Source organism: Piliocolobus tephrosceles, chromosome 11 (assembly GCF_002776525.5).
Source record: "Piliocolobus tephrosceles isolate RC106 chromosome 11, ASM277652v3, whole genome shotgun sequence".
Classification (NCBI taxonomy): domain Eukaryota; kingdom Metazoa; phylum Chordata; class Mammalia; order Primates; family Cercopithecidae; genus Piliocolobus; species Piliocolobus tephrosceles.
This window is the reverse complement of record NC_045444.1, coordinates 122,800,200-122,872,288: the sequence shown is the minus strand read 5'-3', so window position 1 is coordinate 122,872,288 and position 72,089 is coordinate 122,800,200. Positions and strand designations below refer to the sequence as shown.

At 46.8% G+C, this 72,089-nt stretch overlaps 1 protein-coding gene across 3 annotated transcripts; it reads right to left on the bottom strand.

Moving 5' to 3' along the window:
* Positions 1-17,671: 17,671 nt before the first annotated feature.
* ACKR3 (atypical chemokine receptor 3) lies at positions 17,672-32,078 on the bottom strand. 3 transcript variants are annotated; one of them, XM_023228783.1, is made up of 2 exons: positions 31,970-32,078; positions 17,672-19,591 (listed from the first exon to the last, which is right to left on the bottom strand). In XM_023228783.1, exon 2 carries the CDS (start codon positions 19,562-19,564, stop codon positions 18,476-18,478), a length of 1,089 nt encoding a protein of 362 aa, XP_023084551.1. In that variant the 5' UTR covers positions 19,565-19,591; positions 31,970-32,078; the 3' UTR covers positions 17,672-18,475. The 3 variants fall into 3 exon arrangements, with proteins under 3 accessions (XP_023084551.1, XP_023084550.1, XP_023084549.1); XM_023228782.1 differs by having other exon boundaries at positions 31,955-32,035; XM_023228781.1 differs by lacking the exon at positions 31,970-32,078 and adding an exon at positions 29,839-29,990.
* Between the last annotated feature and the right edge of the window lie 40,011 nt (positions 32,079-72,089).

The window sequence follows — 72,089 nt, the reverse complement described above, 5'->3', positions numbered from 1 at the left end:
AAACTCTATTAAAAGAGTGACAACTCGCATGTTCTCGCTTGTAAGTGGGAGCTGAACAATTAGAACACAGGGACATGGGGAGGGGAACAACACACACTGGGGCCTGTCAGGGTGGGGAGTGAGGGGAGGGAGAACAGCAAGATGAATAGCCAATGAATGCTGGGCTTACTACCTAAGTGACGAGTTGACAGGTGCAGCAAACCACCATGGCACATGTTTACCTATGGGACAAACCTGCACGTCCTGCACATGGATCCTGACACTTAAAAATAAAAATTAATTAAGAAAACAAAAAAATAAAATAAAAATTGAAGAGTAGCGACACAGAAAGGATTCTTTAAGATAACCAAGAAGATTGCAATGCAATGTGCTGTGTGGATAAAGTTAAATCTGCCACCTTTGCCAATGGTGAAATTGAGCTTATCAATTGGCTCATTTGATAACCATTCTTCCAGCCTCTCCGGTATGTAGGGGCCCGTGAGGGGCACCAGGCATTCACCTGTGTGTCAAAAGCTTTCTCACACACGTTCTCAATCCTCCTTTCACCATAATGTCAAACAGTAGAGCAAGGCTAAAAACAAAAAAGGCAGACCAGCAAGGAGCCAGGGTAACCCAAGTTAATGGGAGAAGTACACCATGCCGTTTAGGAAGAGCTTATAGGACCATCTCCATGAATTTGCAGAGCACCCTTGGAGACAGGTACTTGTATGGGGTCCAAGTTCTAGCAGAGAGAATCAAGTCTCTGAGAAGCTGAGTCACTTGTGCAGAGCAAGAATGTTAATCTAGATATGTCTGGTTCCCAAACCCCGTCCCCATCTCTGCACCAGAATGTGCTAGAGAGAGAAGCAGGCTGCAGTCAGCAGACAGAGGAGCCAGCTTCCTGGGGCCAGCAGTCCTTGCTTCCAGAACCAGTCGGTACACTGGGAAGTCCATTCCCGGGAAGTCCAGAATGAGAGTCTGGGCTTAGCGAGATCCTGGCAGTGCAGATCCAAGATGGCGGGATCCACTGAGGATGTGTCCCGAGGTCCACCCTGCAGCCAGGGACATCTGAGAAACAGCTCCCAAAATGGAATGACACACACTTCATTGGGAGCTCAAAGCCAAGATGGACCCCAGTGGTCCTTATCCTCTCAGGCTGGGCAGTTTCTTAGAACTGAATTAAAATCGAAATGGGTCCACTCTGTCTGTATGTTTCCTAATTAAGGGAGGTGTTAACAACAACAGCCATCATCTCCCTGCATCCATTCAATTGCTTATTAGGTGAAAGAGCCTCTATTAATCCTACTATGTTGAAAGACATAGGCCCTGTACTAGAACCTGGAGATACAGGAGGACTGAGGGTAACTCCCCAAGGAAGACTTTCCTTGGAATATGATGGAATGAGACACTAATCGTAGAGAACCTAACAAAACACTGCTGAGTATGCAATATATGGGCATTTGCTGGATCAAGTAACCAAAAGTAGGTGCTAAATAAAAGAGAAGAGCTTATCACAGAAATGACCATCTTTTAAAGCAAAGCAGTGCTTTGAGATTACAACTACAGCAGGAAGCTTGGCCTCCCCAGTAAAGGATCTTCACAAAGTCCCTCTGGCCTCCCCTAAAAACAGTCCCTCATTTCAGATATTTCAGGACTTAACACCAAAAACGAGCCACATGGTTTGGTTTTTCCAGCCTTTCTAGATGACTCTATCTTTATCCCAGGGATCCAGCTTCTAAGAATAATTTTCTACCCATAAGGCAATCCATACTATTTTTATGCACCGTCAGGAAAAAAGAATGAATTGCCAGTTTAACAATCTTACGGTAATCTTTTAAGACCAAATCTAGCTATCAGAAAGAAAGGAGGGGAAAAGTTAGTCTCAAAGTTGAAAAGCTGATGTAATTTGCTCGATATTAAACCTATCTTCTCATCTTTCCTTCATTTTGAGTGGAACATCAAAGGTTCTATTTCCTACTTTCAGATATCGCTCCTGGCATGCAATCTTATTTGGCCTTTGGATGAATTTTGGCTTTGGAGGATTCCGTAAAATAAATCTATATTTCATCAGGTATATCTGCTCTTGAAACCAACAACTCAAGGACTGATGCCCAAACCTGTAACTTGAAAAAGGGGGAAGAAAGAAGAAAATTATTTAGTAAATTGGATTTGGATTTCTGGCACGGCTATGTTTTACTCTTGGCAGCTGGGCTGGCTGTCTCAGAATATCCACTGGTTTCCTGACGTGAAGTCTGCATAGACCACTTTCTTTATCTGGAGTCAGCCCGGACGGGGGCAATGACTTCAGAAACAGCCAGTCTGAGGTTCACATAAGAGGCTCCCAATCAGCTGTGTCCAGTGGGCCAGTCTGGTGGCATTCCTGGGGCTTCAAAATACCCAGAGCTCAAGCCAAGACTGCCAGGAGCGCCTGCTTTTGTGCCAAGAACATAGTCACCTTTTCTTTTTTTTTTTTCTTTCCACTTTGTGGGTCTGATACTACTTTATAAGTAAAAGCCCATAGAGATAATTCTTTTTCTTTCACAGAAAAAAAAAAAAGAAAAGAATATCCATACATTATTTACTAGTTCAGTTTTCAGGGCACTGAGCAGGAAACCATTTGATATCGTGGGAGGACCGAATCCAAGGATGTCTCCTGATGAGTGATGGTGGACTCTAGCTCTCTCTCTGTAATAATTTCGGAATGTATATATCGACGATGGAGTGTGAGACAATTGTTTAATCAGTTTAAATCAATCATGTTTCACAATGTTTGTTATCACTGCATTAACTCTAAAGGCAGCACAAGGCAATGCAAAGAGCTTAGGGCTTAGAGTTAGAAGCTCTGACTTTTGCTCATTCATTCATTGATTGATTCAACAACTATGCATTGAGTACTTGGCAGAGCCAGTGTGCTGCTGAAAACTGGGTGCACAGGGGCAATCTGATTCCCAGTTCAGGCTCACTCTAGTTGGAGAGAGGTGTGGTAAAAGAAGGCAAGTCAAAGTGCTACACAGCCCAGAGAGACAAATTACTTCGAAGCATCTGCTGGTAAGAATTACCCTACCTTGAGTGCACAAGGTTACCAGGCACTGTGCCATATGCTTTACACACGCTATCTGATTTAATCCTCAAAGCCATCCCATGAAGAAGATACCTGACTATCCCCAAATTATTTCAGATATGGAAACCGAAGCTCTGACGTATGAAATAACTTTTCCAAACTCACACGGGCGGGAGCCAGAACTAAAACCCAGGTTGACTTGAACCCAAAGCTCGAGCTCTTTACCATTTTTTTGCACATTATTTGTTTCGCTTAAGACCTCCAAGACCGGAGCTTTCTCTCTGCCTCCTGCAGGTACCTTAGTAGTGGAGCAGACAGGTAAAAAATAATGCGCATAAGCAAAGCATTCTTAGGAAATTCCTGAGTCTTCCATACAAGGAAGTGCTCAGTGAACTAAGAAAGATTTTGCGACCTTTTGACAACCTTGCAACTTAACTTGAAGATGAGACATGGTTACTTTAAAGGTAACTTATTCAGCTGATTTTCAGATTCTTTTCTGTAGCCAAGCTTAACCACCGCAAGATTCCTAAGACCTTAGGATGCCAACCTGGCTCACCTCCTGGGCGTTTACAGCAGGTCCTACCTCTCCAGGGTGCTTGTTAGAAATCGTCTCTCGAGGATGCTGTTGACAGTCACTCATTGCAATCAGGCTCCACAAGTGTTGGACACCTCCATTTTTTGCGGGTCCCTCTGTCCTACGTAATGGCTTCATCGCATGAGGTTGGAGGCAGCCGAGCTCCACAGTTCACATGGAATTTCCTCCTGCTCTGGCTCGCCTTAGTGGAGCCAGTTGTACAGGCCTAATTGCCTCTCCATTACAAAAAAGGTACCTCGTGGATCAGTTGTAATCCATGACCTCAGGCTCTTCCTAAAGTGGTTTTAAATTGGTTCACACACATCTCATATGTCTCCTATGACTTAATTTTTCCATGTTATGTTGAACACATTTCTTGGGATGGGTGGACATGCACTATAATCATTTGCCTGGATACCACCCAAGCCAGGGATAAATACATATTCACAGAAGAAACCATTTCCTCCCCTCTCTCCCCACCACAAAAAAGACTCACTTATTTAACAGTGCAGGTAAGGTGCCTCTGGAGCAAATGTTTTCTGTTGCACTCAATGAAGCCACTGATGTCATGCGACTTTCCCTACAGCCATCTTTCACAACCTTTGAAAGGCAGCCTCCATCAGAATCTCTCTTGAGATCGTGTTTCCCAAGATGTTCACCCACAGGGTAAGCCTAAGATGGATTTGCGCCATTACTGACCTCTCTATTTGGTTTGCCTCTGGGAAGCTCAGACTTAAAGAGAAAAACCAAACTCAACTCTGAGACTTTATGGAAAATGAGTCCTCATTCTAACCTGAATGATAATCAGAGTCGCCTGGAAAAATTCAAAAAGTGTGCATCGTGGGACCCACCCCGGAGCTCCTACACCAAACTCTCCACGGGTAGACCCTGAGGAACCTCTTTTGTTTCAAAACCTTCCCAGTTGGGTCTCCTTGCTGCCTTGGAAACCCTGCCATTTTCAATATTAGCACAACAAGCTACACGAGCTCTGTGGGCCAGTTGGAATGTTCTACAAGGAAAGGGCTCCACGGTCAAGGAAGCTAAAAGGCTTTATTCCAGGACTCCTCAGAGGCTGAGATGTGCCCAGGGTGCGTTGGGAATTTCCCACAATGCAATGCAGCATTTCTCACACGTATTTGTCTACAAAGCACTCTTTCTCAGGGAGTGCTGCTAGAAGTTTAACTCAGCCGAAACCCCTTACCCCAAGAACAATCCTAACACTATCACCAGCAGACTGCAAGCAAGTCACCTGCCCCTGCCACATCTGTTTTTTCTCTGTAAAATAATGTTGACCTGCACCTGTTACTGGCTAGGTGTGTTATGCCTGTGCACAGCAAACCAATCGCTCTGGTGACAGGTTTTGCAAGAGAGAAAAGATTTTATTCACAAGGCTACCGTGCAAGGAGGTGGGAGAACAAATCTCAAATCTGCCTCCAGGAAAATAGAGTTTGGGGATATTTATGTGATAGAAAGCAGGTGGTCTAAAGTGTGGGGAAAGGTGGCTGGCAGGTAGGAAAGGTGAGGCAATTGGGGCATCTGCACAAGTGGAAACGTGCCACATGGTTCTTCATACCAGATGTGCAGAAAATGGCCATGGGCACATGATCTGAGGGTGGAGTTCTTGGCCCTCTGATATCAAAAGGTCACTCTTCCAGCATCCTAGCAGGCCCAGCCGAAGGGCTGGTGGACTCAACTGGCTTGAACTGGACAAGAGCTGCCCCCTAGTTCCTGAAAAGCAACTTTAAACACCTGTTACTGGTCCGAGTGTGGTGGCTGATGCCTGTAATCCCACAACTTTGGGAGGCCAAGGCAGGTGGATCACCTGAGGTCAGGAGTTCAAGACCAGCCTGGTCAACATGTCAAAAACCCCGTCTCTATTAAAAATACAAAAATTAGCTGGGCGTGGTGGCACGCACCTGTAATCCCAGCTACTCAGGCAGGCTGAGGCAGGAGAATCACTTGAACCCAGGAGACGGAGGTTGCAGTGAGCCGAGATCATGTCACAGATGCTATGCTGGCTCTCAGCATCAGAGCCAGGACATCAGGACACAGCAGCACTCCGCATATCACTGGCAAAAGTGCAGCAGTTAGCCTCGCAACTCAACAGTGTGTTACCTCCAAAAAGTTGAATGTCGACCGCTTGACACACATGTGTGCACATGCACATGCAAACACACACACACTAAAAACATACTGAGCACACATGCATACATATACACACCACACACACAATTCACAGACCCCTACACAACACCCTGCACACACATACACACCACACACAATACACACACCCGCCACACCACACTGCACACACACATACATATACACACACAACACAATACACACACCCACACACAACACACTGCATGCACACATACACAACACACACAACACAAAACATATACCCCCCACAACACACTGCACACACACACACATATGTACACTGCACACACAATACACACACCCACACACAACACACTGCACGCACATACACAACACACACAACACAAAACATATACCCCCCACAACACACTGCACACACACACACATATGTACACTGCACACACAATACACACACCCACACACAACACACTACACACACATACACATCACACACACAATGCACACACCCAACACAACACACTACATACACATACATATTTGTATATACACAATACACAGACCCACACATAATACACTGCACACACACATACACACCACACACACAAAATACATACACTCACCACAATACACTGCACACACACACACATATACATGCCACACACAATACACACACCCACACATAACACACTTTACACACACCCCACACACAACACACACACTCCATGCACACATATACACACATATGCACGTATACATACACCCCACACACAAAACAACACACAAACACTATAGACACACACCCCATTCACACACCTAAACACACACTACACACACAACACAACATATACACACTATGGACACACACCCCATACACACAGATATGCATACACCCCACACACAACACACCACATACATATAACACAACACACACATGCACATATACACACTCCACATGCAACATAACATACGACACACCACGCACACAGATACACAACCATAAAATCGCCCAATATGTCATGCTGTCCTCTCTGGAGCCTGGGTCATTTTTGCCATTGCATAGTTGCTATTACTAAAGGAAGTGCTTCCTTATCCTTTCTCGCTTTCTCCACTGTGGGTCAGAAACCTGATCTTTATATTTAAAGATGTCACGTGTGCACTACTGGCCACACTCTGGGGTGTTGACTGAGGCTTAACAGCTCGCTTCCCAAAGTCGACGAAGCATGAGAGGAGTGTTGACCTTGTGCCGGCTGGCAGGGCAGGGGCACACTGAAGCCATCAGTGCTGCACTTTCCGGAGAACTACTCCAGCCTCGTGTGGTGACTCGGATGGACAAGATGAGGTCGGACACAAACTGACGAGGAGACGTGAGAGGGACGGGATGAAGGTGGCAGCCCCGGTGGTTGATGACAAGGAGAACTGGCCTGCGTGGAGAAGGTGAACCCATGAGAAAATGGCTCCAGCTTCCTGGTAAACACAGACCGACTGCATTGCTTAGCTCCCATCCCCCCTCAGTCGGGGTCTACTCAGGAGACCCCCATTTGAGCAACGAAAGTTTCACACTCAGAATATGACCCTTAACAACAAATAACCGGCTTCCCTTTCCAAAACCTCATGATCGCAGCAGCAGAGAAAATAACAATCAGCAAGTAGAAATGCAAGTACAGAGATGTGCGTGTGCATTTGCCTTGTCCTCTCACCTTTTGCTTTCCGTCATCTTCCAAAACCATAATGAAATCAGAAGGCCAGAGAGGGAGAAACCAACAAGAAACAAACCTATTTGTGCCACGAAACCCAAGATGTAAACACCTACCAACACCCCACTGGGTGAGATTAAAAGCATTGTGATCTGAAAAACCCTGGTCGGATACGAGACCCTATATCCCATCCTCACTTCAAACAGTCAGAAGCTCGCCCCACCTGCCTGGGCAGAAGACCTAAGTTCAGCCCATGAGGAAAGCAGACTGGAGGCTCTGGGCTTCAGGACACCAGGCACAGGCGATGGGGGGCACACAGCAAAGCCTAAACATAGGGGAGCTGTGTGAGGGTTACACACTGGATGCTGCGGCTCCTCCAGGCCCCTTGTCAGAATGCTGCGAGTCAGGGTGACACTTCCAAGGACATTGAACGATTTTTCTCGGCAAAAATAGACCAACCTGAGAAGAAGGGCCCTCAGCCACTAACATCCAGGGATACCACAGGGGAACATCTGGAGACCTCAGTGAAATTCACTGGTCACCAAGCTCAGCACAGAGCTTCCAGCCGGGCTTCTACCCCTCATTGTAAAATGTGACTCCATCGCCAAAGATCAGTAGCTGTTTGAGAAAACCCCTAATGTGAAATGCAGAAACCAGAAGGAGGAAAAGAGAGGAAGAGGGAAAGCCTGGGTGGCCCCGCATGAAGGAAGGCCCTGCATGGGAGGAGGCGGGCTGACAATGCACACACCCGTGTGTAGGGCTAACAGTGCATACACTTGTGTGTAGGGTTGACTGTGCGCACACCTATGTGTAGGACTGACAATGCGCACACCTGTGTGTAGGGCTGACAATGCACACACCTGTGTGTAGGGCTGACAACATGCACACCTGTGTGTAGGACTGACAACGCACATACCTGTGTGTAGGGTTGACAGTGCCCACACCTATGCGTCCACCTGGTAATGGACAGAAACATCCTTGAAGTGGGTTGAATAGTGTCCCCCAAAACAATACGTCCCCTGGAACCTATGGATGGGGCCTTCACTGGAAAGAGTCCTTGCAGATATAATTAACTTAAGTATCTCGAGATGAGACCATCCTGGAATTAGGATGGGCCCTAAATCCAATGACAAGTGATCTTAGATGAGAAGGGGAGGTGAAATGAGACAGGCAGTGGCCGAGTGAAGACAGAGGCAGAGACGGGAGTGATGCATCTTCCAACCCAGGCTTGCCAGCCACACCAGAAACTGGAGGAGGCAAGGAACTCACCACCCTGCAGTCCTTCCAGAAGAACCAACCCTGACCACACCTTGACTTCTGGCCCCCAGAAGTGTGAGAGCATGAATCTCGGTTGTAATCCAGCCAGTTTGTGGCAATTGGTCACGGCGGCTTTAGGAAGCTAATAGAGTCCTCACACTGTCTGAGCAGGAGGCAGGAGGCAGCAGGCAGCATGCCTGGGCACAGGCTGTAACCCTGACCGGTGGCACTCAGACGCCAGCTCTACTGCTCACAGGCCAGTGCCCTGTGGCCCCTCACCCCCACCCCTGCTTCCCTTCTCTCTGAAATGAGTGGCCTCATCCTTTGCACTAGCACCGCCTACCTGACTGGGATGGGTTACGGTAGCACACAGTGGCTCTTTCTGTCTCCGGGTTGAATTTTAGGCTGTACATGAGGGGCCAGGCACAGAGCAAGTGCTCAGTAAATGCTCCTATTTCGTTCATTACTTTATCTCTGTTATGCTTGTGTCCCCCCAAAATCCATATGTTGAAGCCCTCACCCCCAGTGTGGCTATATTTGAAGTAGGGCCTTTATGGAAGTAATTAAAGTTAATTGAGGACATAAGGATGGGGCCCTGACCCAATAGGATTCATGTCCTTCTAAGAGAGACACCAGAGAACTCATTCTATCTCCCCCTGCACAAAGAGACCATGTGCATACACAGTGAGATGGTGGCCACCTCAAAGCCAAGACAGGAGGCCTCAGAATGAAACCTACATCACTGGCAGCTTGACCTTGGACTTCCCAGCCTCTGGGACGCTGACAGATTTCTGGTGTTTAGGCCTCCCAGTCCTTGGTGCCTTGTTGCAGCAGCTGAGCTGACTGATATACCATCTGAGCTCTGTTCTCCTGGGGCCTCCTTTGGCCCTAAGCTGAGGATTTGGGAGTAAGTGTCCCAACCAGGGAGTGGGTGAGGCAGGAGAGGGGAGGGGAGAAATCAGATGGAAGGTGTGATCACGGGGAGACTCAGAGCACAACGTGCACCCTGAAGCTGGTCCTGCCTTGTGGCACAGGAGCTGGGTTCTTACACAGCCATACTGCCAGGCACTGACTGTGGGACTTCAAGGCATGTCCAGCCCTCCTTATGATGAGGGGTCCTAGTACCCAAGGGCAACAACTTGAGGGGTGCAGGTCAAGTCTTCAGTAGCTCAGTGCACAGGCCATATGGGGAAGGGCTGGGCACAGGGCAGGGGATAGAGAGCCCTGGACACCAGGCACCTCTGCCAGTGCCCGGATTGGGTTTTGCATGTAGAGATGACTCTAATTTCTTGGCTTAAAAAATTTGGTGTGGGGGAGGGGACAATATGATAGAGACACTGCGTGTCGCTGGCCAAGTGAGACCGTGAGTGATGGAGAGGCTGGGTCTGGGCTGGCCATGTAAGACCGTGAGCGATGGAGACACTGCGTCTCGCTGGCCAGGTGAGACCGTGAGCAATGGAGACACAGGGTCGGGGCTGGCCAGGTGAGACCGTGAGCCCCGTGTGAAAATGTGCGCTCCGCCTCCTCTGTGAACTGCCTCAGAGACCAGCACAGGCCACTGCAGTGTGTGCCACCAGGCAGGGACGAGGAGAGGAGCTCAGGCTTACAGAGTTACCCCTTCCTTCTGGAAACACACGTCCAGTGGTACATTCTGCAGCAGGGAAGAGCTGAGTGCCATGTTAGGCTTAAAATTTTGCTTCCCCACAAATTCTATTTATACTAATCCTGTGATTGTCTCAAGAGGCATCCCCGCCTTTGGTGCGGGGGTGGAAACTGCTCGCTGCCTTTGGCACCCAGGTCTCAGCCCGGGCTTGTGCTCGTGAAAGGTGCTCCAGAGGGTCGCCCACCACCCATCACACAGTCTATGGGCACCGCCTGCAGGGTCTGCCTGGGATCAAGGGGTCTTCAAGAACAACCAGAGCTTTCGAAAACCTCCAGGGAAAAAGGGAAACCCATCTGACAGATGTCATTTTTGGCTAGGCAGGATTCCCAGATAGTCATGAACTTTGAGCTGCTTGTTTGGTTGTCAGAGCGGGGAAGACAAGGTCCCAGGCTGCACAGCAAAAGCAGAAGGAGGCTACAGCCATTGACCTGCAAAGCCCAGGGGCCTCTCTGTCCACTTTCCCGACTTCCTGGCCCTGAGCCTCCTTTTCTGTCTTCACTGGGAGTGGCCATGATGACCTTTGATTCCCGCCATCAATAGCTCTTACGGTACAATGATGACAACATTAATGTTTGTCAACCTCTGAACACCTCTCAGACACCTCCACTTTTCCTTAAAGTGTCTACCCCCAAAAGTGACGGCATCCCAGGAACTGAGGCCTGCCATCCCATACCTCATTCCCGGGGCTTGCCCTCCCAGGTCCTGGCCATCCTTGGGCCAGGATAGGAGGAGGACTTCTTTTCAAGCCTTCCCAATTCCCTCAGTCTAAAAGATCTTTCCAGAATCCTTCTCACCACTTTGCCCCTTAACGATTTCTCTACGTCTCATTCCCCCCCTCCCTTTCCAGGCTGGGAGCATTTTAACGGAAAAAAATTACCCTCTGGCCATCTGTGACATTTTAAGACAAGCCCAGAGCAGGGCACACAGTGGTCACACACTAAAGCTTGTCCATCAGTGAGTGAGCGAACGTGTGGATGGATGAATAAATTAACAAGAACGAGTGTGGAATACATGGCAGGGAAAGACATTCACCGTCTGCACAGCTGGGCAACGGACGATTTTTCATTTACACTTTGGGCTCCGCACGAAATTCAAATTCTCATTACACTGTGGCACGAAACACAATTCACACTTTTAACAACGGCCCTGAGAAACGCAATGGTGGGGAAACCTTTAATGCGTTCGTCCTATTGATGAGCCCCTCGCAAAGGAATGAAAAGATTAGCTTCAAACACTTTCATGTGAAAAGCTAAAAGGAAGCAAATCCAGCATGGCACGGCGAAGCCCAAGGCCCTTTCAGACACGCCACCGCCACCGACAGGACATGTTTGCTGCTCGCCCCATGACATGTTGCCGTGCCAACATACATTCTGAGTCACCCAAGCAGATTTAATGCCATCGCCACAATGACTTTCTCTTTGCCTTTTCTTCTGAAAATTGTTAAAGGGAAGATGCCGACCTACCTAGGAAATGATTTTAATCAGTTTAGTTCCGGAAATAGCTATGGAAATTCAGATTTTTTCATTCTGCTGCTTCTGAACATTACAGGGTAACAAATGGCTGATGAAGCCACCACTTTTTTTCCCCCAACCCGTCGGGAGAAATGACATGATTGTCAGCCGTTCCGAATCCCACATGGAAAGGTCTGAGTGCATAAGCATATGAAAGGCCAACAAAAATGAAGCTTTTGAAAAATAAGAAAAACTCTAGAATTGGGCATTCGTCTCCCCATGCCATCCAGATAACCACATCGCCCTTCACAGGGGTCCTGCCCCCAGGGCCACTGATCTCAGAGCTGGAGAAGCCCAGCCCTGTGAAAACTACGTAAAGGCCATGAGCACCGCGCCCTACAGCAATAGACAGGTGAACACGAACCCCTCGTAGACTTCAGACAAACCCAGAACGAACGAGGCACGCTAGAGGCGTGATAGATTTCAATACTGTGACATAACCAGACAGCACGTGGATTAAGCATTGGGCAGTATAAAAATGAATCATGCAGATAACAAAACCAAAAAAGGCTCAGAAAATGGTTAGGAACATTTGTGTGGCCCTATGCAGGTTTCAAACACTTCACTCATTCTTTTTTGCATTCACTCAACTGCATTGATTCGCATATATGCTCTCTTTTGATCTCTACGACAATCCTTTAATGAAGGTGGAGAAGTAATTTTGAGGGTGAGGAAACTGAGAAGAAATATTTCTAACGCCATGGAGCTAATAAGAAGCAGAACCGAATCTATCACCCTGGTCTCATGCAGTCCTGTCCACAGCTCTGTCCCGCTAACCGTGTTCTTTCTGGAGCTTTTAAGGCAAAATACTTTAAATCACAAATTAAAATTTAAAACCTCCCAAGGGTACTTAAAATGTCTACTAATGTTTAATTTGTGTGTTCCTATTTCAGGAGTACATCTTTAATGTAAATGGCAAATGCCCCAAATTCCTGTAGTTGAAACATATTCGGGCACTGTGGAGATGCTGGCATGAATCCACATAGCATGATTGTCTGCGCTGCCCTGGCCTGTTAGGGTTCTGCTGAGTTGAGGGGCAGGAAATGGAGAAGCCACGGCTCTGAGGACTCAGATGCTTTTCCCCAGGTGCTCTTTGTACCCTCAGTGAATTCCCCAGGCAGTGAATGGCATCCAGAAGGCTTGTGTCTTCATGGCTGGTTTTATCCTAGGTCAGGGTCTCTCCACCTCCACTCAGTTGACATTTGGGACTCAGTAATTGTGTTAGTTTGTCTTCACACTGCAGATAAAGACGTACCTGAGACTGAGTAATTTATAAAGAAAAACCGGTTTCATGAACGCACAGATCCACGTGTCAGGGGAGGCCTCACAATCCTGGTGGAAGGTGAAAGGCAGGTATTACATGGCAGCAGGCAAGAGAGGAGGAGAGCCAAGCGAAAAGGGAAACCCCGTATAAAACCGTCAGATCTCATGAGACGTATTCACTACCATGAGAACAGTATGGTGGAAACTGTCCCCATGATTGGGAGGAGGCTCCAGGCAACGCCATCAAGAAAGCCAAAGCTGCTTTTCTCCCAGCTGCCTCAAGTTGTCTCCCACCAGGTCCCTCCTACAACACATGGGAATTATGGGAGCTACAGTTCAAGATAAGATTTGGGTGGGGACACAGCCAAGCCATAGCAGTAAAATTTGGGTGGGGACACAACCAAGCCGTAGCAGTAATTCTCTGTTTGGAGGCCGTCCTGTGCACCACTGGCTGTTCAGCAGCATTCTTGGCCTTGACCCACAAGATGACATGAGCATTCCCCACCTCAAGTTGGGACAACTAAAATGTCTCTGGACATTGGCAAATGTCTCCTGAAAGTGCAAATTGCCCTGGTTAGAATGAGTGTGAGACAGATGTGCCTCATCTTTTCACTCACCATCCATGGGCAGATATTCTCTTGCCCCATTTCTCTGAAATGCATTGTTTCTTCTCAAGAAAAATGCAAATTATGCCCAGAGAATGTGGTCAGAATGGCTGTTGTTCTCCGATCATGCACTATGTGTGCCCCAGGCACCGTGACATGCATTTTGCAGAGACTGTGTGAGCTGATCATCACGATTGCCCTATGAATCAAGTACTAGCATCATCCAACATTATAAACAAGGAGGCTAAGTTTAGCAAAGCTAAAACCTGGCCCACATTTCCCAGGATAGAAAACAGTGATGGCTCTTCGGGCTACACACTTGGCAGAGGCCTGAGACTTTGAGAAGGTGGATCTCGACCCTGTGGCCCAGGCTCTTGCTAGGATGGTCCTAAACACGCATATGAAAACTGTGTCCAAGAGCATGTGTTGGTCACACAGATGGTAGCAAGTCCAGGTGTAGGCACGGGTGTGCGTGCACATCAGAGACTGCATAAGGTGAGCAAACTCAGCTACCAGAAGAGTTTATGGAAGAGTCAGGCCGTCCTCAGCCATCCTCAGGGCAAAGGAACCACTGTAAATCTCAACTGAGCTCCAGTGATTTAACGTCCTATCAAACCTCATTCAAACTAATCTTGTTCCATATCAAACGTCAGTGATACCGAGATTGTGGGATCTTCGCAGGCCCTGCATAAATGTAAACCACCAGGGATCTTTTCTTGGGAAATCCAAGACTGAGAAACAGGAAGCGAGAAATGTTCTATAGCAGTGGATCGATCTTTTAAAGCATTTAACCCACCTGAAACCACCACCCCTGAAGGACTAAAATCTCAGTGGCATAAACCCATGCAGAGGTATCCCTGGCACTTAGGAGTGAAAACCCATACCTCCAGCAGGAAGCTCTGGGAACTTTCTCTGCTGTCTTCCTCAGCCATCCATCCCGTCAGGGCAGATCCACAGCACCCCACGTTTCCCCAGAGTTCTGAGATACCTGTGCTTAGCCTAGATGTAACATCCCCCAGAACCATTATGTATATATAGCCAATGTCCTCAGAGTAGAAGCCCAGTAAGGCAGGATTTCCACATTCCTAGTAAAATAGACCATGCCCTGGAGCTGCTGCCTCCTGGAGAGGCCCCAGGAAGCGTCCAGATACAGATGCTTTAAAGCAGATTTAAATGTATTGCTGCTCTGCCAGATCTGATCACAGGTATCACTCGGGTCCCATCCCAGGTTGCTGCGAGACTCTTGGAAGGACCAAAAGCCGCGGCCAGCAAATGGAGTGTATTCCTGTGTGCCCAGGTGATTTTCCATCGGGCCTTTTGAGCGGCGTTATTTTTCTTCTTCACTTGCACGGAACCCAGGGTACAATCAAGGTTAACAGCTCGTACGTTGAACCAGACGGAAAGCATTTAACAATGACTCACCGATGACAGGCTGCCATCCGGGCTGCTGGGGGTGGCCTTCCGCTGCCCACCGCCTGCCATGCCTTGGGCATTTCAACCATGAAACAGGAGCAGGGTATTAGACAGGAATGGAGAAGAAAATGGTCCCCTCTCCCTGGGGTGGGAGAAGGATCCAGGAAGCACCATCAAGAAAACCAAAACTGCTTTTCTCCCAACTCTGAGGTCCCACTCTGGCTGGAGCCCCAGACATCCTTCCTGGGGTCCAAGGTCATGCTAACAACTTTCTTACCACGTCAGGAGGCGGGTGTCTTGGAAGATCTGTCCAGGGAAAAGGACACCAAAGAACAACCCTCCCACGGCAGCACTGCAGGCTGTCTAGTCCCTGGATTTGAGGAGAGCCAGGGGTCTCCTGTCCATCCCTCCTCCCCTCAAGGCCCACCCCATATCTAAACACGGCTCACTATTCTCTCTGCCTCCTCTGCACCACAGTCATAGGGTGGGGCTGAATTTCTTTTTTTCAGTATTAACTCCCCTCCCCTCAGGACACTCTACCCCTTGACCCAGCCTCTGTTATCCCTCCTGGCTCCAGGGAAGGACCCTGCAGTAGAAATCAAAGGAAAGAGATTTTGAGTTCAGATAACTGGGAATAAACCAGCAAATCTTCCAGCCCCAGGCAGGACAAAGAAGGGGATTTCTAGAAGGAAGAGAGAGAACACAGTCACTGGAGCATTTCCGAGATGGAGCCTGCCCCTGCAGACAGCAGACCCCAGGGACGTCGGAGGGTCTGGGACAGCAGGCCACGGTGCCCTGGGCCCTGTGGGAGACGGAAAATCCCCCCAAAGCAGAGGGTGCCGCCTGGTGAGTCCGGGTCTGGTTCAGTGTCACCCTCCCTCCCTCCCTGCCCCTCCACTGCAGTGTGGGAGGAGGCAGCTGGGGCAGCCCCAGGCTGCAGAGCAGCAGAAAAACAGAAAAGGGCCAAAGCAGTCTCACCGTCCAGCGAGGCAAAAACAGCAGCCAGAGCCACAGGAACAGGGGTGGCAGAGGAGCCCTGCAGAAGGCACAGGCAGTGGCCCTCTCAGACATCCAGGTAGACAGACAGGCCTGAAAGACCCCCACCCACCCCAGCACTGTCAGCCCCCAGGAGCCTACTGAAATTCCAGGGTAAGGGGGTGGGAGAGCCCGATGGATGGACTGCGATGGCAATTCAGCACAGCAATTCAGTGGAACGCCTTTTCACAGTTCCATCTGTTGCACGGCTGCGCGTGTGGATTGCAATCGATGCCCCCTCCCCCTCCCCACTTTGACTTTACTATGGGAAAAATGTATTTCTGCCTGAACTTGACCCCTAGAAGGCTCACAGCAAACATGTAATCCATTTTTATTGTCAAGGAACACATATTTAGGTCGAGAACTTTCGCAATTTCATGTTGCCATCCTACCTACTCTTATCTTCCCTTCTTCTTGGTGTGTTTGCCTCTTCACATGCTTTTATCCCACTACCTACATTACTGTTATCGAATCAGAATCCCACTGAAGTAAGACCACGTGTATGTGCACCTGAGGATGTACGTGTGTATCAAGAACATATTTCCAGTAAGTTACAGCCCTAGTTCCAAAACTCTGAGCTGTGAAGCCCTCTGCAGGAAATAGGAGCCCCCTGCAGTGGACTCGGTCTGTGGGCCCCTGGGGACTGCACAGCTGCCCATTGTGGGTCTGTGGGGCAAGGACCTGCACAGGGTGCTTTCCAACCTAGCAGCAGCCCCCAAGCTCACAGGTCAGATGAGCATCGGGGTCTGCCTTTGTGTTGGCAAACAGCTCTCTGTGCAGAGAGGCCTTGGCAGAGGTAGAGGTGGTGAGGGCAGTGCTGGGAACCCAGCCCCTCTCTGAGCCCCTGCCCAGCTGACTGGTCTGTTGAAGTCTCCGCCGTTCTTGTGGCTCCAGGTAGAGTTCGAGAGGGCCCAGCAGGAACTGGCCATTCTGAGAGCACTCTTTCCAACCACTAGTAAGGACATGCACACGCTGGGGATTCGCTCTTTGTGTGGCCTCAAGAGGGTAGCTGATTGGCACAGTTTAAATGAAGACTTTGAATAGGAAGTGTTGCCCCTGGAGATGTTTACCTTAGCAGAGGAGATTTAAGGGGCTTTGCACAGGCCCTGGAAGCATGCAGGTGGTAGAGATGAGGACACCAGTCCCGCAACCTGAAACTCTCCTGTCTGGACAGCAAGTGGCACCTTCTCTGTGCCAGCCTTCTCTCCACGACCATCTCGCTGGACCCTAGAAATCCCCCCCCCCCCCCCCCACCAAACACGTTACTGCCTGAAAATAAAAAATAAATACATGAATAAAAACTATGCAGTATGCTCAAGTGTTTTTCTTTTTATATCATTTCAAACAAGTCAACCTCGTGGCTTTTGCTTTACGGTACCACTCTTTTTCTAAAATCTTCATTCAGTTGGCCTGTGTGTGCCGTATCTATCCATGTATTACTACCACGCATGCTACTCAAGTGCCAAAACACACTTTTAAAACTGAGACTTGATGCATTTTTAGGAAACAAAAATCTTTATTAAAAAAAATAACTTACAAATTGAGAGAACTCTCTGAAATGCGACTGTTCGTTGTGTGCACAGATTTGCAGTCCGGAACAGTTTTTTGTTTTTTTTAAATGTAACTTTACAACACTATTAACGTCACAAACTGCATTACAGAGCAGTTTTCGTTCCATATCCCGTGCCGGTACAAAACACCACACAGATATAAAACTATGGTAAATAAAACATTTCAGCCAAGACTGGCATATATTTATATATTTATATATATGTATATATATATATAATTTCAAAACAGCTAACAATTAGTGTCATCCTTAGTCAAAACTGAAGTCAAGCTAACCTTAAAACTACAACACTCTGAATATATGTCAGCACTATGCCTCCCAAACAATATTTAAAATATATTTAACTTTCAAATACATTTATAAGGTACACCAATAGTGAGAAAATAAAGTCTTAAAATTTAAATACAAATCACCATATAAAAAATTCGGGAAACACAGAAAATCCTATCTTACAGAAGTCCAGGCAAGCCCGTCCTCAGCTGGCTCTGATGCACAGCACTGCTGCACGACACAGCCCTGCCTGTTGCAAAACTGTCGGCGCGTACAGCCACACGACAGCCGCGTCGTCAAGAGAAAGAGAGAATGGATGCAGGGGGCACGTGCTCCCCTCTTCACGCCACTCAAGCATCAAGACCCGAAGCTACTTTGCTTTGCTCTAGAACACCACAGGGCCCGTCACCCTGTTCAAAAACAAGCAACCCCGTCCCAGAGCCTCTCCAGGGCGGATCATTTGGTGCTCTGCTCCAAGGCAGAGTACTCCGTTTCTGAGACTCTGGAGGCATCGATGAGCTTGGTGAGCCCTGTTTTGGCCGAGTATTTGAAGATGAAGGCCTTCATCAGCTCGTACCTGTAGTTGCGATTGATGAAGCTGTAGAGGACAGGGTTAACGCAGCAGTGCACCAGCGACAGGCACTGTGTGACGTGCAGGGCTGTGAAGAGGGCGTGCTCCAGCCGGCAGGTGAAAGGGATGTAGTGCAGGATCGAGAAGATGTCCAGCAGCACCGCCACGTGGTAGGGCAGCCAGCAGACGAGGAAGACCACCACGTAGGAGAAGATGATCTTCCGGCTGCTGTGCTTCTCCTGGTCACCTGACGCCGAGATGGCTCTGGCCAGCAGGAAGTAGAAGACGGCGATGACGGAAAAGGGAACGGCGAAGCCCAAGACCACAGACACCAGCTCCATGCCGATCAGCCACTCCTTGATGCTGTGCTCAGGGTAGAAGGACCGGCAGTAGGTTTCATTGTTGGACGCAGACGTGACGGTCTTCAGGTAGTAGGTGTCTGGCAGAGACACGCAGAAGGCCAGCAGCCACACCAGGACGCAGACGACACGGCGTACCATCTTCTTCCTGCTGCTGGAGGTGTTGGTGAAGTAGGTGATGGAGAGGTAGCGGTCCACGCTCATGCACGTGAGGAAGAAGATGCTGCCGAAGAGGTTGATGGAGAAGATGAGGTGTGTGACCTTGCACGTGAGCTCCCCCATGGGCCACTGGTTGTGCTGCACGAGGCTGACCACCCAGACTGGGATGGTGAGGACAACCCACAGGTCGGCGATGGCCAGGTTCAGGATGTAGCAGTGCGTATCGTAGCCTGTGGTCTTGGCCTGGATGTTCACCCAGACCACCACGGAGTTGGCAATCATGCCGATGACGAAGATGAAAATGTAAATGAAGGCGAGCGTGTAGAGCAGGACACTTTTGTTGGGCATGTTGGGGCACATCACCGTGTCCACCACGATGCAGTCACTGCTGTTGCATGGCCAGCTGATGTCCGAGAAGTTCCCTGGCTCCGAGTAGTCGAAGACGTGCAGATCCATCGTTCTGAGGGCGGGCAATCCAATGACCTACGAGAAAACCAAGCAAACAAAGAAGATGGAAGAGAAAAGTCACTTCATTAGGAAAAACTCCAGTTTCAGGCAAAATGCTTTTCCGGGACCCTGATAGGCTCAGCTGTTTGGGTTTAGCTCTGTAATGTCTTTGCAACAAAGGGAGAAAAAAAAATCCATAATAAAACTCTCCAAAACAAAATAAACCATACTCCGAATCTAAATCCATGTGGTGCTCCAAGACAGAAACTGTGTTTGCTTTCTCCATCTTTTCATGGCTATGTTCTCAAGACACCGCCAGTCTGGCTGTGCCCAGGGTGTGAAATCAACACAGTACAAGGGCCAAAGAAACGTCAGGCAGCTGAGCCCCAGCCACCGCGATGCTGATGGCCTGCTCGCTCTCAGCAGGGGACAGTGGAGCCATTTTATCTACGTCCCCAAAGAATGGCAGGGTTGTCTGCTCCTGGCACTGCTGTATTACAAGTGTCCTGCTTTGGTGTCTTAATGAAAGCATTTCAAATCCTCCTCCAAATTTGCATTTAAAATGTGACTCAGCACTCTTTACTTTTCTGCTAAATTCACATGTAAACCTGGCTCTCGGGCAGCCCCAGTGTGCAGTCACAAAGCCTCTGGAAACACAGTGAGCCTATGAAAGGTGGCCCACAGCTTCACCGCACCCCAAACCTGAAGACTCTGGGTTCACAGTGTGGTTTTCAATGAAGGGCAACCAAGCAGCTGTCTCAAGCTCTGCATCAGCACCTGTTTTTCCATTCCTTTATCTGTTCAACTGCTTCAAGAGCAAAGTGTGCCAAGACTCAAAGCGCAAAAACCACCACCTGCTGCATTTCAGGAGGGCTGACGATTTTCCCAACTGTTTTCCCTGCTGACCTGAGGTGAGACCAACACTCCATCACCATTTCACTGCCAGCCAGAATTCAGCCACAGGATACCACTGTTATCTGGCAGTGATTTCTCCAGATAGTCTGACAGGGGCTGTCTTCTACTGTCAGTCTGCCCATGGGAAGGCCCTGACATTCCCTCCTGGCCATGGTCCTGGGTCAGCAATTGGCCCTGCCTGAACCCCACTGTAAAATCAAAACCTCAGCCCAAGGATGCAGTTGACAGTGACATAGTCAGGTGGATGCCCTTCCCCCTCTCTTGTCCCAGGTAATGACTGGCCTAGGGTCAAGTCACTATTTACCAAGTTCATTTAAAGTGGATTCCAGGTTACATTTGAGAATCTCCTGGAAGATCAAGGACAACGGTCAGGGGATCACTGTCCAGGTAGCTACGCTAGCAGGACGCAAAGCCACAGCTGGGAAGCCGCCCACTCCGAGATCAGACATTCCTGGCTTGGAATTCTGGCTCCTCTCTTCATTAGCATTTACCTTAAGAGTTAATCTGTCTGCATCCTCCTCCCCAGGACAGCAGCACCTATCTCACAGATAGCCTAAGAAGAAAAGGCCTAATTCAGAGCTTGGCCCTAGCCGATGCTCAGTAAAACGATGCTCAGTAAAACGTCTCCCCCTTCTCCCTCCCCGGCCAAGAAGAAAGAACCCTGGGGATTCTCCCACCTGAGGCGAGCCGTTTTTCCCTTTAGCAAAAAGCAGAACCTGGTTTAATTCTACTCCCCTTGAAAACTGGCTTTACTGGCTGAGTAATAAATACCCCCGGTGGAGGGAGACTCACAGGCTCACACAGAGACTGGGTTGTTCGATGCGTTTCTCCTCTGGGACGACATGAACAGAATCCCTGAAAAGTGAGAAATTGCGCGGCCTCGGCTCCACTGCCCCATCATTCACAGCAGAGGACCTCGCTTGAACCCCACTTAGTGGAGACTGCTGCAGGCTTCTGGGCACTTCCCTCTGCAGGATGGGAATCACCGTGGGGTCCCCTCCTGGTGACCTAACCTGACTCAGTGTCCTCCACGGCCAACAGAAAGCGCTGGGCCTCCCATGACAGCCGCATGCCCTCCCCACTCTGAAAGCCCTCCATGGAGGGAACCACGCTGGTCCTGCAGCGGGAGGCCTGGCTGTCCTCAGAGTCACCCACTAGGAGGAATCAAGCCCTGTGACCACTGACTTATGACAAGCCCTGATACCCAAGCATGGGAGGGTGCCCGTGGAGGCGAGCAAGGTCAAGGTCAGGACAGAAACTCAAAGTAGGAGGCTCGGCGCACCTGTCCTAAGACGCAGCTCTAGAACTCCAAAAGGACACAGGCCCAGCAGGGAGCTGAGGAAACCCTGGCCTGCCAGACGGACAGCCAGCCCCAGGGCAGACAGCCAGCCCCAGGCTGTGCCTTGAAGCTACTATCTCCACCTTCCCTTGGCCACCACCCAGAGCTGATGTTCCACTCTCCACCCTGTGATTCCAGCAGACAAGGATTTCACCTTTGCTCTCCCACATGGCTCTACTGCAACCACCTTTTCCTTTGTCCCATTTCCTTAAAACAAAACACATTTGCATCATGGCTTGGTTTCCAAAACACTTTCACCCGTGATCTTCTCTGACCCCAGAGTCCCGGGGAGCAGAAAAGCTTGAATGGAGGACGGCCCCACAGCTAGGCAGCAGCAGGGACAGCAGCTGGGTCCAGAGGGCAGCTCGGCTGGCGCCTGGCTTGGGCTCCCTGCTCTGTCCCCACTGGCACAGCCACTCAGCAGAAGCTGCCATAAATCCTGGGGCTTGGGCCATTCACAGGGGCTAGAAAGAAGTGACCCTCAGTCTTTGTTCGCTAGAACTTGGATCCCGAATCCACCCCACCTCTCTCCCCCACCACGGTGACAGTCCTCTGGCTCAGGTCTTACTCGCCCTCCAGTGTAGAGACATGTCAGGTGCCGGCTGGCCAGGTGCCCGGCCACTGCTCGGCATGGACGGCCCCTGCAGGAGGCCAGGTCACTCAGTGAGAAGACGCCTGGTTCCCACATCTCCAGTGTGTCCTTCCTTCCAGTTCCTCCATTCTTAGCACAAAACAGACACTCACCCGCTTTGAGCTACCAGCAGCCTTCAGTATTCTCAGAGCCCAGAGTGGGACTGAGAGGTGGAAAAGGGCTCAGAGACCCCCATCCAGTCCTTGGCTTTCTACCTCTGCCTCTTTGGGCAAAGAAAATTTGATTTAGGGACCACTGGTCCTCTGAGTCAAAAATAATATTTCTGAGATAGGCACTTCCCCGCTCGGCGGTCCTCCCCTCTTTCCTGCTTCTCCCCTCCTGGGTGGCACAGTGGGAAACTTCCAACCAGGGTGTGGCTGTTGCTGCCCAAGGGCTGAATGAGAGAGCAGAGGCTGGAGCTCCTCACTGCCCCACCGATCACCGGCCACCAATCATCAGCCACCGATCACCGATCACCGATCCTCAATCACTAACCACCAGTCAGTCCAAGGAACAGCAGCCCACACTGGGACCGGCCTGGCCAGGAAACGAAGTCAGAGGTCCACACCCTGATCACCTGCTTTCCTCTAGGGGCCTGGACCAGCCTCTTCCTTCCCACCACCAAAGGCTCCAGTGGTCAGATAAAGGAAAGCATAGCGAAAAGGGAGATTAAGCAGACAGTGCAGCCATCAAGTCCTCTGCAAATTTAAATGGGAGCTAAATAAAACAAACAACAACAAAAAAAGTGTCATACAATAGCTCAGCCTTTCGTCATTTCGGTATTTTTCATGCATTAGGTTTCAGAAACAAGGGCTGTCTCCAGAAAACAGATTATTATTTGACAAAGACAATCAATCCCCTTATTCAAAACAGGGAAATGCCATGTAACATGGAATGTGGTCTGCGACAAAGGCTCTGGCTGCCCCAGCCTGCGTGCAGGACGTTTAGGGTGGGCAGGGCCCACTTGCATTGAACACCATTCACTGATGGTGTGCGTCCGCCATTGGAGCAAAGAACCTTCCTAAATTACCTGCTTAGACCTTAACAAGTGACACTCTCAGAATCCCTGATAGGAACAAAAGCCTCATAGGGCAAACTATGCAATGTGTACCCAGGGCCCCTGGTTCCCAAAGGCCTGGTTGACAAAGCTCCCTGCAAAATCTGAAAGTGGAGAGGGAGGGAGGCCTCTAATGAACCCCAGAGGGCCCTACACAGAAATCACAGGTCCCCTCAAGCAAAAGCAGGGGATTACCTCATCCCATACAGAAAGCGCTGATTGCATTCCGCACAGATCTGGATGGGCCAGCCCGTGGGCCCTTGTATACATTCTGAATGCCTCTCAGCCTGTGCCGGGTCTGTTGATGCTGGGAAGCTGGGACAGCCGATAGCCACAGGGTCTGAAGGAGACATTCCACTTAGACCAGTCACCCTCTGCTGGAATCAACCAGCAATTCCATTCCCGCTTGAGGCCAGGGTCTAAGAAACATTTCTGGGTGTGAATCAAACCTGCCCACTGACTGGGTTTCTATGGCCTCAGTGCCCACGCCAGGGCAGGCAGAGGAAGGAGACCCACTTCGGACACTCAGGTTCTAAGGTTTCTGCGTAAAAGATTCCAGGGGGAAGGAAGGGGAGGGAGAGCAGAACAAAAGACATTTCTTTCCAGTTCTGTGATGATACAAATTCACACATTTCTCTCCTCAAAATATTCATGTGTCTCCAAATGTACACAAGATGCTTTTTAAAGCAGTATTTATTTACGAGCAAACACTGGAGACAACATAAATGTCTTTCAACAGAGGCATGACTCAGTAAAGCCTGTGTCTCCATCTGGAATATAATACAGCTGTGAGAGGGAGGCCTCCCTTCATGCACAGGGAGAGTTACGGCATGCTGTTCAGTGAAAGACAATGCGCAGACGCACACACACAGCACAATCCCAGCTATGCAGAAAGACACACAGAAATTACATTTATGTATTTTTATATGTAAATATATGTGCACGAAGGCATAGAAAAAGACCTGCAAGTATTAAACTTGGGGCCGGGAGGGTAGGAGGAGGGAACAAAAGGAGACTTGTAGTTTTTACTCTATAAACTCCTGTGTTATTTGAAATTTGACATCAAGAATTATGTAAATGTTCATAAAGGGAGGAATGGTCCGCAAACAATCGAGGTTCATGTTCCATTTTCCTGGACCACAGAGACCCAAGGGAGAACGAAAAGCAGTGAACGTCAGCTTTCATTCCCTTTTTCCCAGCGCCTGCTCTGTTTTATCTCATTCATTCCTTCGTACGGGGGTCACCTTTTTAGCGGCCCTGTCGCACGTTGCAGTGACAGGGAGAGAACTTTCCTGTGGCCAGTGATGGCGAGCACCTGTCCAGCCCTCCATCCCTTCTGGCCTGTGACCTGCAAAGGGACTCTTCTGTCACTCACACCCAGATGGGGCTCCTCTTGTCAATTGCAGGACTTTTCCCGGAGATTCACCTCTCGTTTCTGGGATTTTTTATTCATCAACCAAGTATCCTTGACAACGACCGTGCTGCGGCAAGCAGCCTGGGGTATTCAGCTGCATCCAAATGGTCTCCCTGGGCTCACTCTGCAAGCTGAGGGTGAAGCCAGAATTAGAGGCACTCAGGTTTAGAGCCTCCATGGGTGGTGGCTAAGTATGCAATCAGTATGTCCTCACGCTGGTTAGTTCCTTCCAGAGAATGCCATGTGTTCAGGCACCCAGCCAGTGTTCCCCCAAACTCCCTTCCAGATGTTTGCAGTCTCCAACCACAGACTCCTCCCCACTGATGCCCTCTGCCCTTCTGATTCTCCCACCTTCTCCATACTGCACATCTCTATTCTGGAACGTCTTTTGTACCATGACGTTGTTCACGTTTCTTGCCCCTCCACCTCATTCCTACCAAGCCCCGCACCCCCCACCAAGTCTTCTGTAACTTTATGTAGCTACAGCTATACAGCTACAGCTGTACACAGTAGGTGCTCAATGAGCCAGCAGTTAATCATGGTCCACCGAGACCAGACCCCGTGGCCAGCAGCGGAGACGGGCGTCCAGGAGAGACTTTTCTGAAATCGTCACCAAGCTGGTGTTGGCGGATTGAGCCTCTTGTTCGAGGGGGCACTGCTCTGGGGCATGTGAAGACAACAGATCAGAAACATCTCCCCGCAATCCCCGAGACCCCACCGGCTAGCTGGGAAGGCACGCAGGCCCATCAGCTCCCAGGCATGAGCAAGGTGGTGCATGCCCCTGCAGCAGGAAGATGAGGGGTTTCTACTCTGGTGGCTTATGGGGCCTTCAAGGAGGTAGTGGTGATCAAGGATGTTCCAGGAAGGCACAGCCATGGGTAAAGTCACCCAGCCTGGCTGAGGCAAGGACTCTCCACAAAGAGCAGATGGAGGTAAGGGTTGGGCCTGAAAGGGTGGGCAAGGAATGTGGCCTGGGCTTGTCCATGCAGGAACCAGGAAGGTCTAGAGCAAGGCCATGGCTTTGGGGCAGAGGAAGCTTTGAGAATGGAGGTGATACGAACCCCACAGGCGGCTTTGCAGTGGGGTGCTCTGGTAGCTGGGTGCAGACCAGGCTGCTACACACACGTCACTCCTCTACAGTGGCACAGATAAGATAACTCAGGCCAGGCCTGGGGCCCCAGGACCAGCTCCCAAACGAGGGGCCCTCTGGCCCTCTGGCCCTGTGGGCCCTGCAGGACCTCTCCTCCTTCACTGGCTTTCTGCAGTGTGAGACCTGTGTCCTACAAAGCAATTTCATGAAGAAACTTGGTATTGTCCCAGACAAGAGCTGGGACAGTGGCCCTCACTGTTTGCACACCTAGCAACTGAGGCCAGGCCAGGTGAAGAGACTGGGTTATGGCAGGCTTGTAGCTGAGAACAGAGTTCTCTTCCCCTTTCCAACATCTCCAGGGACTTTCCAGCGGGAGTCATGCTACAAAAGCAAACGCTCTGGTCTCTTTGAGCAGATAATACCTCTTCCACCAGGCCAGCCCCAGCTTACGCTGAGCCTGAAAGTTAGATCAGGAGAATCCACACTACCTCTGAAGAACCATCAGGCAACTGCGCATCACTGAGTGGGGTGTGCGTGGGCATGTGTGTGTCTCTGTGTGTTTTTAACCAACGCTACATCAAATCTATGGGGAAACCAACCAAGTAACCTACAGGAGAAACCCACGGAAGCTTCGGCCCAGGTGGACTCTCTGTGACTATCCGCTAGGGCTGATAGCAGAATGGAGAGCTATCTGGCACCTCTGCCGCCAGCAAATGGAAAACAGTCTCAACTGCACATTCACCAGTGACCCGAGTGATCTTATTTTATGCAAGTACATACCTGCTTTGAATTCATTGAGAACTCAACAACAACAGCAACTACAGAAAACTCTATACCCTGATTCAGATACAGTCCACCTCTTCTCAGGGTCCTTAGACATACTTCACATGAACACGTGGGGCATCCTCGTCCACTTTAAGGATTTGGTGGATCAAATAAATCCTACATCCAGAAACCTGATCTGGTCTATTGTGCTCAGCTGCCCGACAGGGAAGCAAAGCTCTCCCCACAAGAGCAGGTCCAGAGATTCCCACGTCACAAAGGCTGGCGTCTGGGCTGGCCCACTGTAATCAGAGCCCTGATTCCCACCCAGCTTAGGACGAGGACGAGGCAGTGGGAGGTCAGCCAGGCTAGGAGAGCCTCCTCACCCCCCGCCCTCAGCCAGACACAAAGGGTTTCCCAGGAGGATGCTGTGCAAACTTAGGCTCTGCATCTACAACTGAGGGAGGATACCCACATCTCTGCTATAGCAGGAAAAGCAAAATATGCTTCCTATCTGGCTGACCCAGACTTCAAACCGCAAAGTCCCCCACGCTGCCCTGGGCTCGTTATCTGTCCCTTTGCCAACAGCGGTTCAAGGCCACCTGAGATAGTCTCAGCCCCCCTCCACTTTTTCAGTGCCTGGAACAAACCACAGTCTGCTTCCAAAACTACTTGCGGCTCTTTAAAATTGTCACCTTAAAATTATGCAATTCCCTGATCACTTTAATATCGAAGCAATAGTGCCTTTTTTTCCCCCACTTCCAAATTAGTAGATAAAAGCATCAAATATTCCCTGCAGGAAACCATCAAGTATCCAAAATCAAGGCCAGCCCCTGCACCCCTCCCTGTCCTGATCTGTCTATTTCTGGCTTGCTCGCTTTTATTTCAACAGAAAATACGTGTCCTGGAGCTTTGTCTTTTCTTTCCTGGACTTTAATAACACTTGACATGACACAATCTTTAGTTTCTTTCTAAATTATACCTACACACATGCAATCCAATTGAAGGCATTTTAATACTGTTCTTGCTTCTAAGAGTAAAACTAAGTTCTTTGGTTGCCTGGTTTAAAGGTACAAATGCCTTCTGGCCCCAAATTCCCCTCATGTTGTACAAAACCACTGATAAAAATCTAAAGTTTTGCAATCTTTGAGATCTTTTTCTTTCCCCTCGGTTACTCTTAAGGTTTATAAAGTGACTGCCCTTCAGCCTCAGGTTTGAGGAACTTCAACCAATTTCCCTCACATCGACTTGAAAACAGGAGCTCTCTCCCTAAAATGATCACACAAAAAGCCTCTGTTCCTGATTAAGTAGGGTTTTTTGTTTTCTGGTTTTTTTGGTTTTGTTTTGTTTTTTGTTTTTTGTTTTTTTCATTCAGAAAGCCTATACTTGGCCTGTTCTGGGCCTGATTAAAAATCATAATACCTTCTCAACGCTTCAACGACTCGCTGTTAATACGGAGGAAACACACCCCCAAAATCCTGTGTGTGTTGCACAGGCATGCTGCCTTGGCGATACTTTATGGAACTTTTCTAAAACGACGACTGCAATGTCTGCCCCTTAAAAGAAAAAGGCTGATGGGCAGCAAACTACAGCCATTTCTCCATTTTCCTTTGCTTTCCCACCCCCATCCTGGGCAGCTTCCCCCTCCCCCCCAATCTCCTGGAGGTTGTGGCATTAAGCTCTGCAGTTGTATGCACATTCAAGTGTTTATGGCAGAGACTGGGGAAAAAAGAGCAAATTGTTTCCAAGCTAGAGCTCCCATGTGCAACTTTGCTTTAGAAAAAGGCTTTCCATCTGGGGAAAGCTCATATTCTGATGAAAGAAGGACGAGCAGTTTATTCATTTAAAATCTATGGAAAGTTAAAGCACAGAAACCAGCAGCCTCCACTTTCTTTGCTAGGCGTGCCTAGCTGATGTCCACATTTTTCCTGTAATAAATAAAGGGACACTAAAGGCAGCATCTGCCTTTAAAAAAGAAAAGAACAAAGTGACCATGTTGAGACGTTGCAGACTGAAATTTCAGGGGATGTCACTGCACCAAATACATTCAAAGGGCTGTAAACCATTTAAGGAAGCTCTCTCCCACTTTGGAAAAACTAAGTAATCCTGTTGTGAGCAAAAGGAAAGAAAGAAAGACAGAAAGAGGAAGAGAGAAAGAGAGACAGCCAGTCTGACTTTTACAACTTCTCATTCTCCCTGGAAGTTACAAGTCTTGGCTAACCACCCATTCCTGACCTCACTCCAAAGTTCTCTCAGTCACTCCTTGAATCTTTGCACATGCCAACAAAATTGAACAAAATCCACATTTTACCTGAAGAGTATATTTAAATTGCAAAATAGTAGACTTGTGTGTGTGTGCTCCCCCTCCCCCCACTCCCAACAATTGAAGTTGGACTTAACACCTTCTAAGAGAACAGTACTCAAATTAGATTAGCAAGCGTGCCATCAAGAGAAGAGAAGACCGGGCTGTATTTAACATTCACGTTTATAGCTTCCGGACTTACAGACTCCGGTAAATCCCCCAAAGTACTGAATTCAAATACATCTTGGACTCAGAAAGATTCTCAGCAGTTTTCTGCTCCATTAAGGATGCCTCTTCATAAAGTGTTCATCGTTCTGGAATTACGTATTTACTGCCAATTTTATCTGTTTCCAAACTGATATACTAGAAGCAAAACAGGTAAACAGTGGGTGCCAAGCTAATCCCCATGCCAAATTGGTCAGGCAGAATGGATAGTCTGTGTTCTTGCAAAGTTCCCCTGCTTACTGGAGCTTAAATAGCCACACAGCAAATAAATACCAGATTCCTAAATACACAAGGAAATTTCCTTCTGCAAGTGACTTAAGAAAACTGCCCTTTGCTTTCTGAAGCGAAAGGTGAAGCCCTCCGAATTAGCAAAAGCACTTTGCAATGCAGCTACGTGCAGCCTGGGTTTTTAGAAACCAGACCCGCAGACTCAAAAGCACCCATCTCAGCGATTTTAAAGAAGTCCTTTGAAAAAGACCCCTTGGCTTAAGAGCAGAAGCCATGCCTTCTTTCCAAGCAGAGCTGCTGCCCGAGCACTGTTTCCTTACCTCTGGGCTGGCTCGGCTGGCTGAGCTCGCTCGCCTTCCTGGCGTGCCGTGCGCTGGCTCCCTTAGCGCTGAGCAGTTTGCAACAACTGTGAGCTCTGCTGGCTGCAGACTTGCATTATATACACTGCAGGAAAGAGCCTCTAGCCTCTAGATGGCAGCTTTGTAACCCACATCTCTCTCTCCCCCGTGCCACCCCCATCCCACAGGCAGACACACACACACACACATACACAGAACACACCCCTCTTGTAAACCTCACTAGTCTGTTGTTTCCTGCACAAACGCACTCTTGGGAAACCCCAGCCTTCTTTCATTTGCAAAATCTGATGAAGCCACAAAGTCCGAACCCCGTGGGGGAAACGTCAGCCAAAGAAACACTGTAAAGAAACTCTAGTGCTTGGCAAAATCATCAAATATTTATCTGGTCTCAGGTATATCTTGAATAATCCCATTAACACCAAGAGTTCCTGTGAATGCCTCTTCGCTCCAGGGAAGACTTTGTTCCCAAATTACTCTGAACTTCTGAACTTCGGTGTTGATTTGCTAAGCCTGGGTTTTCTTTGCTAATTCCTCCAAAACAGAAGTAACAGTTTTGGTATGACCAATGAGTCGATACCACACCGTATATCCCCAAAGTGGGGAAAAAGAGTCTCTATAATAGATTATACTTGAATATTTTTATTTGAAAAGGACTTCAGGCACAAAATCCTTGAGACTCTAATCAAGATAGTATTCTACAGTGTCTGCCCAGTGCCAGACACGCATTAAGAAGATAATAAATGCCTTTCGATAATGTCTTTTTCTGAGATGAGTTTGGCAAACACTTTACTACAATTATGGAAATCTACATTCTTATTTGGAAGCGTATTCCTAAAGTTCCCCCCATGGGAGGAACTCAACCTAAAAATGTAATCCAGGCGATACTCATCTCTAATGCCCCATTTACAAAAATCACCCATAAGACAGGGACCCAAAGGCCACCCGCCAGCCCGTCCTCATGTGCAATGCTTTGGCTTTCGTATTGCTTTCTCATCTCCTGGAGTTCTTTAAGAGCGGCTCAAGTGGAGTGTTTGAAGGCACCAGCTGTATTCACGCCTTCTCCAGAGCTAAAACTTTCAGAGATTCTTTTTATACTTCTACTAAAAATAACAGCAGACGCTCGGTCCCAGCGCTGAATCTGGGGGACGGGGAGGTCAAAGTCTCACGTGGCCAGAAAGTCTCAGTGTGGAGAAAGCCCTTAACAAAAGAAATATTTTGTTTAGATAAAAGCTTCACATTTTTCTCCTGAACTGGCTGCCCAGCGGGAGGCGAGGCGCACACCTGCTCTCCGGGGGCCTCCGGAGGGGTCGCCCTGGGGCCGGCCTTTCCCAGCCCGAGCGCAGCGTCCCGCCACCGCCTCTGCAGGGCGGCGCAATCACTCTTCGTGTCACATCGGCCCCGAGCACATCTCCAGGCTCCCCAGAGATGCTGGAAAGGAAAACTGCGAGCGGCTACGACTACCCACACCCAAGATCTAGGCGAGACCTCGACCCTCCACAACATACGTGTCCTGACTTTTTCCGTCCTGTTTCCTTCTTGTGGGGGACCCTGTGTCTGAACCTGCTGGAAATGTACTGGGATCCCCTCTGGACAGAGGCTCGGTTTCCGCTTTCTGTGGCTGTGGCGGTGACTCCGGGGCCTGTCCTTCAAAGAACGCGCTCCGCATGGCAGAGCCGGCGCGCCCGGTGGAAACACAGAGTGGGTGCGAATCTGTTCTGAGCTAAGTGTGCTGTCGCTGGAAGAAAGGCCACATGGACGGGGGACCCCTGACAGGATGCAGTTGCTAACGTGGAGGAAGGAAAACGCAACGCAGTTTTTTTGAAAAGGAGAAGCCACATCGTGCGTCCGGGGCCCGCCCTCGCTCCGGGGCCAGAATCCACAAGGCCGCCTTGCAGCAGCCTGCGCCCTGCCCCGCCAGCGCCGGCCCCGCGCCTACCCACGGTCTGAACCCAGCCCTGCAGCCACACACGGCCCCGTGCCCTCCTACAGCCCCACGCCCTGCCCCGCCAGCCCCGGCGCCGCGCCCACCCAGGGCCCGCACCCCGCCCCGCACCCACGCACGGCCCAGCGCCCATACTTGTTCCGCACTCACGCACGGCCGGGCACCCGACCCGGGAGCCTTAGAGGATTCGGGCCCCGGGGTCACCGCCCTCGTCCTTTGACGTTCCCCACCCGTCCCCTAGTTCCGCCGGGCGGGCTGCAGGAGGCTTCCAGACTGGGAGGGGCGGACCAAGCGCCGGCGAGGAATGGGGCGGGGTGGGTCGGGAACCCTGGGCAGGCTCGCACCCTGGGAGGAGGAGTTGGGTGCTTAGGGCCTAAACTTTGCTGTCTCTTTGGGCCTCCCACTCTGTCCCAGAAAACAGTCCTGGGGGAAAACGAGAGGGTAAGCAAGCAGGGCTTTTTAAGAAAACGAGATTCAATTGCCCTAGGACCTAAAAGGTCTCTTTCAAAGTTTTGAAGAGTGTCCGTGTTTTGGAAGTTTGTGTTTTCGGTGTAAGGGCAGAACTCCACCTCCATCCTCTAGGGGTCCCGGCTGGGTCCGAGAATTAAATTGACACAAGATAGATGAATAGGAGGAAAGCACACTGCAAGTTTCACGCGGCATGGGAGCCCTCAGAAAGAAATGCAGACCCGGCCAGGCGCGGTGGCTCACGCCTGTAATCCCAGCACTTTGGGAGGCCGAGGCGGGCGGATCGCGAGGTCAGGAGTTCGAGACCAGCCGGGTCAACATGGTGAAACCCCATCTCTACTAAAAAATACAAAAAATTAGCGGGGCGCGGTAGCGCGTGCCTGTAATCCCACCTACTCCGGAGGCAGAAGAATCGCTTGAACGCGGGAGGCGGAGGTGGTAGTGAGCCGAGATTGCTCCATTGCACTCCAGCCTGGGCTACAGAGCGAGACTCCGTCAAAAAAAAAAAAAAAAGAAAGAAAAAGAAACGAGACTCCGTCAAAAAAAGAAAGAAAGAAAGAAAAGAAAGAAAGACCCGAGCAAAGAAAGCAAGAAAGCAAGAAAGAAAGAAAAAGAAAGAAAGAAATTGCACGCCTGAGCAAAGAAGGAAGGGAGGGAGGAAGGGAGGGAGGGAGGGGGGGCAGACCCGAGCAAGCAGTTGGCGTCCACTACTTAAATACTGGATTGAACAGATAAGAATAAACTTTGAAAATGTGACTAAAAAGATTAGAGTGACTCTAACGAGGTCTATGCAGTATTCTTTAGGTGGCAGCTTCTAGTCCTAAGGATAAGGATGCTGTCTTTCCTTCTGGTATGGGGAGAGTGATCTTGCACCTGCTGTTTTTCAAGTGCCTTTCACTTAAACAGTTACCATGCCAGAATGCATATTTTAACCTTTTTAATAAGGTCCTACATAATGGTTCCTTTGGGTAGGAATGTGTTTGGTGGCACCTAATAGAAAACTCAGAGAAGGCACGAACAGGACGCTGTCCCAGCTGACCCAGAACTCAAAGTTCCTGGATGTTTTGCTACCCCTGAGTGCCTATTGGAAAAGGGTCAGGAGGGGTTTTCAGCTAAGCTCCTCCCTCCTTCCCTGTCTGTTATCTGCACCTGGGGTTGTACACCCCACAGGGCAGGCGGTCAGCTCTCTCTGCTCTGGGATCTGCTTTGCCTGTAGATGTGGGACCACCAAGCTTCTTCCTGAAACCACACCTGACTTAAAAGTGCGAGGATCCTGGTGGGCCAGAGCGGCGGCAGGTAAGGTCTCTGCTCTGGGAGCCCCATCAGAGTGGAGACAGTGCAGTTATGGTGACTGTGATATGACCCCAGAGAGGCTCAACTGCGCCACTGGCCTGAGGACAAGGCGTTCCTCATTCTTGGAGTTGTGACCCTGGGAAGAAGCTTCATTATCTGGTAGCTGGGTGTGGCGGGAGTCATTTCAGCTGGGACTGGACCTTCCCCCAGAATAAGAGCAACACCAAGCCTCTTCTGCAGGGCAAGGGCCTAAAAGCAAAGACCGCCCCTCAGCTCAAGGGAACTGGGTTCCTCTGTCCAGACAACCTGGCTTGGAACCCTGATACATACACACTGTAGGGGTGGGAAAAGTCTACCTCCATCCTCTTAGCGTACCGTCTGGGTCCAAGAATTTAATCCACATAAGATAGATTAAGAGAAGAAAAACTTAATACAAACTTCACGCAGCACAGGAGCCCTCATAAAGAAATGAAGGCCCCAAAGAAGTAGCTGAAGTCAGTTACTTATGCAGTGGATTGGACAGAGAAGAGTTCGTTGTGAAGAAGCCACTAAAGTATGTGGAGAGGCTTAAAAGATGAGAGTTATTTGTAACCAGATCTGTACAGAATTCTCCCAGTTTCAACTTTGACTATATAAAAATGTTGCATCATCTAGGGAGGGCATCTTTCATACAGGAATTTCACCCTCTGCTTTTAAGAAACAGCAGGAAGGTCAAAGTCATCTTGTTGCACCTGCCGTTTTTAAAGTGTCGAACTTAGTCAATACGCCGGAATGGCATATTTTAACCTCTTCAACACCATGTCTCCTCAGATAACAGCCTCTTTGAGTGTTAGGTTCTTATCTTTAATAATTATAATAGAACCTTCTATTCTAATTGGGTGCTTGTCAGGATTGAATGAGAAGGTGCACATGAATGGTACCTTGCAACTACCTAGAATGGCTATTTCTCTTCCTCCTCTCTCCTCTGCCCCCAGCCAAATTCCAGTGATACCATACATTTTTAAAGGAATGCAACAGATATATATCCCAAGGCTTGACAACATTTTTTTGAACTCTCTGATGAAGTTTAGAAAGGTTTAATAGTCATAGGTAAATCTGAGTGTTCACTGTTTTCCCATCTTTCTGTTAAGTATGTTGCCTATCTTCTTTCATTTAATCTTCAGAGCAGCCATAAAGGTGGCACTGTCTTTGCCCCACTTTTGTAATTGAGGAAACTGAGGCCCAGAGAGAGTAGGTCACCTTCCTAAGGGTGGCTGTGACTGAATGGCAGTTGGCATTCTAACCCAAGTGTGCCTGATGCTCTTACCTAGTACCACAGAAAAAAATATATCATTAAAAGAAAAAGAAAAACAATTGTAGAAACCTATAGCAGGGCTGTTAAGTCCTAAGACTGCAGACTTTTTTAAGTCTCAAAAGCAGACCCTAAGTTAAGAGTTCAGGGACAACTGATTTATTAAGGAAGTGCTTTCAGAAAAAAAAAAAAAAAAAACTAGGAAGGAAAATAGAAAAGGACAACCAAGGGTATGATTTCTGGCTACATCTCAGCCTCAGTGTGATCCCCATGGCTCTCTGAGCCTGAATGACACCCTGAGTTTGCCCCTGTTACCAGATAGAGGGTCTTGACTGAGTCATTCAGGTTCTCAGCACACTGAACAAATAATTGAACAAAATGCACAAAGCAGCAAAAGAATGAAGCAACAAAAGCACAAATGTATTGAGCGAAAGTACACTCCACAAAGTAGGAGCAGGATCCATCAGGCGGCTCCAGAGCCCCAACTGCAATGTTCTTTAGGGTTTTTATTAAACTAGAAGAATTTGGTAACACCCCTAGGTACCCTTTAGAGGCCTCCAATAGAGGCCTCCAACTGGTTACACCTTCTGCGAATGAAGGGTTGGCCTGTGACCAATCAGGCTGAAGTGAAGGCTTGGCCTCTGACCAATCAGAGGCATTTCCCGAGAGGGGATTTTGTAGAGGGAGGGGCCTCTGGCCCCCTGTCACACAGGCATGGAGAGGCGGAGTTTTCCTTTCGATCCAATTCCAAGAAGTCAGAGGCTGGTGGGTCTTAGGCTGCCTGTCTCCAGACCCTATTCTTCTGCCTCACCCCAGCTGCTGTCACAGGGGCTGGGGTTTCATACCCCTACATCCTCCATCTACCAGATTAGGGCTGCTGGGTGGTAGGAGAGAGAGTGCAGCCCCTCAGGTACTTCCTGATCACAGCCTGTGTGGGCACAGTGGATCCAGTAACCCACCTACAGACAGTCTCTCAAAGGTTAGTTCCAGTCACAAGCCTGGGCAGTAAACCCACATTAACGGTTAAGGAGGGGCACATCAGAACCTAAGGGGGTCCCTGCATCTGGGAGCAGCACCACCAGTATCCACCGCACTAGGTGTCTATGGCATCTATTGTGTCAATTTTCACCAAAGTAAAGGAGTGTTCTCTAATTAATCCTCAGACCGCTTTGCTTCTACCTCAGGGCCTTTGCACTTGACATTCCTGCTTCCTGGAATTCTCTTTCTGACCTGTTATTGGCCACCTGCTTCTCATTTTTTTGATGCAGGCTTAAATATAATGACTTTAGAAAACCTTCTTTCGCCATTCTAACCAAAGAATGTTCCCATCCTAGTTACTCTCTTGTTATCCTATTTTTTCATGGCACTTACTACCATCCAGAGGTATCAGTGCACTATCTATCTTCTCCACAACTGGAGTATAAATCCCTAGTGGACAAGAACATTTCTATTCTATTCATTTCTGCATCCCTGTTTCCACATACTGTGCTTGGCGCGTGGCAGACGCTCATAAATACTGACTAAATGAATAAAGTCAGGTGAATGACACTTGTGAATCAGGTTTTTGTCCTCTCCATATTTTGCCCACCTGCTTCATCATGGAAATATGGGAGGAGGGCAGGGGAACAGTATCCAGGGTAAATGTTTTAGGAAAACTTAACACATGTACTTTGAAAATTGGAAGTACTTCACACCTAGGAATATGTAGATACACATTTGAAACCAATACACATTTGAAAAGGCGGGCAACTTCCTTAGTCATTGGGGAAATACAAACTGTAGTCACAATGCCATCCAGCTGCACACCAACCAGAAGGGCTAACATGAAAATTACTAAATGTGAGCAAGGATGTGGAACCACCAGAATTCTCATGCATGAAGGCTTCTCCAGTGCTACATGGTGAGAGACCAGCCTTTCTTTCCTTTTAAATTTCCATTGCACACCAAAACACATGGTCCTCATTGCATGTGAAGCTCCTCCCACACCCACCTCATAATGCAAGTGTGACAGCATCTAAACTGGTCAATGCACTGCTGGACGAGAAGAGCCTATGTTAAAGCAATATTTGATGTCAAAGCAACATCAAATTTCTATAAAAGTTTCTAAATGCTCACGCTTAATTTCTGGACTTACCTCATTGCAATCTAATAACAAATAGCTCACAGTTCACACTCTGAGGGGCACTGCTGTCCCTGAAGGTAGGAATGTGAATTGGCACATCCACTTTGGCAGTATTCACTAAAGTTGAACATGCTCATAACCTGTGACCCAGAAACTTCACTGCAAAGTACATGCCCAACTTCAAGCTGTATACATTGCCCCAGAAGAAATACTCAAAAATGTTTACAGCAGGACTATTTATGAGAGACCCAAACTGAAAATAACTGAACATTACTAGAAAACATTATAGACCAATATCCTTCATAAAGATAGATTAAAAAAACCCTTTAAAAATAAAAAAGCAAAGCAAATCCAACAATATGTATGATATACTGTGACTAAGTGGAATTTATACCTGCAATGAAAAATAAGTTTAACATTTGAAAATAGTATAACTTGCTAAATTATTAAAATAAAGCATTTGACAAAATTCAAAATCAATTCATGATAACAACTTGAAGTGCACTAAAAATAGAATGATTTTGATTTGACTTACTTCCCCAATTTGATATTCGATGTGTATGAATTTGACGTAGGCCTCCTACGAATAGTTAGAGCCAACATCATACTCAATGGTTGAATACTTCACTTCTAAAATTGAGAAGAAAGCAAGGACATTCATTTTCACCATTTCCCTTCAACAGTGTACTAGAAGCTCTAGCTAATACAAAAGGAAGAAGAAAAGAAATAAAAGCCATATGGATTGGAAAGAATGAGGTAAAACAACTTTTATTATCAGTTGACTGGATTATTTATGCAGAAAATCCTGGTAAGTGTACAAAACAACTTCAAGAACTAATAAGTCAATTTAGAAAAGCCAAAGAATACAAACTCAGTATACAAACGTCAATTGTGTGGCCGGGTACGGTGGCTCACACCTGTAATCCCAGCACTTTGGGAGGCCGAGGTGGGTGGATCACCTGAGATCAGAAGTTCAAGACCAGCCTGGCCAACATGGTGAAACCCTATCTCTACTACAAATACAAAAATTAGCCAGGCATGGTGGCATGCACCTGTAATCCCAGCTACTCAGGAGGCTGAGGCAGGAGAATTGTTTGAACCCAGGAGGTGGAGAGGTGGAGGTCACTCTACTGCACTCCAGCCTGGATGACAGAATGAGACTCCATCTCAAAAAAAAAAAAAAAAAAAAGTCAATTGTGTTTGTGTATGTCACCTTGAAACACATAAAATTCATAGGAATAGATTTAACAAACGACAGTCATGACCTCTACACTGAAAACAACAAAAATAGTCCCGAGGGAAATTACAGAAAAACAAAATAAATGGAGAAGGATCTTGTTCATGGATTGGGAGACTCACTTGTGTTGTTATCATTTTCTTTCCATATACTTCTTTTTTTATATTTTATTTTAATGTGGTAACAACACTTAAAAGGAGATCTACTCTCTCAACAAATTTTTAAGTGTACAATACATTATTTTTGACTAGATACAATGTTATACATTTATACATGAAAACTTTATGCTTACTGGTTAGTAACTCCCATCCCCCAAACCCTCACCACTAGTAACCATCGTTCCACTCTTTGATTCCATGAGATTCACTCTTTTAGATACCTCATATAGATGGAATCACGGAGTATTTGTCTTTCTGTGACAGGCTTCTTTCACTTAGCAAAATGTCAAGTTTCATTCATGTTGTCACGTATATCAGAATTTCCTTCTTTATTAAGACGGGGTAATATTTTGTTGTATATATATACCACATTTTCTTTATCCATTCATCTGACAAAGGACATTTAGGCTGTTTCCTTACCTTGGATACTGTGAATAGTGCTGTAATGAACTGGGAAGTGTTTGTATCTCCTCAGGACCCCAGTTTCAAGTCTTTTGGATAAATACCCAGATCTGAAGCTGTAAAACTAGAAGGAAACAAAGGGGAGAAGCGTCAGGACATTGATTTTGGCAATGACATCAGAAGCACATGCAGCAAAAGACAAAATAAACAACTGAGATTACATCAAACTAAAAACCTGCACAGCAAAGGAAACAATCAACGGAGTAAAAAGGCAACCTATGGAAAGGGGGAAAATATTTGCAAACCATTTATCTGGTAAGGGGTTAATCTTTAAAATATATAAGAATTCCTACAACTTGACAGGAAAAAAAAAATAGTCTCATTTTAAATTTTACCCCAATTAAAAAAAGCAAGTTGCAGAATGTTCATATAAAGTGATACTATTTCTGTACAGTTCTAAAGCACTCAAAGCAAAGCACATATTGTTTGTACAGCTATACAAAAAACCACAGATGAAGAAAGGCTATGTATTAACTTGAGGACAGAGGTTACCCTGTGGTATGGAGAGAGAGAGGGAAATGAGACGGAGGGAGATACATAGGAATATTTTCAATGTCTCTACAATATTTTTATTTTTTAGGCAAAAATATTCACATTTGTTAGACCTTATTGGTGGGTACATAGGTATACTTTATGTTACTTGCTGTTACCTATATTTGAAATTTTTCATTCTCAGCTTTCAGTTTTTAAGAAAAGAAAAAGCCCTGAATAGAAAGTTCTGAGTGAACCATTGCTTTCTCTACTTTCACTTCACTGTAAAGTTTGACACAGAAAAGAATTTTTCTGATCTCTGAGTAAGACCAGGAAACTTTTGCCATGAGAGTATATCAAAGCACAGAGGGTCTAATGGGCTACTAAGCACATAGGGTCAAACCCAGGTCGTGCTTTTCTGAAAAGTTGGTAACATTCTGAAGTATTGTGATTTCACACTCCTCAAACGTCAATATATAGATTTTAGCTTCAAAACATAAAAATGATTCAGCTTAAAAATATCTAAGTCCTGAAGGGAATTACAGAATAAATATCTCAGTATATCTACTACAATTATTTGGGTTGATCATGGTTTTAAGATTTAAATTTTATGTATGCTAATAGTTACATTTTTTTCATTTCCACTTACGTTTGAAAATACTCTAAAGAGCTTAAAACAACGTGAGACAAAATTAATAAGGGAGATCCTTCCTTTTTATTTTGAAATAACCATAAACTTAGAGAAAAATTTCAAGGTAAAGAACAAAGAATCTTTATTCCCTGAACCATTTGAGAGAAGGTTGCTGAACTCATGTCCTGTCACCCTCAAAATACTTAAGTGTGTATTTCCCACAAATAGGGATATTCTTCCGCTTTGTCCCAATGTAACCACAAAATCAGGAAGTTAGCATCAACACTTTCCTTCCTTCGAGTTCCCGGACTCCACTCAAGTTTGGCCAGCTGAGGTAGGAGGTCAGCAGGACTCGTTTCCCAGACCAGATTGAGAACAGGCCAAAACTAGAAAAAGACACAAAAAGCACCTCTGGTTGTTCTCGCTGCCCATCACCATTAGCCATTCCTGCCAGCGCCATGACAGTTTACCAATGCCATGGCAGCAGCCGGAAGTTACCACCCATTTCCTAGCTATTTCTGAATGACCCGCCCCTTCATTAGCATGCCATTAAAAGCGGATGGAAAAATGACTAGCAGCGGCCCATAGGCTACTACTGTCCACGCACTGCCTGTGGGGTAGCCCTGCTCCCCAAGGAGCAGGCACGGAGATGCATCACTGCCAGACTCAGTAAAGCTGCCCTTTTCCACCACCAGCTGGCTGTTGAATTCTTTCCTGAGCGAAGCCAAGAACCTGCCCTGCATCACAACTATCCCAAGCGTGTCTGTTCTAGAGAAAGACTCCTCAGAATCACGTGGTGCATTTAGTTGCTGGTCTCTTTAGTTTCCTTCAGTCTGGCCCAGTTTCTCAGTCTTCTCTTGACTTTCATAACCTGGACACATCTGAACAAAACAGATTGATTATTTTGTAGAATATTCTTCTATTTGGGTGTGTCTGATGGGTCCTTATGATGAGATTCAGGTCTCAGGTTTCTGGCATGCATATCATAGAAGTGAGGGTGTGTTCTCATGGCAACCCATCCGGTGGTCACCAATGCCAATTTGTCCCATGACTGATGACGTTCACTGTGATTGGAACCAGCTGTCAGGCTGTTTCGCTTTTTCTCTTTTCTCTAGTTCATTAATAAGTATTTTGAAGGAAGATTCTTTGAATGTATGCAAATGTCTCGTTCTCAAACTTCCAGTTTATTCATCTGTTTATTTCCATCTGTGTGAACTTGTGGTTTACTGTTCTATTTAGGGAGTTATAACCCATTACTCTCAATATTCAGTTGACAGCTCAGATTATTCCTGATTTGGCCAGTGAGGGCTAGTCTCTGTGTCCTTTCAATATATGGTCATCATTCTTTGAATACTTCCTCATTTTCTGGCACAAGAAGTCAGTGCGGGCTCATCTTGCGCTTTCTTTAAGATTCCCTGGAATCTGCCTTTCCAAGGAGCCTTAGTGGAAAACCATATTTAGAAGCCAAGATCTGGGTGCAAAGTGTGCTCATTGCAATTGGTGTGTTACAACTCCCAGGCGGCTCTCTCAGTGGTGAAAGCCAAGACATCTATATGTATGCACACACACACACACACACAGACATACGTTCACATGAAAATATATATGCATATATCTGTATTAACAGTAATTGGTTCCCACCAGCATCTCTAATTCCAATCCATTATACAAAGTTCATTCAAGTTTTCTCCATTTCCATGTTTGTAACTCCCTTCTCCATAGTGAGAGACCTAGCTTCCATTGTCCTTGTTATAATTATTTATTTGCTCAGTCCCATTGGATGTAACTTTATTAGCTTCTTATTGTTGCTGAAACAAATTACCATAATTTTCGTGGCTTAAAACAAGACCAATGGCCGGGCGCAGTGGCTCATGTAATCTCGGCACTTTGGGAGGCCAAGGCAAGGGGATCACCTGAGGTCAGGAGTTCGAGACCAGCCTTGCCAACACGGCAAAACCCTGTCTCTACTAAAAATATAAAAGTTAGCCAGGGATGGTGGCGGGCACTATGATTCCAGCTACTTGGGAGGCTGAGGCAGAAGAATCACTCAAACCTCGGGAGGCGGAGGTTGCAGTGAGCCGAGATCACGACATTGTACTCCAGCCTGGGCTACAGAGTGAGACTCCGTCTCAAAAAACAACAACAACAAAAAGACAAATGTATTTTCTTACAATTCTAGACATCCTGGGCTAAAATTAGTGTGCCAGCAGGCCTGCCTTCCTTCTGGAGGCTTTGTGGCCGCATCTGCTTTCTTGACATTTTTAGCTACCAGACGCCACCTGCATTCTGTGGCTTGGGCCCCTCCTTGAATCACTCCAACCTCTGCTTCCATCCTCACACTTCCTACTACTGCCTCCCTGCCTCCCTCATGTAAGGGCCCTTGTGAGTACAGTGGCCCCACCTAGATAATTCAGGATAATCTCCCATCTCAAGACCCTGAACTTAACCATACCCCCTTTGCCATATAAGGGAGGATTCACAGGTTCTGGACCTCAATATGTGGACCTCTCTGGGTGCTCTTATTCAGCCTCCCACAGTAACTGACCTCCCATTTCCGTGGCAAGCCGCACCCGGGCTGCACACAAGCACCCTCTTCTTGCTCAGGCTCCAACTCCTCCATGTTCCTGGTCCCCTGGTGTGGATGTCCTCCTCACCCTGTCTGGGCCCTGACACCCTGACTGGGCGATCTTTCCATGAAAATGCTCCCCTCATCCCACATGGACTCTGACTCCTCACACAGGGGCCCCCACCCTGGACACCCTCCTCACCCCACTCTGAGCCTCCGTGGCTCCCATGGCAGACTCCCCCCACCTAGTTGCTCTAGGACTGAATTGTTCAGAAAGGAAAGGGAAGACACGGGGAGGAGCAAGATCTTAGTTTCTAAATATGCTTCCTTAAACATCCTTCACAACAAACTCCCAGTTCTAGCTAAAGTGACATTTGCTTCTACAGAAGCCCTGTGGCAAAGGAGTGAGCCAATGTTTCCTGCTTCTTCTTTTTTTTTTTTTTTTTTGTTTTCCTTTAAGGTACGAAGGCCATGTAGGTTGATATTATTTGTTGGTAATTTCCAGAAACCCAGCTAGAACTGGTTTAAGCAAAAAAGGAGACATCTGCTGGCTCCTGGACCCACACGGAGGCAGAGCGAGGGGCAGAGTTGGCCTCAGGAATGACACGAACCAGGGGCTGTCATGGCATCGGGACATCTTTGTTTTATTTCTCTGCTTCTCTCTCCTCTTGGATGCATCCTCTCAAGCTGGAATCAGAGTTGAAGGCAGCTTTTAGGGCTCATTTCTTCTTAGTTTCATGACCAGGTGCGAAAAGAGACTTCTCTTTCCTAGTCCCATTTCTGACACAGATCAGGAATCACTCCCTAGATCAATCACCATGACCAGCAAAACGAGGTCAGTTATGGATGAAATGGCAAAATACGAAAGGGTCCAATGGTCCTGCTCCATTTTGCACTGTCAGAGTGCAGCTAGAGCAGGTTTTTGAGGGGAGACATTCCCCTCCCCTGCAGAGCCCTAGACCTATAGAAGTGTACTCGTGCCCATGATTGGTATAGAGTGAAGATTCTGAATTGTCACAGAGGTAAGATGTGTAGTTTACAAGAGACAAAGCAAAAGCAAAGAGAAAGCACGGCAGAAAAACGGCTCATGTATATATTTGAAGAGCTGTCAGGTGAGACCTCGTTATTTCTAGAAGCAGCATGGCTTCAGTGTGAACAGGAACTTCCTGAGAATCTCAGACAGGAAGTAGAGGCCACCTGCCACTGTGGATGCCTCCACATGAGTTTGGCAACCACTTGATTGGCACGTGAGGATTTGAGATTCAAACCCTAAGGATGGGGGATGGAATATAGGACCATTAAAGCCCCTTCCAAACTTGACCCCTACTCTGATGCTTATCGACTCACTGCCTTTTAGCTACAAACTTCCAAACTTGACATTCGGCAAACCCCTACTCTGATGCTTATTGACTCACTTCTCAGCTACAAACGCACCCTTTTTGCCTGTTCCATGAAAATAAGTGTGGGCCCCTTTAACTATTTCTACTTTGCCAGTTGGCATGATATTAAGCTTGACAGGAGAGGTACCAGAGACACACGGCAGGAGGAAGAGTTTGATTTCCTGGTTTGGTGCATTAGCATCTAGGGCTCCTGCCCTGCTCACACCTTCTCTGGTGCCCAGTTCTCCCAGCACATGGCAGCCAGACCCTTCCCTGCACCCCCTGTTATTTGTGGTGGGTGCCTCTAATGAGACACTTCCCCATGAGCAGCTTTCTTGGTGCCCAAGAGGACAGGATTCTGGCACCCAGGGAGTGCTGCAGTGCCCTCTCCAAAGTCTGGACCTCAGCCCTGGGGGCAGGGGTTTCTCCCTGGATGCCCTGTCTCAGCCCTAGGGGTCATGACTGCTCCTATGTCTGCTAATCCCACATTCCTTAGAGTTCTCTTTACTTCTTTCACGTTACTGTGGAGTTTCTTTCCTGACACATCTGCCTTTAGTCTAAACATTACTTTCTTCCTGAGGGCTTCCTGGATAGTTCCTATTTGGAATTCGTTACTCCCTCTGGATCCTTAGTGATGCTCCACGTTATACATATTTGTGTAAGATGCATGAAGAATTAACAACCCCTCAAAGTGAAGGGACTGTGTCTTACTCACTTATTTTCCCAGAAAGGAGGAAGGGAGAGGGGCAGATATCAGAGGCACCTGGGACTTTTTCCAGTGACACTTTCCTCCATGAGATTGAGCTCTGTATCCACCCAGGACGCACCCTGAGGCTCGCCGCCACTCCTGGTGTACTGTGTCCTTGTGAACCTCTGTCCAGGACCCTCTCCAACTGTGATGTAGACAGCAGGTGGGAAACGATTTTCTGAACAAAGCTCTACACAAACAGATTGTTAAATAACAATGCAAGATAAGTTTCCCGAAATGACAGAAACAGAAACAAATAGAGATGAAATATTCAAAACATTATCAAAGAAAACATTTTCATTTTCTAAAGACGTCTGAGACACTCCACTCCCTTTACTGCAGCAGACGCTGGTGGAGCAAGGCCCTTGGTTTGTCAGAACTCACAGTTCGTAGCTGCTCTGAACACAGGCTTGCTGGTGCCCCTCCCGCGTGATGGGAAGCCCTCCTGAGTTTCAGGGGTTTCAGGGGCTGATCCATATGTGTGCCTTCAGCTGTGGCTAGAGAATTGGGAGCTTCCTTTTTGGTTCTCAGACTTTAAGCAGGTGCTTTTGCATCTGTGACTTAACTCACTGAATTTGTGATCCTGTTCCAAGCAACCAGGTCATTTTCCAGCTCAGCCTATGTTCTCCTATGCTGGGAACCTTAGTGATGTGTTTTCCCTCCCTCTGACCCTTCTTTAGTAGCTTTTCCCTGTCCTGTTTTTTTCTGCCTCAAGCAAAATTAAAGCATCGCCTTAAGGGACTGTAAGCATATATCTGCCAAACAGCACCTGTGGTTTTCTTTAGGCGTTGGATATATGATGAGCCAAGATCTTCCATCGGCCCCTCCAGGTCCACTCTCTGCCTTCTTCCACCTGCCGTCTGCCTGGAAGGCTCCTGGGGCCTCCGGCTTCTGGATGGGATTCACCCGTGGGGGCCTCAGCACGAGGAGGAGAGAGATATCACCTGCTCTCCCACCCTCCCCCAGGGTGCACTGCAAAGCAGCCAACCACAGGCAACCCGATCTCCTCCGCAAAGGTGGAGCCAGGTGTTGCGTGGCCTGGAACGGACACAATTAGGGTGGTCCTGTAAGAAAAAGAATATCACATGATAAACAAAATGCCAGTGTCACTCCAACCACCAAGCGTGGGCCAATGTGCAGAAGGAAATAAGAATGGGAAGAGAAATGGAATAACCGGATCCTGGCTAAAATGTGTGACTTCTGCAAATTTCTCAAACACTTTGCTAACATGAACACATCCTGAGACCTCTCCTAGGGCCTGGGAAGAGGCCCATACAAGTGACCAGCATGACGTCTCCTTAACCTTCCTATGACCCTACTTCTCGGCCCTGGGGGCCCCTCCCTCCCTGGGTCCCTCCCTCCCTGGGTTCCTCCCTCCCTTGGTCCCTCCTTCCCTTGTCCCTTCAGTGGCTACATGCTCTATGTTATTACTCAACTCCAAGTTTCCTACACAGAGGGCATGTCTTTGTAAACATTCCTTTGTAAGCAAATACTTCTAAAATCACCCTATTCCAACTGCGTCATCAAAGTTCATCTGTATTTTCTACCTTTTTAACAATAACAAGCATTTACCATTTTTTCCAAATAAAATTATCTCTCTCCCCTCCTCCCACAAAGGAAAGTTGTTTCAAATCACTGCCACGATAGTGATCACCACTACGCCAGAATAGAAAGGAGGGGAGAAAGACTGGGAGGAGGGACACCAAAACCTGAGAAGTGACTTTCTTCAGGTGATGGGGACTGTTGACAGTTTCCCTTGGTTCTGATTTTACTAATTTCCTCAGATTTTCACTATGTGTAATAGAAAGTAATTCAATGAACTTCAGATGCGTGATCAGCCCTTCTCTCCCCAGCATCTGTCCCCTGCAACACCCTCACATCCACCCGGAGGACACACGGAGAAGTCCTCGCCAGGGTGACTGAGCAGCAAGGTCTCCCTCCCTTTTCACCCTCCTTTCAGGGGCTCACAATGCACATTTCCATCTTAAAAGACCAGCATCATTTTGCTCTGGGAAATCCCCTGGGTCTTCCTTACAAAAATGTAAATACCCTGAATCAGAGTATTGGACGGGAAACTCAGGCAGAAAGTTCCACGGGGGTAGAGACCAGGTTTCAGTTACCCAAATGTTGATTAAATAAGAGAAGAAGCCAGGCCGGGGTGCACAGGAGGGCCCCCAGGCCATGAGGCGGGGAGGGACCAGCAGGCCGACCAGAGCTGAGCCTCTGAGCGGAGGCCGTGGCTACTTGATCTGCTGGGACCAGGGCAGCGCTGTCTCAGAGCCCGGTGGGCCCAGCCCCTCCTAGTCTTTTGTAAGGGGTCCCACATGCAAGGCTCAGAGAACTAAGGGCAAAGGGAGCCAAGCCCATCAAGGTCTTGGAGGTCTAGGCTGAAACATAAATCAATGCTGGTTCACACTGAAAAGGAGAAGTACAACATTGTTTCCAAACAGTCCAAGGCACATTTTGTTATTTGCAAATATTCCATTTTGCCTTTTAGAAGCCATTGTTCTACTAGACCAGAGTGGGGGAAGGGGAAGGAGTCTGGACACAGTCCATTTTTACATTGGAGTCAGTGAGTCTGCGAATCAGCTGGTGCCTGGACCCAGTTTTCCCACAGAGACAATGTACACTTGGAGATTCAGGTGACAGGATGGTCCCTGATGCCAGCTCACCCACAGCACTGCAGGACTGCTGTGCCTACCCAGTACCTCAGGGTTTCAAGGGGAAAGGCTGTCTGAGTCCCTCCTGGGGGCCAGGAGCACACTTTCCTTCCTGCAGCCACAAGGCTGGCCTTAGGGGCAGCCGCCTCCAGCTCAAAGCCACCAGTGGGGTCTCCTGAGGCTTGACAAGGGACTCAAATGGCTGGGTGGGAGGGGACATGGGATTTGGGGCATGAAGCCTGAGAACTGGACTTCCTGGCTGTGCCCACATGCGGAGTCCTGAGCACCGGGAGGCTGAGGGAGAAGGGGCACCAAGTTTCCACTTCTGGTGCTCGCCGGGTTCCTCCCAGCCCTGCCCTCAGGAAGTGTGAGATGCAGAGGCAGGGACTGCAGCTAGTGGAAGAGCCCAGCAGGGCAGGTGTGCCTACAAGGCTGAAGAAGGCAGGGAAACTGAGGCAGAAACTTCCACAGGGAAGAAGTCACTCTCCCCTTAACAAGGACTTACAAACAAGGTGGAGGATTAGTAACATGAAACCAAAAGGAAGGGCCCGGGCTTTCCAGCTGTGGGAAGTAGAAAGGTAAGAGTCATTCTTGCAGCCACCCAGCCGGGGCAGCCGTGTGTGAATGCACATGACATGGCAAGTGGTTTCATGAACAATAAACACAAGGGCAGTGGTTAAGACATATGTATTGAGTAGCCGCTCTTTAATGGAGACTTTGACTTTGCATTGCTCTTTGAGCCCGGGTGACAGCCCTGCAGAGAATTATTAAGACACCCATTTTACTATGAGGGGCTGAGGCTTGGAGAGGTTTCATGCCTTGTCCAAAGCCTTGCTCAGCTACGAGGTGCCAGGCCAGTCCCCAGCTGACTGAGGGAGACTGGATTCACTTGCTCTCTGAGAGCCCGCACTGCCCGGAGGTAAGTCTCAGGCCTGCTCACCCCTAGCCTCACCCTTGGTGCAGACCACCTGCCTGAAACCAACCAGAGCAATCTCACAAGCTGGATATCCTCGGAAGGTGCTGCGGTCAATCAGCATGTATTTTACTGCCCGATGACGTGAAGAATGTTGACACACCAACCCTAACTGCACCAATGGAAACGGAAAGGTTTTCTTTTGCCAAGGTGAGCAGCATGCACACTGGCCTGGCAGATGTGTGTGCAGCCGGGTGCCCTGCCACCCCCAACATCTCCCATGCTGACCTCGTCTTGCAAAGCCATCCTGCCACATTACATGCCCAGCGGACCCCAGGGGCAGGCACGGAGAAGGATGTTGTTGAATTCTCCTCACACTGCACCTTTACTGTGCAGAATGGCCAGGAAGAGCCCCTCGCATGGCCTTAGGGGTGGAAACAGACTACGCACCAAGCAGGAATCCACACTGCTGCGGTTTGGCTGTGGCAATAGGACTGGAGCTGTTGATGAACCTGCATTTAAAGAGCCCTTGTCAAAAGGGCCTGGGGTACCTGGGCAGACAGTACCCCGCCCACAGCAGGCAGCCTCAGCATAGGCCCTCCCAGTCGGGGATGTCAGAAACACCAGAGAGCTAGAAATTCCCTCCGTCACATTAGAGAAACTGATGATTTGCAAACACTGTTTGCCCATCACTCCTCCAGAAATAAATGGATTGAGACATAGTTCACAGCCAATTTCCTTCCGCCAAACCCAAAACAGATAACGTCCACATTCAAAATGCACTTCCCAGGGATGTGCAGGGCTCCACCATAGTTGCACCTGCCACAGCCATGGAGGGTACGTCCGTGTTGGCTCGTTCCCTTTCACCAATGGGTTGGGTGGACCGCGGACCACACACACGTCTTCCAGCACCAACTATGATCCTACTACCGTTCTCACACCCAGAAGTGCAGCCAAGGGAGGAGGGTGCTGCCCTAATTAACATCTTGCCTCCACTGTTATTTAGTTAAGAATTAAATCGCTTGAAAACCTACTGGCCACATAATTCCCAGGAGACCAGACGCACCACTGAGTCAAGAGGCCTCATGGAGACTAATCTTTCAGAGAGACAGACATGCCACCTCGCTGTGTGCAGGGACCCAGAGGATGTGAGCCTTCGGGTCATTAAGGAGGAATGCAGGATATCTAGGTTACCCTGCTGGCAGGGACAGGGAACCGATGGAGCGCTCAGCAGGGGTGACTATGCAGGGTTCCATGAAAGGATATGGGCAGGCTTACAGAGGCCAAGGAGGGACTGTGGGGCAGGCTGGGGCCAGCAAAGGAGGAAGCCGCTCCCTTTCCGCACATTCTCCCCTTGGGTCTAGAGGGTTGGAGCTAGGGCTAGAGGAGAAGACACAGGGAGAGGGCAGGGGCAGAGAGACCTGGACCTGAAAAATATCTCTGCTCAATTTTATTGGAAATGAGAAGATAAACATATCGGATAAACAAAGTTTACCATGAGTTCTTAGTAACACACTAAAGCAGTCTCAGGTTCCTTCCAAAGTGGACCTAAGGTAATTCAAGTTTTTCATTTAATTTATGCTAATTTTCGACTAAAAGATGCTCAAGTTAAAGTTGTAAGAATTGCTTTAAATATGTGCGCCCTTGTTGCTTGCCATCAGGAATGACACTCCAAAATGGCAATATGACCTCTTTAGATGCATGCGCATGAGCTTTTAATAACCTAGTTGGCAAGAAACTCATCCAGTAAGTATAAATCACAATTAAATAAATACTGAACTGTGCTAATGTGAGTTTTTATTGGCTGTTATGTCAGAGAAGGTCAACATCTGCAACTCTCTTCGAACAATGCTCCATAGTCTCTGCCATTAGAGAGTCACATGGAGCTCTCCTCCAAAGTTGAATGGTAACTCTTGCCCATAAGGTTTACAGTGTCCTCACTCAGCTGTCCTCTTTCTGAATTGGTTTGCTTATGAAAAATCGGGCTGGTGACAAAGCTGAGGAGTCAGGTCAAAGACCTCCCTGCAAGATGCCACACCCTCCCGGGGAAGATTAACGAGGGAGTTGGTGAAAATCTTACCATCTTAACCTAGGCTCTGGTGGGAGGGAGAAAAAATGTTCCCTGAGAATTCAAAATAACACACCAGACCTTATGTGGGTTTAGGGCCTGATTTCATAACATCTTTGTGGTCCAGAAGTATCTCGGCTAAGAATTCAGTTTAAAGTCGGCCTTCATGCAGTAGCCGGATTGAAACAAACACATGGCCGGGCGCGGTGGCTCAAGCCTGTAATCCCAGCACTTTGGGAGGCCGAGACGGGCGGATCACGAGGTCAGGAGATCGAGACCATCCTGGCCAACACGGTGAAACTCCGTCTCTAATAAAAAAATACAAAAAACTAGCCGGGCGAGGTGGCGGGCGCCTGTAGTCCCAGCTACTCGGGAGGCTGAGGCAGGAGAATGGCGTGAACCCGGGAGGCGGAGTTTGCAGTGAGCTGATATCCGGCCACTGCACTCCAGCCTGGGCGACAGAGCGAGACTCCATCTCAAAAAGAAACAAACACACATGCTCTCTGGGAGAAGCATTCTCAACCTAGGCCTCAAACCATTCCCTGAATACCACTGATTATGAGTTCATAATTTAAAAAATTAAATCATAAAATACACGAAAAAAACAAGATACTATGAGCATTAAGCAGGAACAACAAACAGTAGAATCAAACCTGCAAAACCACAGTTCTTAAAATTATCAGATACAGACTGCAAAATTAGAATAAAGAAAAAAACATAGACATGGGAAATGGGAAGGAGACGTGAAAACAAGCAAAGGCCAGTGGGAATGTGGAACATATGTCTAATTGCAATTCCAGAAGGAAAGACTTCAGAGAATGGGATGACACAAGCATCTGGGAAAGTGGCTCCTCTGAGTTTTCCAGAACTGATGAAAGACACAAATCCTCAGATTCAGGAAGCACAACAAATCTCAGGCAGAAGGCATTGGAACAGCTAGCACCCAGATACACTGTTAAAAAAATGCACGGAAGATAACAGGGAAGATCTTAAAAGAAGCCTGGAGAAAATGCAGACTGCACAAAGAATGGGCAATTCGATTGAAATATTACTTTCAGCTGCAATAATGGAAGCCAGAAGTCAGTGGATTCATATCTCTAACATGATGAAAGACAACAGTCATCAACCTAGAATTGTAAGCCCAAGATAATTACCTATTAAGAATGAGTGCAAAAATTTAAAAGACATTTTAACTATCATAAAATCGAGTTTTCTGCCAGCAAACCTTCCTTAAAGGAACTTCTCAAAAGGTTCCACTCCTCAAAGAAATAAAATGGTCTCAGAAAAAAATGGTCTGATACACAAGAAGGAAAGGTGAGCAAAGAAAATCATCCGCTTGTAGGTAAATCCAAACCAAATTATTCATATATTTATGGAGCCTATTCTTGGTGTATAAGGAATATACATTGTTTGGCAGATAAACCTAGAGATGAATTTGCCTCTCTAAAGAGCATTTCTCATTTAGGATCTGAGCTTCCATTAAGTGTACTAACATTTTTATACTGTGTGACTTGCAATATGTTAAAAAGCAAGAAGATAAAAATAAGAATAATATTTGTAAACAGTCACTAGCTCTCTATAAAGAGGCTCTGGGCACTTTTTATTTCCTTCTTCACACTGTAATAGGTTTTCCGCAGTTTCTAGAATCATTATTGCTGAGGTCTCACAACCACCTGTCACCATGACAACGTGTGTTTATGGTCAGGGGTGATGGATGCCATCTAAGACAGGCGGAATAGGAAGTCCCCACCAACCTGCAACTCTCCAGCTCTGGAGCCAATACCGCTGAAGCCCATCAAGAGAGGATGCACTGTTCAGGGGAAGACCCAAGCCACAGGGCCAATGCCGCATTGATTTACAGTGGGAACAACCACCTCCAAGGCCAGCCCCTTTCTCTCCCTGTAGGCAGCTCTTAGAGAGAAGTCAAAACATAGTAAGAACACGCTTTCACTGGGGTGGGTTCAGAGCAAAGGGAGTGGGCTAAGTGAGCCTCCTGCTAACTGTCACAGGAAACACAGCCTCCTTGTCCTTCCTGGCGATGGGCTGGATTGCCCAGTCCTCTGGATGAGGCTCCATGTCCCGAGGCAGGGTCTGGATGGCACTGCCCACATGTTTGCCTCTGGTGCTCCACACACTCTCTGCTGCCCAGGTTCTCCGACCCTCTCTTCCTGTAGAGAGCAAACCTTCAGGCAGGAGGGTGGTCACCTCTGGCAGGCCTGAGCACTCTCTCCACGGTGACTGGATGTCTGCTCATCTTGGATGTTACAGTTTAAATCTCAGAGCACACTCTGATACCTGGAAATATAATTTATCATTATAACCACCAAAAACTGACAACAAATTTTATTAAATTTATAGTGGAACAATATCTATGTAGTAAAATCATAATGTAGACGAGCCCTGCCCTTGTTTACAGAGATGGACTCGGAGAGATAGAGGGGGACCTTCACTGACCACTGAAGTCAAGAGGTGTGTGTCAGTGAGTCAGCCCTGAGAAGCCATCCTTACTGGAGGAGGCCTCAAAGAGGTCCTTTTCCCCCGGGGAAACGCCTGTCATCAAAGTACCCATTTTGCCTACAACGAAGTAAAAAATCATCTTCCTATCACAAATTCAACAAACTTAGCTAATTATCTAGCTTCTCCTGGGACCAAGAATGGTTAGAAGGAAAATTCTGGTACGGGAGCAAAACATCGCGTTGTTGGTGCTTCACAACTCGCAAAATGTGGGACTGTATTTTCTCCAGGAATACATGCAATGAATCTCTGAAAAGGAAGCAAAACTCACTGTGGTGAAAAGATGGCCCCTCCTTTGTAGTCATGCTGAGAAACCGAGAACAGCTGTCCACAACTTCATTTCCTTTCTGGCAGAGTTTAAACTTGGGGCTTTTCGCTTCTCAGTACACCGTATGTTTTCGGCGTGTGAAATTCAACAATGATACACTAAACCAGGCAAATAATTTAATAAATAAACATGACTTCTCTTTCTAATAATATAAATGTATTTGGCTTGGAAAACACAGTGAGCTCTCCCCATAAGAACTATAAAGTATTTTCCCAGGGGTTTTATTTTACATCCCCAGATAGAAGAGATTCCGTGTCATATACCATGACATCTTAGCGTTTCATAACCAAGTTGTAAAGTGCAGCATTGAAAGTTGATTTTGTCAGTCTGCCGCAGTTTTATCGACGATTTGATATACTCATCCTTCCCTGGAGCCCTAATATTTTGTGCACCCTTCTTGCCATACCTTGAACATCATCATCTAAACACTGATGATCTGCCTGTGGCTCGCTGGCTCCCAGACCATGGGGTGTAGCATGTGTCCTTCCCACAGACATCTGCACAAATGAGGAAGAAATGTCAAATAGAAACCCTGAGTTTCTATGTGATGTGGCTTTGAGATGGTGAATGAAGCGGAAAGCCTCGGTGTCGTCTTCTTAGGCAGGGTGACAGGAGGAGGGCTGTGGATCCCAGCAGAGGGGGCAGTTCAGACCTGTGAGTGACCCCACCGGGCACGAACTCTCAAACTCCCCTGGACAACAGAGCCCCTGGAAGTCAGGGCGTTTGTCTCACATCCTTCAGTTGCTAGAAACAGACGCCCTCCCAGCCACATGGAAGCTCCTAAAGATGAGGAAGGCACAGAAAGGACCCGGGGTGTCCCACAGAACCCAAGGGCAGCAAAGGCGAACACCCTGAGTGACCGTAGTGAACAAGGGTGCCCAGCAGCCCTGAGCTACCAGGCTCCTTGGGGGCCACGTATCTTCCCCACCTCTGCTCTGCCCTGGTTGCCAGCCACCATCTGTGCACCAGAGTTCTCCTCTTTGGAGTTATATATATATATATATATGTGTGTGTGTGTATGTGTGTGTTATATATAATAATATATATATATTATATAATAATATATAATAACATATATATGATATATATGTATATAAACCCTTCTCCCAGCAGAAAAAATTGCACATATCTGTAACCACTATATCATTGGACAAGCACAATTCAAATCGTGGATATAACAATACAGTAATTTTATTTTGGATCCCATCAACCCTTCAAATTGACACTGGAGGCTGAATCTTCTCCTGCCCTTGAATGAAATTTAGGTCACATTTCATTAGTATTCTGGCCACTTCCAGATAATACAAGCCCCCATCCAAGGTAGCAGTGAAATCATCCAGTGTAGCAACTCCATTAAAATATGCGATGTCACTTGCAGTTACCCGTCCTCACGGGTCCATGCCTTCTGCAGGCTGGGTACCCACTCTGGAGGGTGAGGGCTTCATCTCTTTACCCATGGTGTATATTGATCCCTCCACTCCCCTGGGGGTGGAATTGGGACTTACAACATATCAGTAACTCTCTCCAAAATCTTCTTTTTATCTCCAAGCCCTTTTCTATGCTCTCAGTGTGGGTAAAGGGTGAGGAGTAATAAATCTGCCTGCTTTCTTCACCACCTCCTGCACAGTGGCCTCAAACTTTGCTTTGGAACATAGCAGTCATTTTCTTGGGGATCCTCTGAAACTGAACAAAATGATTCCACTTTTATATCCTGCTCCTTATCATTTCCATGGGTCCACAAAACGTGAGCCCCATCCTCCCAGATGGGTGCCTGCCACTGATCCACATCCCCTGAGCCCAAGAGAGATCCCCAAAGGCAAGAGGGTCTCCTTCTCACCTTCACCTCTCTCTGTCTGAAGCAGCCTCGTTTTCCTTGTCTGCTAGAATAACTCTCACTCATTTGCTTTGAAAATATATGTCCAAGTAGCACCTCACCTGGAAAGATTCCCTGATTTCTTCTTAAGTTTGGTGAAGCACTGATTGCACCCAATTGTCATTGCTTTATTGCCCTGTCTTCCACAATGAATTTGTAGTCCTGGAGGGCAAGAGCCACATTCTTTGTAGCCTTGACTTTATCACAGAGCCCACATATAGAATGTATTGTACAAGTAGTAACTAATGGATAACTCAGTAGCCCCCAAACAGAATAGAAACGATGGCATGAGGTACTACTACACAAGCTATGGAACACTCTGAGTTTCTCCAAGACACTCTCAGAATGAAGGGGGAACATCCCGTGTTAGATTCTCACACGTGAGTGGCATCCCAGATTGATGCTACTTTCCTGTTTATAAGAAATGTCATATCCTTTTTCAGTTATATGTAAACTTAATTCAAACGGAAATGCAACTGCTCTTAAAAATACCACAATGCTGTTTAGAACAAAATCTGTACCACTCCTTCCTAACCCAAAACATGTGTAAATAGGAATATAAGTTTCGTGCTGCCAATTTGGTTTGATGGTGTAAAAGACCCAAGAGATAGTCCACATGCTGTCAGATAAGTACTGAGTCAAAGCTATTTGGAAAATTTTCCAACTTGTTTTTTTAGGCAGTGTGCCTCTACATAAAGAGGGGTAGTAATTTTGAAGATAGGGGGTCCCAGTCTCCTGCAATTGCTGGAGTAAACGAGTGACACAAAGGCAGACACACATGGGGACATGCAGCCCAGGGCGCCAACCACTGGCCACGCCCTCTCCTAGAGGGACCTCTGGAGACTGGCTCTGAGGTTGTTCTTAGCTGGATTCCATCATAATGCTCTACGTGATATTGCACATTAATACAGTGTGCTCAGGCAAGTCTGTCTACAGCAAGGAGATGTCAGTCCCTAAAATGACTGCCTCAGTCAGGATGAGCCCTTCCTCGTCCCACAACAGCACGTTATGAAAACTCAACTGCTACCTTGCCTCCCTACCAACAGAAAGGTCATGTCCAGTGATGCACTGGTGTTTAACAATCTGCTCCTTGAGGAGACAAAAGCTCTAATTTGTAGCTCATGCCAATGTCTATAGTATAAATACTCCCATCTGGCTTATTGGAAACTACCGACATGATGTCACTAAACACGGACTTGGGAAGAGACAGTGCGATCTGTCTCTTGTTAGGCTTTCAATTTTCATCACCAACAGTTCCATCGCCACAGTGGAGGCACATCTCCTTGCTGTAGACAGACTTGACTGAGCGCACTGTATTAATTCGCAATAACACACAGAGCATGGTGGAATCCAGTTGAATTTGTAGATCGTTTATTTGTCGTTTTAGTTCATTCTCACGCTGCTAATAACGACATACCCAAGACTGGGTAATTTATAAAGGAAAAAAAGAGGTTTAATGGACTCACAGTTCCACATGGCTGGAGAGGCCTCACAATCATGGCAGAAGGTGAAAGAGAAGCAAAGTCACATCTTACATGGTGGCAGACAAGAGAGCATGTGCAGGGGAACTCCCATTTATAAAACCGTCAGACCTTATGAGACTTATTCACTACCATGAGAACAGTGTGGGGTAAACTGCCCCCATGATTCAATTATCGCCACCAGGCCCCACACTTGACATGGGGATTATTACAATTCAAGGTGAGATTTGGGTGGGGACACAGCCAAACCATATCATTTTTATACCCACTCTACAGGTATTAAGCCCCTGCTGTGTACATGGTTCTGTGCTGAGTTAAACAAAACACAGAGCAGCAGATCTGTGCTAGCACACAGGCAACCTGTTACTCTCAATAAAGTACCAGATAAGAAGTACTGACCATTTCGAAATGGAGATTTTCTTTATAATAATATGACTCAATCATTTTGACTTAGATGCACATTTCTGAGAAGGAGAGAAAGAGGTGGAATCCCAGTTCTTAGACAGGGGAATTCTTCAGGAATTTGAACAAGGCTATGGGAATACGTCAGACGAGGGATGTTTCATGAACCACATGTTCTTTGGTATTTAAAAAAGGCTGAAACTGCTGGTATTAACACTTACCACTGGCATTTGTCTGTTGTGGTAACATTTTTGGAGCAAAAGTAGGAAAAGACTGAAAGTTAAGAAACTAGAAATGCAAAGTAAGCTTTATATTTAAGAACTTTCAACAACTTATACTTTTACAATTTTATGAGGTTATTGCAGAGAGGAAGGGAAAACACATGCTTTCTACAGTGATATCAGATAAGGATAGCCAGTTAATGCTTTTTATAGATATGTCCAGAGACAAGATCAGAAACAGATCCAAGTCACTATAGGTACCAATGTAAAAATTTAGAGACGCTAGCAAGGAGCTGTGCAGTAAGATGTCCCCAGTTGTCTTAGCTTGGATTCTGCCAGAAAGTGGAGTAATCTGTTATAGGTATTTGGGTACAAGTGATTTAAGTACTTACTATAAAGTTACAATAATCATGACTGTGTGCTGCTGTGTAAAGACAGACATGTAAAATTCTTGGGGCAGGATAGACCCTAGAAACAGGCACACACATACATGATCGAAAAATTTCCCACAAAGACACCAATGCAATCAATGAGGAAAGGGTGGTCTCTTCAGTCAATGAAGGAAAAATGTGGATAACCACGTGGGGAAAAAATGAACCTCAACCCTGACTTTGCACCACACACTAAAATTCATTCCAAATGGATCCTAGATGTAAGTGTAAAAGATTAAATTATACAACTTGTAGAAGAAAATAAATGTTTTGTGACCTTGAGGCAGGAAGATTTCTTAGAACATGGAAAGCACTAAACATTAATGAAAAAATAATGACAAATTTGAATTAATCAAAGTAAAACCCGCTGCTTTTCAAAAGACACCTATAAAAATGAAGATGCGAGTCAGAGACTGGAGAAAGATATCTGCAAAGAGCTGGTGTCCAGAATATAGAAAGAACCCATGTAACTCAATAAGAAGACACACAACCTAACAAAAAATCAGGCAAAAGACAAACACACAATTTATTTTGACACATGAATGGTCATTAAGCAAATGAAAAGATTTTCAACTGAATTATCATCAGAGAAACACAAATTAGAACCACAATTCTTAGACACTATTTTACAATTACTACAATAACTAAATAAAAGCACAGACAATGTCAAGTGTTGGCAAGAATGGGGAACAAGTGGAATACTCACATATCGCTGGCCACCATATAAAATGGTACAGCCATTTTGGAAAACGTTTTGCAGTTTCCTGTAAAGTTAAACACACACTTACTATATGCTACAGCTGGCTGTGTACCCACCCAAATCTCACCTTGAACTGTAATAATCCTCCTGTGTCAAGGACGGGGCAAGGTGGAGATAGTTGACTCATGGAAGCAGTTTTCCTCATACTGTTCTCATTATAGTGAATAAGTCTCATGAGATCTGATGGTTTTATAAATGGGAGTTTCCGTGCACATGCTCTCTTGCCTGTCGCCATGTAAGACATCCCTTTGCTTCTCCTTTGCCTTCCTCCATGATTGTGAGGCTTCTCCAGCCATGTAGAACTGTGAGTCAGTTAAACTTCTTTCCTTTATAAATTACCCAATCTCAGAAATATCTTTATTAGCATCATGAGAGCAGACTAATACAATAGAAGATCCAGGAATTATACTATTAGGTATTTACCCAAGAAAAATGAAAATAGTGGCTGGATGTGGTGGCTCACACCTGTAATCCCAGCACTTTGGGAGGCCAAGGTGGGTGGATCACTTGAGGTCAGGAGTTCGAGACCAGCCAGGCCAACATGGTGAAATCCTATCTCTACTAAAAATACAAAAATTAGCCGGGCATGGTAGCGAATTACACCTGTAATCCCAGCTACTAGGGAGGCTGAGGCAGGAGAATCGCTTGAACCCAAGAGGCAGAGGTTCCAGTGAGCTAAGATCACACCACTGCACTCCAGCCTGGGTGACAGAGCGAGACTCTGTCTAAGAAAAAAAAAAAAGAAAGAAAGAAAAGAAAATATTGTGTACACACACACAGAGAGAGACACACACACACAAACTTGTCCATCAAAACTCATAAAAGTGTTATTCATAATAGACAAGAACTGGAAACAACCCAAAGCCCATCCAGATGTGATAATAAACTGTAGTATTTTCTTACAGTAGAATACTACTCAATAATAAAAAGGAACAAACTACAATAGAGGCAGCAACAGGGACGAATCTCAAAATACTAGACCAGGTAAAAGAAGCAAGACGCAAAAGAAGGCATACTGCATCATTCCAGCTACATGAAGTTCTAGAACCTGAGAGCACGATCTATAGCCCTGACCAGAAAGGTGAGCCAGCACAGTCTGTCCACGCCTACTTTGCCTTGAGCTAGAGTATCCAGGCTTAGCAAATAAAAATACAGGATGCTCAGCTAAGTTTCAATCTCAGGTAAACTGCACATCATTTCTTAGGATAAGAATGTGCCATGAAATATTGGAAGCATGCATGGCACCTACCTGCATGGAACATACTTGTACTGAAAAACTATTCCTTGTCCATCTGAAATTCAAATTTAATTAGGCAGTCTGTATTTTATCTGGCAACCCTGCCTACACTGTAGCTTGCTGTTGGCTTTTTAAGGGCAGGGCAGATATCTACTGATGAAGAGGTCCACTAGACTTGGTCTTACCCCTAGCCACTTCTCAGAAGACAGAAGGAAAGCTCTGCCCCAAACCACCTTAGAACGGCAGCCCCTTTCCATGCTTGGGGCCAGTTTTGCCCTTGATTTCTCCAAGGGACTCCTCAGTAGGAGGGTGGGGGTTTCAAGTCTTACTATCCCTCCAAGGTCAGGGTGGTGGGCTCTCAGGTCCTAGAAGAGGGAGGGCACCTGGCTTCCCCTGTGGCCACAGACAGAGCCCAATCTCTGACTAGAATGGATTCTTTTGACCACATTTTTAGTATTTCAAATTGTGAAAACATATCATCACTGTGTTGCTGTTTTTTTTGGCAATTTGTGTCTGTTCTGCTTTTCTTTTCAAGAGACATCTAAAGCTCCTGTTACTTTGCAGAACACACTCAATCACAGGTAATCAAGTCAGGGATTATGGCCACACAAGGTTTTTAGCAAGTTTCCAAGAAGTCAAATACCAGGTGTGATGTGTGCTAATATTAACCACCCTACACAAGGAAAGGATCTGGTTTATTTATATTGCTTTTCACACTAGAAAAAAAAAAAAAGAAAACAAAACCTCTTTGAATCAAGACCTGTTAAGAGTTGTTCTGGGAATTATGTTTAAAAGAACTATTCTTTTTGGAATACCTACTTTCAACATAAACACTTTCTTATTAGGTTATTTTTATTTTTCTAGCCTAGCAACTAAAAAAGGTGTAATCTGCAAGAGTCGATTGCCTAATAGAAGCACATTTACTTGCTTGAAAGAGCATGAATACATATTAGTGAGAGAAAGAAAACTGAATTTGATAAGAACATTAAACCTTGTGGAGAAAATGCAGACAAAATAAAGGCCGTGGAAGACAGCACGTAGATGATGAAGCTGGGACACATTTTCCCTCCCTCCAGTTCTTCTCGGAAAATTCCTAATTCTGGCTCATAAATAATAGTAGCAAAAACGTAAAAACATAAAATTAAAAGCAGCCACGCAAAGAAGCAAAATTCTTGGAATTTAAGTCATTCGGAAGGACAGGTTGTCCAGGTCTCATTGTGTACAGAGACATCCAAGGGGCCCTGTACCACTTGCATTTATGCTGGAGTGGCCCAATGGAGAACTGCCGTTCAAACTTTGGGTCATGGATTATTGTGACACTAATAAAAATGATGAATCTGCTTCCTAGAAAAAAGCATATGCACCCGTGGGCCCATACATATACGAGCCATTCAAGAGGTTGAGACACTGCCCCAAGCCTATTCACGGAGCCTGGGTAACAATCTTTGTGCTAAGCAAAACCAGCCTCCTTACCAGCTTCTGCCTCCTCCTGGCTGCCCCTGGGCTTGACCTTGGCCTCCTCCATTCTCCCTGTAAGCGGGTGGCACCCATCCCGTTGCTGGTCTTCCTAGAATCCAATCAGGATTAGTAGACTACTTGCCACAGTGTTACACAGCCAGATGACACCGTGTTTAACCAAGCAGGGGTGAGAGATTTGGGGCAGGAAACGGGCTGAGCTTCTGCAATGCAGAGAGGTCGTGTGGAGCCTCCCAGTACCACTTCCTACAGGGCCCAGGGAAAGGCCCTTGCTCTCTCTGAGTTTCTGTGTCCTCATCTGTAAACGGGAATAATAACAGCGATCGCCACAGGAGCTGCAAGGAGGATGAGATGATATTATATATATAAAAGTGCCAGACACTCACTAGGCACCCTAGAACCCTCAAGGGGCCAGCTGTCACAACTGCCAAAGAGTTCACATGCATCCGTGTTTCACTGTTAGTTTCACTTCACACCTGCATAGGGATTTACACACCTCAAGGCATTTCCTTTGGAAATTTATTATTGTAATTCACTATTACCTCACAATACCCAGGAGACAGGAAATAAATTATTATTCCCATTTTACAGGTGAGAAGACTAAGTCTCAGATAGATAGGTTAAGTGAGTTGCTTTTCTTGACTTCCACACCTGGCCTTCCCCCAGAACCAGGTCATCTGGCAGAAACCCGAGAATTGAAGGTGACCAATGTTCCCTCCCCCAGATAGAAAGACATGGGTTACCCACAAGCTACCAACCAAGTTCGTGAACATCACAGAAGCCTTTCCTGTTCCGGTCATACCACAGAGCCCTCTGCTTGAACTCAACCTCTTGGCTTCTCATCCCACCTTTTACTCCAGCCACTGTGGCAGCAACCAGCTTCCTGCAGGAGGTACCTGTGGGCTCCTTTCCTATGACACCCGCATGGTGTGCACACAGCCTGGGAATGTCTCTGTGTGGCGGCCCTGGACCGGGGGAAGGCACGTACTGGATGACAGCTCCTCCTTCTGTTCTCAGGCACACCGCCCTGAGAGGCAGGTCCCCCAACTCCTCAGTGCCCCACGAATGGGATCCTGTAGCCCACAGTGGCGCCAGCCTGTGGCGCCAGCCTGAGGAGGCACTGTGGAGACCTTGCCCTCCTCCCCACTTCACTCTCCAGGGTTCACTCTCTTCAACCCTGCTCCTGTTCCCTGAGATGAGCTCCCCAAACAAACCCCATCATGCTAGGCCTAATACCTGGGAGGAACGCAGGCTCCAGCAGGAGCCCTTGTACTGTCTGTTGCAAGTGCCTTTTCTGTCTCCCTTTCTTCCCACTGCCCTCCTCGCCATCCTCTGCACCCACCTTCCTCTGCTGGCCCAGCTAGGGGAGCCTACGGGACACCAAGCAAAACCTGTGTTTATAAAAGCTGCTGTTACTCAGGACTTAGAAGGTCCCCTACCCCATGGGGCCTATGGTGAGGCAGAGAATGGGAGGAAAGAGAGGATCAGGAAAAATAACTAATACGTACTAGGCTTAATACCTAGGTGATTAAATGATCTGTACCACAAACCCCCATGACACAAGTGTACCGATATAACAAACCTGCACATGTACCCCTGAACTTAAAATAAAAGTTTAAAAAAAAGGACTCCCCTCCAAAGGGACTGGATCCCAACATCAAGGTTTCATGACTGATTGCCTGACATCAGCCCTCCCCTTCCTCTAGCAGGTTCCAGATTGAGACCCGGCCTTTCCTCCATCATGGCCAAGCCAACTCTGTGGAGATAGGAGCACTGCTCCTAAACCCCCACTCCAGGGCTTCCGCCTTTCCACCCAAGGGGAGAAGCCAGTGGTCTTCCCCAGCTTCCCTTGGATTCCTCCTTCCATGCATGACCTTGATGTGAGGCCCTGACACTTCAGCCAAGGTAGTCTGGTGCCAATCTTGACTGGAGTCAGGCCCACAGGTAGTTGCTTTACTGGAGATAGAGTCTTTTAGCAAGTCTCCACTTTCAGTTGATTCTACACCCAGAGCCTCACACACACCCACGCCTGCCTCATTCTGGCCCACGGGTACAACACCAGGCTCGTATCTGCCATGTTTGCATCAAGCACATCACCAAGCTCAGCCTGTGAAACATGAGAAATACAAAGAGATACAAAGAGTAATTACCACGGCATTCCCTGGCCTGGTTCCAAAAACACTGCATTGCTCCAAATCTGCTCCATCCTAGACCCCCAACCCAATTTCCTGCTGAGGTTTCAACTCTCTTCCTGACCCCTTCAGTGAGTGAGAAAATATGTGAATATCGATCTACAGGACTGGAAACAAGCATCCACATTTGCTAGAAAGTTTCCTCTTCAGAGCCAGGAAGGGCCTGGAATCCTATGGAATTCAGAATAACCAGAAATGGACAAAACCTCCACTCACATGGATGAAATTCCCCTAATAATAATGGTGGGAAATTGCTCGCCGTTTCTCAACAAGCCTTAGTGGGTCCCAAGGAAGGAGGCCATGGGGATGGAACTTCTCAACCGCAACTGTCCCCTGTGAGAGCCCAGCCTGGCTTCTTTTTAGTTAGGATCCCAGCTGCATTCCAAGAGGCTGTCCATGTCGTTGCCCACTTTCCGAGCTGGGAAAACTCTAAATTCTAGCCATAGCCCCATACTACATCTCAGTAGTACATAGGAGAATCCTATGCCAGGCCATGAAGGATGAAAGAGAGCCTTAGGAAGGTCACAGAAACACAGATTGTGAAAAAGCCTTTTCTTCACCATCAAATCCTTACATGTGTCTGTCCAACATTTTCCTCTAACCATTCAAGTCCCAGTAGTGGTAAGACCAAGACTCAAGTTCAAGAACAGACCTCTTTTCCTCCACTCCATCCGAACCAGTTGAAGAGAAATCCAGGAGAATTAGAACAGAGATCTCTCATTAAAAACAGTTCCAAGATGTTGCCTCAGCTTGTTGAGTTGGAAAGGACTCAGCAACAATGTTCTCAGGCAAGTTGACTCCCAGGAAAACGAAGCAAATCATCCGCATGTAAAGGTAGAACTCTTTGGAGGTGTTGCCTTTAAAGACCCAGTCCTTATAGTAATTCCACCCAAACACATTTGCCAAGAATTTCCTTCCCACCAGGCAACTTGTTTTCAGGGCTGGAGACACGAAGGGAAGGGACCCTATGCTTTTCATGTAGGAGACCCACATGTTTCCCTGAGATCCCAAGGCTGAGTCTTGTATGACAGTGGGACTGAGCAGGATAAAACCAAACACTTATGAACACCAGGGTCTGATGGGTAGCAATGCAAAGGCCCCAAACACCAGAGAGCAGAGCAAGGCCAGCGATTGCTGACACGTCAGACATAGAAGTTGCAGAGCTGTCAGAGCTGAAGGAACCGAGGGCAGCAGGGGACGACTGTGAGCCACATCTCCCCACCTGCTCCCTACTGTGGTCCTCCTGCTGTTCCCACACAAAGTCCGTCAAAAAGAGGCCTGGCCAGGATGGTGAAGCAGATTGAACCCACACATCCTTGGTCCAAGAAATGTAAACTTTAAGGTAAACTTGGTTAGTGTTACTTTAACTAGTTAGTGTTACTTTAACTAGTCACTAGTAACTAGTGTTACTAGGCTATTTTTATACAATTTTTAGCAGATATACTACATAAAGGGGAAATTTTCCCTGATATTTTAGGGAAGGTAACCATCACTGTGCCATTGTCATGCAATAAACTACTTTGTCACAAGGTCACTGTACGACTGTTCAGAATTTGGTGCCTTTAAATCTGATCCCCATAGACCACACACCAGAAGATTCCAGTTGGCAGAAGCATGTGATGTCATGAAGCCCAGCAGGACAGGGACAAGGCAGTTGTTTCCTGTAGGGCTGTGTGTCTCCACAGCAAGTGCTCACCCAACCGGGCTGTCTCTGCTCTTCCATGAGTGGGACAAGATTCATTACAACCTGCAAATGCTCCAGATGGAAAGAGCCTTTGGGCTTCTTCCACCAGATCTTCTGGAAAGGGGGGTCTCAGCAGAAGCAGCTGACTGAGGACAATGATATTTCTTCTAAAAGAAATGGGACATTTTTGTAGATGAGTGTGGGGGTCACACAAAAGGAATTGTCTGATCAGTTAATAGATGTATAAAGTGTCATATGGGTTCCTAGTCAAGTCGTCCTCAGGTAAGACTGGCACTAGATGGGGTAAGTGGTGTTCTTGCCCCAAACCTATCAATGGCTTCACTTCACTTAGGCAAAACCAGACCTCAACCTACCCAGCATCTCCTCTTCACCTTTAAAGAACAATCAGCAAAGATGTGCTCATCTGTCTATCCATTCATCTATCCATGCATCCACTCATCCACCCACTCACTCATCCATCCACCCACTCATCCATCCACTCATCCATTTATCCATCCATTTATGCAACCTTGCATTTGCTTACCAGGTAAGTATTGAGTACTATCTAGGTACAAATCTAGGTGATCACAATTAAGACCAGTCCCTACCATCACAGAACTTACATTACCAAAAGGAAGTAGGCATTAAACAGATCAGAAACATATATGATACAATTTCAGGTGATGAAGTTATAAGAAAGAAAAGTTAGCAAGAGTTGATGGTGGGCATGGAAGAACTATTAAGTAGGGGATAATTATCAGTCCCTGATTATTTGTAATGACTCTACCGCCATATATACAGAGCACACCGGTTCTAAATATCTTCTCTAAGCTGTTATCAGACTATTTAAGGTTAACAGGAAGAGATATGCCCAGATTACTTTTGTTAATGAGAATCATTCCTAAGTATGTATTGCCAAAATGCCTTTCAAACTTTATTCCAGTTTATAATCTAACCACAACATATAACTGAGTGGGTCTCCAGATTCCTCACTGACTCCTGGGTGTTACCATTATTTCCAGTCCTTGCAATTTATAGATCCAAAAAATAACATCTAAAACAATTTTTTAAAATTTAATTTGCATTTCTTTTATGACTTGCCCATTCATGCCCTCTGCCAACCTCTTGTAGTGTTTTCCACACCCTCTTCTTCCAGCCTTACCCAGGTGCCCAATAAGCCACCCACAGGGGCACCTGCTAGTCATCCATTGGTGTGCTGTGACAGACACCTGCCACTCCCACCAGAGAGCTTTTGTCAGAGGTAGTGCCACAGGGAGCAGCCACAGCCAGCGCTGAGGGAGATGGAAGTTAAAGACTTCAGCTGCCTTGCTCTTTGGTTGGTATAACTCTGGCTCTCTCATCATAGCTCCTCAGTGGGAAGGAGCCCCAGAAGCCACAGTGGAAACCTGCCTGAATCTGCACCCTTTGTTGATTTTTTTTTTCTTTCCTGTCACATTTTCCCCACCTCCATAGCAGCGCTTTCTGGGATTGTCTCTCAAAAACTCTACTTGCACTCAATTTCTTGCCTTAGAGTCTACCTCAGGAACCCAATCTGAGACAGTGTAATGAGGACATTTACTAGATTGGACTCAGGGCCCACAGTTCTTCAACAACCAAGAGAGAAGTGATAAAATACAGCAGCCCAGTTCAGGCACCACTCCCATGCACTGCCAATAAGGAGGGACCATGGACTAAGGCCCAAAAGGAAATCAGAGGTTGCCTTGTGGACCAGCAGGCCAGATACATGGGCACTCTCACCTGCTGTGTGACCCTCTTCACAGGGCTGGCCTCACCCCAGGGTCTACCTTTTTGAAGCTGTATCTAACGCACTGCTGCAGATATCTGCTTACCTCAGATGCAATGCCTTTGGGCACCTGGCCTGTGAGTGACGGTGAAAGAGAGGACCATTTTCCAGGGGATCAAGGCAGTATTTACCTTGAGGTTTCCTAGCCTTTCATATGTAGTACTTAAGCTCCATGGATCCCATTCATTACTGTTATGTGGACATAACTTTGGAGGGTTTAGGAAAGTGGGGAGGTGGGAAGAAAAGCCTTTCAATTCCAAAGAAGGAAGACATGATAGTAGGCAGTGCCATAAGAAGCCACATGGGGTCTGAGCATGCCGACAGGGTGACTCCAGGATCTCAGCCTGGGAGGCAGCTGGCTCATCTATTGTGAATGCTTCCCCAGGCCACCAGAGCTGTGGCACAGACACCTGCTCCTGCAGATGAAGGGAACACCAAATTGTGCAATGAGACCTTTTTGTTTTCATGGTTCTATTGTTTTAAAAAAGTTTGTGTACTGGTGGGGAATACACAGGTGAATACAAATGTCAGGTAATTCCATACCCACCACAGCTCTCCCTGGATTTTCTGACAGTTGTGTCTCTCCTCTAAAACTTGCCATTGTCCCTTTCAGTTGGTATGCCCAGATCCATGTCATATTCAGAACCTGTTTAGAGAACTAGGGAAAGGCAAACCCAATTTTACACAGGCTATTCTCTGACTTACATACATGGAAGATTTGGAGACGTTGTTACCATATCTCAGAACCTGTTCAGCTCTGACTTTCTGATTGTTTTACTGTTGCATGAAAATCTGATATAAATATGTTCATGTTGCCAGTAATCTTCAAACTTAACATATCATGGCTGTATTAGGGCTGACACTACAATTTTTTTGACTATTCTCCTAATATTGAATGCCACTTCTTTACTGAAAATAAATTTTTGCATATAAATGTTTTCTCTCATAGGAGAAATTCCCAGAAGTAAGTAGAGGTCATAACATTCTAAATCATTTCCCTTGGGGTGAGCAGTAGAGGGTAATTATGTCCTCTGATTGCTCCTGGGAGTTAACATTTTCTCACTTATTTGTACTAATTCTTGTGAAGACGTTTACTCATAATCTGCCTATTCACACGCTGACTACTTGATGTGTTTCGTATCAATCTGTGTGGCTCTTGATGTAATACGAATATCTTCTCTGGGCATTCTAATGTAACCTTTTCCTAGTTAAGCTATGAGTGCTAGGCCTGCCTGACTTTAGATCCTGAGAGCCATCTATGGATCCATCTCTATGCTGTGCACTACAGAAGAGCATCCTATGAAGTCCTGAAGCAAATCAAATTCATCATTTTTTGAATGAGCTCAAATGTCTTTGTATGCGCAACAGAGGAATCTTGGAGACAGACCTCCTGGTACTGCTGTCTGTTCCACTATCTTCTTAGATGAGCATTTTGGAGCTTTCTAGAAAAGTTCATTATTGATTTATATGCTAATTTTATTCAGTTTTTATTTGCTAATTATATTTTCTCTTATGGAAAAAGAAATAATGATCTACCCATGTTTAACTTGTGGGTTTAATAGTCAGTGTTGATGATCAGTAATTATTCCATATAATAGAAGTCCTATGCTGAGAAGATTCTATTACAAAAAATGAAAGCTAAAAAGTTTTGAGAAATAATAGATGGCAATATATATGTGAAATTTGGTATGAAACAGCATATAAAATAATTATTTCACCTTGTTTAGAAGTGATTAGCAGTTTAAACTTGACTATTTCCCCTTCATAGAGCCTTGTGTATTTCCTCAGTGAACAATATATTAGAACACATATGGTGTTTTACCTAGTATGTGTTTACTACCTATGAAAAGCAATGGATTGAGAGGTCCAGGGTTTGGCATTTGAAATCTGACAAAAAGCAGAGAGAGAAGGATGGGACAGCGCTGAGCTGGGAAGCAGGACAGGACCAGCAGACCCACAGAGAGAGGGAGGTCGCTGGGGAGGCTGGCTCTCTCTGTTCCTGGCAGTGTTTCTGGAACCATGGCCCTTATAAGGTCTAGCTGATCTTGGATTCTGGATATGTCCTTGAGTATTCTTAACATATCCTCTTTTTGTGTAAGTTAGTTGCATGGATTTCTTTTCCTTTTGCCAAGTGATTCCAGTGGTCATGCACTTTGCAAAACTCTCTCAAATTTTTTCTTGTTCTGAGAAGTTCTAGACTGTAAAAGTCTTGAGGTGAGTCCTGGCTCTGCTACACTAGCTGTGTGACCTTGAGAAAGTTATATGACTTTGTTTTCATATTTATACAATAATAATAAAGTTTGCCTCACTACTATAAAGTCTGAAGGAGAGATAGATATAGATATAGATATGAAAAGTGTTTTATAAACAAGAAAATGCTACTGATATGGTTTGGCTATTTCCCCACCCAAATCCCATCTCAAATTGTAATCCCCAAGTGTTGAGGGAGGGACCTGGTGGGAGGTAAATGGATCACAGGGGCAGTTTCCCCCCATGCCATTATGATAGTGAGTTCTCATGAGATCTGATGGTTTAAAAGTGGCAGTTTCCCCTGTGCTCTCTCTCTCCTGCCGCCTTGTGAAGAAGGTGCCTGCTTCTCCTTCACCTTCCGCCATGACTGTAAGTTTCCTGAGGCCTCCCCAGCCATACAGAACTGTCAGTCAATTAAACCTCTTTCCTTTATAAATTACCAGTCTCAGGCAGTTCTTTATAGCAGTGTGAAAATGGACTAATACAGCTACATAGAGCCATTTGATATTATTTTGTTCCCAAAACAACCCTGCGTGGTTTGTAGGAAAAACGCCATCACAGCTGTTTTCTGGATGAGGACTCTGGAGTTATGTGGGGCTGCGAAGCATGGAGATAAGGCCCAGCCAGAGCTGACTCCATTGCTTGGTAGCAGAGTCAGGACTGAAACCCAGGCCCATGAAGGCCCAGGCCATTTCTTCTAAAGGGCCCCACTGGTGGGGTCAGAAAGGCAACATAGACAATGATCATGTCTGAAGTCATTCAGGGCTTTTCTTTCTGGAGAAAACACAACTCGCAACAGTAGGTTGTAAGCATGGTCCCAGATTCCCTCATCAGACCTCACCAAGTGGAGACACAAGGCATTCCAGGGCGTTTCAAGCCTTCCTCTCTGGCCAGAGCACCTAGGCGATTCACATTTAGTGTAATTATTCATGTCGTGGTATTTGAGCCTGCCATCTTGCTTTTTTCTACTTTCTCTGCCTTCTCTTTGTTCTCACCCTCTCTTCTTAGAGAGGAGCGCAGGTCAAGAGCAGAGTAGGCTCCAAAGTGGAGGTGCCACAGGAAGGTGGCCCTACATCACAGTGGGGGACAGCAAAGGGCTGATGCTCCCTTGGGTTTTTAGGACTCAAAGGAAACTCAGAACTAATCCTTTGTCCTTTGCCACTCAAATGAAATTTGTTTGATAAAGATACATTTTTCACTTTAGTAACAAGAATGGTTTTACTTTTTCAAAAAAGAAATGTGGCAATAACTATAAAGTCAAACGTTTTCATTTGCCATAACTAGTAAAAGAAAAAGTACTAACTGTCCATCAATTAGTATGGCTTTCAGTTGTTGGTAACATAAATCGCCAGCTCACTTCCAAGGGCCCAGAAAAACAGAAAAGATGTCCTAGCACTCAGACCTTCTAATTGCATGTGAGGCAAGATCTGTTTATTTATACCCAAGAAAGAAAGAAAAAGGGGAGGGAGGGAAACAGCCAGATGAAAGTGATGTAAGCCATGTAACTCTTTAAATGATCTGATATTGGCAAATACATGGCTGACTTGAGATAAGCTAGAGAAGTATCCTGTCTACATCGCCAGCCCGGGACAGTGAATCTGGTCCCAAAGAATGAGATTCTAGTATATGGGAAAAAAGAGAGGAGGCCTCAGGTTCGGCTTTGCATGGAGGCAGTGTTAACGCTCAGTGTCTCAGGTTTGCAAGCCACTAAACATCTCTTTTTTCTAAGGGAATTTCAGTCAGTTTCTTCCTGCCATTTACAACCTAAAAAAGCAAACAATCCTGCAGGAGTTTAGATGAGGGAGAGCTGGCCACAGACAGGGCTGGTGGGAGAGAAGGGCCGTGGCAAATGTGCGACTCGTCTGGTCTTTGAAGGCCGTACAGGAATGAAGTAACTGAAGGAGTTGCTGTGCAGGAGAGGAGCTTGCCGTTCTCAGCCCCAGAGAGAGCTCACGTAGGCCGCTAGGCAGTAATGTGTGGTTTAGTGAAAGGTCTGAGCTCTGGAAGAGGAAACGGAACTAAACTTTTCTTCTCTAGGAAAAAGCCTCCCATATTGGGAAGGAAAACACTCGGTGGTTCTGGTGCATGTTTTGGTTAATCTTTCACCGACAAGATAAGGAACAGCCCTCGTCTGATAAACAGCTTAAGATTCCAAGTCCTCGACATTGCTAGCATTCATGTTACAAGTTTAGTCTTAAGTACAGTGTCAAAAAAGCTAACTAAGGGGGAATTTTTAGTCTAAGCTGGGACATGGTTGACAATTGTTATTGAAAGCATGTCTGGTGTGTTTACATTTCAGTAAAAGGTAACCCTCTCTGAGCCTGGAGAATGAGAAAAGCCATCAATAATACCTCTTAACTTGTTACAAGTTCACACCAGGTCAATGTGCCACTAATAATTCCTTCAGCCAGAAGATTTATGTTGCCCCACCACTAGTATTTATTTATGCCATGAGCAATAGCCCTCTTGCCGGCTCTCAGTGAGCCCATGTAAGCAGCTTTGGTTTGCTGATGGTACCTTTACCCCACACCCCTCTATTCTGTCAAGAAACTGATGCACCACCTGCAAGCTGGGTTTGCCTGCATTTGTGAAGCTGGCCACCAGGGTCTACTGCAAGTCGCCCTGAAGGCTACTGGTCACTACTGCCAATGTTTAAAGCATGTGTGTATATAGCACTTTTTATGTTTTATAGTAAAGGAAAGCGGTTCTAAGTGGCGTCTTGTGCCATTATGAAACATGAACATCTCTAAAACAAGAGAGGCCCTGGAGAGTAGCGCCATTGAGATTATGTTTTCCTGGGCTGACTGCAGGCACTCAAGAGATGCTCAGTGAATGAATCAGGTGAAATCCGCTTACCAGGACCTCAGGACAGCAGCAGCCCCTCCCTACTGCGCCATGACTGTGCTCAGCCTTACAAGAGGTCACGTCTACAGTGGATTCGCTTCCTTTATTCATGACACAAAAAGGAATGCAAAAAATGATCAAGGTGCAAACTCTACAGTTGGAAAGTTTGTAAAGTGGTGATAAATTGATACGAAGTCCAAAAGAAATTACAGTCGTCCCCCTTTATCCTCAGGGGATACGTTCCAAGACCCCAGTGGATGCCTGAAGCCTCCAATAGTATTGAACCTTATATATGCTGTGCTTTCT

Excerpts from the sequence above, each read along its gene's own strand:
- ACKR3 (XM_023228783.1), bottom strand. The coding sequence starts at position 19,564 with ATGGATCTGCACGTCTTCGACTACTCGGAGCCAGGGAACTTCTCGGAC.